The sequence below is a fragment of the Mustelus asterias genome, chromosome 9 (genome assembly GCF_964213995.1).
Source record: "Mustelus asterias chromosome 9, sMusAst1.hap1.1, whole genome shotgun sequence".
Lineage (NCBI taxonomy): Eukaryota > Metazoa > Chordata > Chondrichthyes > Carcharhiniformes > Triakidae > Mustelus > Mustelus asterias.
Window position 1 is genome coordinate 73,745,201 of NC_135809.1, and position 72,089 is coordinate 73,817,289.

At 47.8% G+C, this 72,089-nt stretch overlaps 1 protein-coding gene across 3 annotated transcripts; it reads right to left on the minus strand.

Moving 5' to 3' along the window:
• Nucleotides 1-9,732: 9,732 nt before the first annotated feature.
• Nucleotides 9,733-59,706, minus strand: LOC144498746 (CD151 antigen-like). Of its 3 annotated transcripts, none has more exons than XM_078220363.1 (8): nt 59,574-59,706; nt 40,543-40,634; nt 38,951-39,142; nt 27,231-27,305; nt 17,370-17,474; nt 15,839-15,997; nt 12,107-12,193; nt 9,733-11,466 (listed from the first exon to the last, which is right to left on the minus strand). In XM_078220363.1, exons 2-8 carry the CDS (start codon nt 40,624-40,626, stop codon nt 11,404-11,406), a joined length of 765 nt encoding a protein of 254 aa, XP_078076489.1. In that variant the 5' UTR covers nt 40,627-40,634; nt 59,574-59,706; the 3' UTR covers nt 9,733-11,403. The 3 variants fall into 3 exon arrangements, with proteins under 3 accessions (XP_078076489.1, XP_078076490.1, XP_078076491.1); XM_078220364.1 differs by lacking the exon at nt 59,574-59,706 and adding an exon at nt 44,394-44,699; XM_078220365.1 differs by lacking the exon at nt 59,574-59,706 and adding an exon at nt 44,415-44,451.
• Nucleotides 59,707-72,089: the final 12,383 nt, after the last annotated feature.

Sequence of the window (72,089 nt, forward strand, 5' to 3'; positions counted from 1 at the left end):
TCTTGACTCCCCAGAGCCTATCTACTATCTACAAGGCAAGTCAGGAGTGTGATGGAATACTGTCCACTTGCCTGGATGGGTGCAGCTCCTACAGCACTCAAGAAGCTTGACACCATCCAGGCCAAAGCAGCCCGCTTGATTGGCACCACATCTACAAACATTCAATCCCTCCACCACCAATGCTCAGTAGCAGCAGTGTGTACTATCTACAAGATGCACTACAACAATTCACCAAAGATCCTTAGACAGCAGCTTTCAAACCCACGACCACTTCCATCTAGAAAGACAAGGGCAGCAGATAAATGGGAACACCACCACCAGTAAGATCCCCTCCAAGCCACTCACCATCCTGACTTGGAAATATATCGCCGTTCCTTCACAGTCGCTGGGTCAAAATCCTGGAATTCCCTCCCTAATGGCATTGTGGGTCAACCCACAGAACATGGACTGCAGCGATTCAAGAAGGCAGCTCACCACCACCTTCTCAAGGGCAACTAGGGATGGGCAATAAATGCTGGCCAGCCAGCGACGCCCATGCCCCACAAACTCGACTTGCTGAAATCTACTGATAAAATTCCTCGTGACAGGGTACAGAATGAGGATTGAAGTGGATAGTGTCACAGTTGAACAAATAGATACCTTTGTCTGTTTAGGACAATTGATATCAGAAGATGGTAGATGTGATGGTAAAGATAGAAGAAGGATAAAGATGGCCAGGGGTAATTTTGCAAAGATGAAGATGTGTTAACAACAAGAAAACCCAAGCTTGAAACAAGGGGAAAAAATCATAAGATGTTACATTCTGTCCACTTTCCTGTCTGCCGCAGGAACCTGAACAATAAATAAATATCTGGGGAAGAAAGCTGAGGCCTTTGAAATATGGATTTGTGTTTAAAATTCCACATGGAGACCATAAGACAAATGAAGTCCTTGACATTGCAAGAAGAGCAGCAACTCTAAACGTCAGACTCAGAAAGGAAAATGTCAGCACTCTGGCCATTTGTTCAGAGGTAAAGGTTACAGACATCTCTTCGAGTGGACACAGTGGAGGGAGGGCAGAAAGATGGGCCGAGCTCGGCACTGCACTCAGGACAGGATTTTTCCGAGGAAGGTCCTCACTGGCAGGGATCACAGATGGTCCCCGCCAACAGGGACCAGACGTGATGGCCTCATTGGTAGGACCGGAGACCATCGAAGCATCGGGTGGTCAGGGACAGGGCCGGGCAGTTCTGTAAATTATCACTACTGACCTCGCTGGGCTAGAAAAAAGGACGTTTTCTCGCCCATTCAACACTTTGAAATGTTTTGATTAAGTTCCACCCTCAGTCTCTCAGCTTCAGCTTCGCCCAGTTTTCACCAAACTCCAAGCACTCTTCTTCAGCTAAGCAGAGCTCCAGTGCAAGCAAACAGCATTGAGGTTAGCTCCTTTTTATAGCAATCAAAAACAATGCTTTTGAACTGGATTACACCAGATTCTCTTGACAGAGAACTGACTAACTAACAAAAAACTGAGATGAATTAGTGATTTTCAGGCTGGCAAAATATTACTACTGGGGTGTCACAGGATCAGAGTTGGGGTCTCAGTCATTTCCAATTGATACTTTTGATTTTGATTTGATTTGATTTATTATTGTCATATGTATTGGTTAAAAGTATAGTTTCTCGTTCACTAAGCAGACAAAGCATACTGTTTATAGAGAAGGAAAAGAGAGAGTGCAGAATGTAGTGTTACAGTCATAGCTAGGGTGCAGAGAAAGATCAACTAAATGCAAGATAGGACCATTCAGAAGTCTGATGGCAGCAGGGAAGAAGCTGTTCTTGAGTCGGTTGGTACGTGACCTCAGACTTTTGTATCTTTTTCCCGACAGAAGAAGGTGGAAGAGAGAATGTCTGGGGTGCATGGGGTCCTTAATTATGCTGGCTGCTTTGCCGAGGCAGCGGGAAGTGTAAACAGAGTCAATGAATGGGAGGCTGGTTTGCGTGATGGATTGGGCTACATTCACAACCTTTTGTAGTTCCTTGTGATCTTGGGCAGAGCAGGAGCCATAGCAAACCGTGATACAGCCAGAAAGAATGCATTCTATGGTGCAACTGTAAAAGTTGGTGATATTAAAGTTGGGCGGCACGGTGGCACAGGAGTTAGCACTGCTGCCTCACAGTGCCAGTGACCTGGGTTCAATTCTCGTCTTGGGTCACAGTCTGTGTGGAGTCTGCACGTTCTCCCTGTGTCTGGTTCTCCCCGGATGCTCCGGTTTCCCCCACAGTCCAAAGATGTGCAGGTTAGGTGCATTGGCCATGCTAAATTCTGAACAGGTGCTGGAGTGTGGCGACTAAGGGATTTTCACAGTAACTTCATTGCAGTATGAATATAAGCCTACTTGTGACACTAATAAATAAACTTTATTAATGACATTGATGAAGGGCCAACTGTTGCAGGCAAATTTGCTGATAGTGCAAAGAAAAGTAAGAAAGCAGATGGAATATGATGTGGCAAAATGTGAGATTATCCATTTTGGTGGGAAGAACATGAAATAAAATATTGAAATAGAGGGAGCATTCAGAAAGCTGCAGGACAGAGGGATCTGGGTTTCTGCAAATGTGAAGCTGAATAAAATGAAGCTATTGCTACAGCCAGTAATTGAATAGCAACTGGGATGTTGCCCTTAATTGTAAGGGGATTAGAGAGGATATACTGCTCAGAAACAGGCCACGTGGCACTTAATCTCTCCTCAAGTCTCCTCCCATCAATTCTCATCGAAATCAACAACTGTAATCCTCTATCCTGTTCCCTCTCAAATGCTGGACTGCTCCCCTTCAATGCATCTATACTGCTCACCTCAGCTCCCTGTGGATTGAGTTCCCCATTCTCCCATTGGGTAAAGAAGTTTATTCTGAATTCCCGATGGATTTCTCGGTGACGGTTATCTTGATGGTCTCTGGTTCTGTTTTTCCCAGTAAGAAGTCTCACAACACCAGGTTAAAGTCCAACAGGTTTATTTGGTAGCAAATACCATAAGCTTTCGGAGCACTGCTCCTTCGTCAGAATCTCCACATCATGACTGTTTTTCCCCACAGGAGGAAACATTCTCTCGGTATTCCCTCCCTCAAAACCTTTCCGAATTTTCAAGACTTCAGTGAGGTCACCCTCTTGGCCTTTATTTCAAGAAAAGAGAGAGCCAGCCTGTCAATCCTTTCCCGCTAGGTAAACCCACACTTTTCTGTTATCATCCCTGTAAATCTCCTCTTCACTTTCTCCAGTCAATCTATATCCATTTTGTAATACAGTGAGTAGAATTACACACTGTACTATGAGTGTAGTGTAAGCAAGGTATGATCCAGGCTGAGATGAACTTCCCCACTCTTCCATTCTATCCCTCGACAAACGCATTCTAATGCTTGGTTTGCTTTTTTTACGGTTTTGCCACCCTGTGGCACAACATCTACTGATTGGTGTGTTTTACTCAGGAAACTCTTTGTTCCTCGATCCTATCTAGACTCACACGCCTTCCAAGTAATATGTGACCTCCCTAATCTTCCTGCCACAATGTACGTAGAAACATAGATTCATAGAATTCCTACAGTGCAGAAAGAGGCCATTTGGCCCATCAAGCCTGCACCGACAACAATTGCACCCAGACCCTATCCCCATAATTCCACATATTTATCCTGCCAATCTTCCGGACACTAAGGGGCAATTTAGCATGACCAATCCACCTAACCTGCATATCTTTGGACTGAAAGGAAACAGGAGCAACCGGAGGAAACCCACGCAGACACAGGGAGAACGTGCAGCCTCTGCACAGACAGTGACCTGAGGCCGGATTGAAACTGGTTCCTGGCGCTGTGAGGCAGCAGTGCTAACCACTTAAACTTCCTCACATTGATCCACGTTTGCCAATTATTTGTTCATTCTGCAAGTTTATTAATGTACTCCTGTAATTCGCTTCAATCCTCCACAGTGATGAGTTACAACCTCCCGTCCAACCTTGATCCCACTCATCACCAACAGACCATCCGGGATTCTATATCAGACTATCCGGGATTCCACACCACAGACTATCCGGGATTCTGTATCACAAACTATCCGGGATTCTGTATCAAACTTTTCCGGGATTCAGTACCACAGACTATCCGGGATTCTGTATCACAGACTATCCAGGATTCTGTATCTCAGAATATCCAGGATTCCGAATTACAGACTATCCGGGATTCTGTATCAAACTTTTCCAGGATTCTGCATCACAGACTATCCGGGATTCTGTATCAAACTTTTCCGGGATTCTGCATCACAGACTATCCGGGATTCTGCATCACAGACTATCCGGGATTCTGTATCACAGACTATCCGGGATTCTGTATCACAGACTATCTGGGATTCTGTATCAAATTTTTCCGGGATTCTGTATCACAGACTATCCGGGATTCTGTATCACAGACTATCTGGGATTCTGTATCTCAGACTATCCAGGATTCTGTATCTCAGGCTATCCGGGATTCTGTATCACAGACTATCCAGGATTCTGTATCAGACTATCCGGGATTCTGAATTTCAGACTATCCGGGATTCTGAATTTCAGACTATCCGGGATTCTGTATCTCAGACTATCCGGGATTCTGTATCACAGACTATCCGGGATTCTGTATCTCAGACTATCCGGGATTCTGTATCTCAGACTATCCGTGATTCTGTATCTCAGACTATCCGGGATGCTGTATCACAGACTATCCGGGATTCTGTATCACAGACTATCCAGGATTCTGTATCAGACTATCTGGGATTCTGTATCACAGACTATCCGGGATTCTGTATCACAGACTATCCGGGATTCTGTATCACAGACTATCCAGGATTCTGTATCTCAGACTATCCGGGATTCTGTATCTCACACTGTCGGGGTTTCTGTATCTCAGACTATCCGGAATTCTGTATCTCAGACTATCCGGGATTCTGTATCTCAGACTATCCGGGATTCTGTTTCTCAGACTATCCGGGATTCTGTGCCACAGACTATCCGGGATTCTGTATCTCAGACTATCTGAGATTCTGTATCACAGACTATCTGGGATTCTGTATCTCTAACTGTCCGGGATTCTGTATCTCTAACTGTCCAGGATTCTGTATCACAGACTATCTGGGATTCTGTACCTCAGACTGTCCGGGATTCTGTATCTCACACTGTCTGGGATTCTGTATCTCAGACTATCCAGCATTCTGTATCTCAGACTATCCGGGATTCTGTATCACAGACTATCCGGGATTTTGTATCACAGACTATCTGGGATTCTGTCCCAGACTATCCGGGATTCTGAATCACAGACTATCCGGGATTCTGTATCTCAGACTATCCGGGATTCTGTATCACAGACTATCCGGGATTCTGTATCACAGACTATCCGGGATTTTGTATCACAGACTATCTGGGATTCTGTATCAGACTATCCGGAATTCTGAATCACAGACTATCCGGGATTCTGTATCTCAGACTATCCGGGATTCTGTATCACAGACTATCTGGGATTCTGTATCACAGACTATCCAGGATTCTGTATCTCAGACTATCCGGGATTCTGTATCTCAGACTATCCGGGATTCTGTGCCACAGACTATCCGGGATTCTGTGCCACAGACTATCCGGGATTCTGTATCACAGACTATCCGGGATTCTCTATCATGGACTATCCGGGATTCTTTAACACAGACTATCCAGGATTCTGTATCACAGACTAACCGGGATTCTGTTTCTCAGACTATACAGGATTCTGTATCACAGTCTATCCGGAATTCTCTCTCTCCTGTCTTCCAATGCTGCTATTGTTGGAAAGTTCTCAGTCACCTGACGCCACTGTCAAAGTGATTGTGTTTTATCACAAACTTCACATTGTCAAATTATGGTCTCTGCAATTACTGCCGTTTTCACAATTACAACGTATTCCTCCTTTCAATGAAGCAGAGTAACACTGTGTGACCATCACAGAGTAACACTGTGTGACCATCACAGAGTAACACTGTGTGCCCATCACAGAGTAACACTGTGTGACTATCACAGAGTAACACTGTGTGACCATCACAGAGTAACACTGTGTGACCATCACAGAGTAACACTGTGTGCCCATCACAGAGTAACACTGTGTGACTATCACAGAGTAACAGTGTGACCATCACAGAGTAACACTGTGTGCCCATCGCAGAGTAACACTGTGTGACCATCACAGAGTAACACTGTGTGACCATCACAGAGTAACACTGTGTGACCATCACAGAGTAACAGTGTGTGCCCATCACAGAGTAACACTGTGTGCCCATCACAGAGTAACACTGTGTGCCCATCACAGAGTAACAGTGTGTGACCATCACAGAGTAACACTGTGTGCCCATCACAGAGTAACACTGTGTGACCATCACAGAGTAACAGTGTGACCATCACAGAGTAACACAGTGTGCCCATCACAGAGTAACACTGTGTGACCATCACAGAGTAACACTGTGTGCCCATCGCAGAGTAACACTGTGTGACCATCACAGAGTAACACTGTGTGCCATCACAGAGTAACACTGTGTGCCCATCACAGAGTAACACTGTGTGCCCATCACAGAGTAACACTGTGTGCCCATCACAGAGTAACACTGTGTGCCCATCACAGAGTAACACTGTGGGCGCATCACAGAGTAACACTGTGTGCCCATCACAGAGTAACAGTGTGTGCCCATCAGAGTAACACTGTGTGCCCATCACAGAGTAACACTGTGTGCCCATCACAGAGTAACACTGTGTGCCCATCACAGAGTAACACTGTGTGCCCATCAGAGTAACACTGTGTGCCCATCACAGAGTAACACTGTGTGCCCACAGAGTAACACTGTGTGCCCATCAGAGTAACACTGTGTGCCCATCACAGAGTAACACTGTGTGCCCATCACAGAGTAACACTGTGTGCCCATCACAGAGTAACACTGTGTGCCCATCACAGAGTAACACTGTGTGCCCATCAGAGTAACACAGTGTGCCCATCACAGAGTAACACTGTGTGCCCATCAGAGTAACACTGTGTGCCCATCACAGAGTAACACTGTGTGCCCATCACAGAGTAACACTGTGTGCCCATCACAGAGTAACACGGTGTGCCCATCACAGAGTAACACGGTGTGCCCATCACAGAGTAACACTGTGTGCCCATCACAGAGTAACACTGTGTGCCCATCACAGAGTAACACTGTGTGCCCATCACAGAGTAACACTGTGTGCCCATCACAGAGTAACACTGTGTGCCCATCACAGAGTAACACTGTGTGCCCATCACAGAGTAACACTGTGTGCCCATCACAGAGTAACACTGTGTGACCATCACAGAGTAACACTGTGTGCCCATCACAGAGTACCACTGTGTGACCATCACAGAGTAACAGTGTGCCCATCACAGAGTAACACTGTGTGCCCATCACAGAGTAACAGTGTGTGACCATCAGAGTAACAGTGTGTGCCCATCAGAGTAACACTGTGTGCCCATCACAGAGTAACACTGTGTGCCCATCACAGAGTAACACTGTGTGCCCATCACAGAGTAACACTGTGTGCCCATCACAGAGTAACACTGTGTGCCCATCACAGAGTAACACTGTGTGCCCATCACAGAGTAACACTGTGCCCATCACAGAGTTACACTGTGTGACCATCACAGAGTAACAGTGTGCCCATCACAGAGTAACACTGTGTGCCCATCACAGAGTAACACTGTGTGCCCATCACAGAGTAACAGTGTGTGCCCATCACAGAGTAACAGTGTGTGCCCATCAGAGTAACACTGTGTGCCCATCACAGAGTAACACTGTGTGCCCATCACAGAGTAACACTGTGTGCCCATCACAGAGTAACACTGTGTGCCCATCACAGAGTAACACTGTGTGACCATCACAGAGTAACAGTGTGTGCCCATCACAGAGTAACACTGTGTGACCATCACAGAGTAACACAGTGTGCCCATCACAGAGTAACACTGTGTGCCCATCACAGAGTAACACTGTGTGCCCATCACAGAGTAACAGTGTGTGCCCATCAGAGTAACAGTGTGTGCCCATCAGAGTAACACTGTGTGACCATCACAGAGTAACAGTGTGCCCATCACAGAGTAACAGTGTGTGCCCATCACAGAGTAACACTGTGTGACCATCACAGAGTAACACAGTGTGCCCATCACAGAGTAACACTGTGTGCCCATCACAGAGTAACACTGTGTGCCCATCACAGAGTAACAGTGTGTGCCCATCAGAGTAACAGTGTGTGCCCATCACAGAGTAACACTGTGTGCCCATCACAGAGTAACACTGTGTGCCCATCACAGAGTAACACTGTGTGACCATCACAGAGTAACAGTGTGCCCATCACAGAGTAACACTGTGTGCCCATCACAGAGTAACACTGTGTGACCATCACAGAGTAACACTGTGTGACCATCACAGAGTAACAGTGTGCCCATCACAGAGTAACACTGTGTGACCATCACAGAGTAACACTGTGTGACCATCACAGAGTAACACTGTGTGCCCATCAGAGAAACACTGTGTGCCCATCACAGAGTAACACTGTGTGACCATCACAGAGTAACACTGTGTGCCCATCACAGAGTAACACTGTGTGACCATCACAGAGTAAGTGTGCCCATCACAGAGTAACACTGTGTGCCCATCACAGAGTAACACTGTGTGCCCATCACAGAGTAACACTGTGTGCCCATCACAGAGTAACACTGTGTGACCATCACAGAGTAACAGTGTGCCCATCACAGAGTAACACTGTGTGCCCATCACAGAGTAACACTGTGTGCCCATCACAGAGTAACAGTGTGTGCCCATCACAGAGTAACAGTGTGCCCATCACAGAGTAACACTGTGTGCCCATCACAGAGTAACACTGTGTGTCCATCACAGAGTAACAGTGTGTGCCCATCACAGAGTAACAGTGTGCCCATCACAGAGTAACACTGTGTGCCCATCACAGAGTAACACTGTGTGACCATCACTGCCACTCCCTCTCCTGAATTTACTCTCAATGTGTTTTTTTATCGGAGGCTGTAATCCTCGGTCTTTGTGCTCATTCTGGGATCAGCAAATTCATCACTCGATTCTCTGAAGCATCAGGATACCACTGCGGTGCTTTGACTCAATCCTCCCAGAAAGGCAAAGCTTCTTAATTTAACAATTCTTTGTTTGAGGTTTCTTGCGGGGAAGAGTCTGATTTTATTCTGGAATATTCCAATCATTGGCATAATGCCACAATCATTCATGTCACTCGAGTCCATGTGTGTCCTCTTAGCCAGTGCTTCCCCCTCACTCCTGGATTGGCCAGATATCAGCAGCTATTATAGACTGATCTCCAGGGTATAATTGTTCTATTTCGCCCAGGAGAAACATCGCACAATCGCAAATTCCTTAAATGTTCTTTCAGATCTGAAGTTGTAGGGAAAGCTGGTATGACTGATTGCCAATCAGGTAACGGGCAGCATGTTTACTTTTCAATTGATTGCAGCGGTGCAAAGGTGGATTCATTTATTGCCTATATACCAGCAGGAGTGTAGCAAAGTGAGTATTCACATCAGTCATAAAACCACCCGGTTTATGACCAACAAAATATAGACCGTTCATAGTGTGAGCAGGTTCCGTTCACTGTATAAACGGTTGCCGTTATCGAAAAGGGCGGCAGTGTTTGTCACGTAATTCTTTCTCACTCTGACACAGTGTGGTGTTAGATCGGTTTTATTTTCTACAGTAAATATAAAAATACAGGGTTGGGGAAGTCCCCCACTGTAATCAGTGACAGCTACAGTAACATAACAGAAAGTTAGGGGGAGGAACAGAGAGCCACAGGGTTCCTGGTGACTTTCTCTGCTCCACAGCACCTTTATACAGAGCGACTGGGAACCAGAATTGACCCAGAGTGATGACAAGGCACAACCAGCACAGAATCAGCACAGTTTACAGCTGCCAGCTTAAAGGTTAATTATATTGTTAACTATCTCTCCCACCGCACTCCCCTCGTTCTTCCCAGCAAGCAGTGTGAGGATGGCAGTGATCCGAAATATCATTCCCAGGCCCAGTTTGTGAATCGTGTGTCTTTACCACAGACACCACAAGAAGGCCATGACTCCTGAGTAACACGTTCATTGTCCCCCCTTCTCGTGTGGGGCTGGCTGCAGGGATCCACTCTTCACCCTGTCCAGGGTATGTACCAAATAAAGAGGCAATCAGTGGAGAGACTGGTGTGTACACAGTGGAGGGGCTGGTGTGTACACAGTGGAGGGGCTGGTGTGTACGCAGTGGAGGGGCTGGTGTGTACACAGTGGAGGGGCTGGTGTGTACGCAGTGGAGGGGCTGATGTGTACACAGTGGAGGGGCTGATGTGTACACAGTGGAGGGGCTGGTGTGTACACAGTGGAGGGGCTGGTGTGTACGCAGTGGAGGGGCTGGTGTGTACACAGTGGAGGGGCTGGTGTGTACGCAGTGGAGGGGCTGGTGTGTACACAGTGGAGGGGCTGGTGTGTACACAGTGGAGGGGCTGGTGTGTACACAGTGGAGGGGCTGGTGTGTACACAGTGGAGGGGCTGGTGTGTACACAGTGGAGGGGCTGGTGTGTACACAGTGGAGGGGCTGGTGTGTACGCAGTGGAGGGGCTGGTGTGTACACAGTGGAGGGGCTGGTGTGTACACAGTGGAGGGGTTGGGTGAGGGGGACATATCAGGAGTGTTGCTGGGTGTTAGGGGCTGTGATGGGGGGGGTGGGGGGGAGGGGTTAGAGGTCTATCATTGGTCAGTGAAATCAGCCCAATTAACTTGAGGAGAGGCTGTTGATGCATCACGTGGGCACTCCACACTGGAATACCCAAGGCTGGAGATGCCAGTGAAACCCAGAACCTTATCCCCAGCTGATCCCTCTCTCTCTCTCTCGGAGGCTTCAAGGGGAGAAGTTATAATGAACAGCCAGTTTTCAGTGCACTGTTTCCCTGGGAATTCCAGGCATGGCCTTGGAACATGGTTCATTTAGTCATGTGACATCCTCAGGGCAGGCATCAAATGCCCAGAAATAGCCCAGTGGCAGTGTGGCCTCATCCTGATAGGACAGGTTATGTTACAGAAGCTGGGTGGGGGAGTGGGTGGCAGAGGAGGCCCTATGCGGAGTGGGGGAGGGGGTCCCAATGTGGGGAGTGGGGGAGGGGTGATCTGGGTGTGGGGAGTGGGGAGGGGTGATCTGGGTGTGGGGAGTGGGGGAGGGAGCGGGTCGGGGAGGTGGGCAGAGAGGGGATCCTGAGTCTGGGCTCTAGAATGAACTGCCCCGTATCTGACACTCTGATGATGGCCGGTCTTGTGGAAAGTTGCGCTGTGAATGCAGAGAGGAAATTGCCTTCCGGCTGGGCTCTAATACGGAGTATCTGCCTTCAGGTTCCTGTACAGGCAGCAGGTAAAGATCATTCCAAAAATCTGCAAAGAAAAGAACACCACGTCAGCGTTATTCAATCGTCATTACCAACACGTCAACAACAACACTAACATATCGACAATGTCAGGCCAGGACCGAGGAGAACTTTCACACTGAGTTCCACACTGAGACCGAGGAGAGCTCTCACACTGAGCTCCACACTGAGACTGAGGAGAGTTCACACATGGAGCTCCACATTGAGACTGAGGAGAGTTCACACATGGAGCTCCACACTGAGACTGAGGAGAGTTCACACATGGAGCTCCACACTGAGACACTCTATCAGCTATTTTGAAATTCCTGGCTGCCATAGCTTTTTTTTCATCGAGTTCTCAGATGAAGAACTGTCCAGTTACGTGCCACCTTCCAGACTGACAGGGATTCTCAGAGCCACAGGAGCATCAATAGAGCCTAATCTTCCTGACTATTTCAGTTCTAACCTATTTCTGGTGTGGCTGGGTGAGGAGGGAGTTTAGCAGCCGGTGAGGGGGCTGGAGGCACAGAAGTCAGACTGACCCTGAAGTGAGGGGGTGAAGCTAGGAGATAATATAATAAACAGGATTCTCCTCGGTCAGTCAGTTACTCATTCAGCTCACACCCAGGCCTGGCCCCAACCCAAGTCTTTGACAATTGTGTTCATACCTGGACACAGGCGATTCCTATTCCCACTGCTCCAATAATCCTCAGATGGGCCATGATGAAGCCCTCTAGCTTGGTGATGCAGCCCCCCTGTAAAAAAAAACAACAGCTCTGTCATCTTCTGCTTCCCACTTATCCTGCATCGCACAACAAGAGCTCCGATAGAGGGAGTGCAGAACTTTATCTGAGTGCTTCCAGGGATTTAGAGGAGCTACAGGAACCAGGGATTAAAGTCTAATGAATAGAGGAATGGCAGGACAGTTTGGGCCCGTGGAGTGTGCATCCTGTTCCAGGTTGATACCAGAGATGAGGAGTGTAGATTATGAGGAGAGACTGAGCAGATTAGGTTTGTACTCGTTGGAGTTTAGAAGGCTGAGGGGGGATCTTATAGAGACCTATAAGATAATGAAGGGGCTGGATAGGGTAGAGATGGAGAGATTCTTTCCACTTAGAAAGGAAGCTAGAACTAGAGGGCACAGCCTTAAAATAAAGGGGGGCCAGTTTAGGACAGAGTTGAGGAGGAACTTCTTCTCTCAGAGGGTGGTGAATCTCTGGAATTCTCTGCCCACTGAAGTGGTGGAGGCTACCTCGTTGAATATGTTTAAATCACAGATAGATGGATTCCTGATCGGTAAGAGAATTAGGGGTTATAGGGATCAGGCGGGTAAGTGGAACTGATCCACTTCAGATCAGCCATGATCTTATTGAATGGCGGGGCAGGCTCAAGGGGCTAGATGGCCTATACTGCTCCTATTTCTTATGTTCTTATGTTCCACGTGTGAACTCCAGGATATTTCTCTTTTCTGGAATCACATATACAGCGAGGGGCCTCAATTCCAGCACATTGAGCTCTGGATTGAGCAGTTGTTGGTAAGAGTTTACTGGATAGCATGTTTATAGATGTAATCACCGCGCAGCTTAAGGATTTAGAGGGCAGATAGGGAATGGGTACCTGTCAGGCAGTCAGGGAAGACTAGGCCAGTAGTGCAGGAGTCCCCCGAGTGTACCTCTCTCTCTAACCAATATTCCATTCTCAATGCCTCTGGCAAGGCAGCCAAAGCCAAATCCAAAGAGGAAGATTGGAAAGGCAATCCCGATAGGAAATTCAATAGTGAGAGATGTTTCTGTCCATGCAAAGACATGAATCCAGAATGATCCTTGGGTTAACAACATTACTGAGTGGCTGCAGAGCACCCTGATGGGGAGGGTGAATAGCCAGGGGTCATAGTCCACATAGGTACCAATGGCACAGTTCGAAAGAGGGATAAGGTCCTGCAGATAGAATTTAGGGAGGTAGGGGGTGATCTCCTGATTACTTCCAGGACTACGTGCTGGTGAGTTTAGGGACAGGAGGATAGAACAGGTGAATGTGTGGTTGAGAGGTGGTGCAGGAGATGTAGACTCCTGGGATATTGGCACCAGTTGCATGGGGGATGATGCTTGTACAGGAGAGATGTGTTACAGCCAAATAGAGCCACAATTGTGTTCCAGCTGGGGTGGTTTGCTCATGCTGTTGGGGTGGGTTTAAACTAACTGGGCAGGGGATGAGAACCAAGAGACAGAACCAGAGAGAAGTACCGAGAACTGGGGGACGGAGAGGTAATATTTTCCACCCTAGTATTAGGTGCAATCAGAGTAAGAGAAAAAATGGTGAGGCTTATATGAGGGTTACTGTGTCTTTATCATAAATACATGATGCTATGGCGATATCAGAGACTTGGCTAAACAACGTTAGGACTGGACCTAAATATTCCTGGATACAAGGTGTTCAGGAAAGATTGGGAAGGAAACAAAAAGGGGGATGGGGAGCATTGATTAAGGTGAATATTACAATGTTGGAGTCAGAAGGTGTCCCAGAGGGTTCAAGGGCAGAATCTGTTTGGGTAGAACTAGAACCAAGTAACACAATTACATTGCTCAGAGTAGTCGATAGACAGGCAGCTAGTCAGAAAGATCTAGAGCAGCGGCCTCCAAACTTTCAGCCGGATGTGGCCCGCGGGCCGTAGTTTGGAGACCCCTGCTCTAGAGGAAGAAATCTGCAAGGAAACTGAATATAGACAAGGATAGTAGTAGTATGAGGGGCAGAAAGGGGAAGAATTTCTAGAGTGTGTTCAAGAGAACTTTTTACAACAGTATGTATCTGGTCAACGAGACACAGCTAGACCTGGTTCTTGGGAATGAGATGGGCCAAGTAGATCATATGTCAGTAAGAGAAGATTTAGGGGACAGTGGTTTAGGTTGGCTTTGGAAAGAGACAACCAAAGGAAGAATAATTATTTGGGGGAGGACAAACATGAGTGAGTTGAGAATGGAGCTGGCCCAGAGAAACTGCTCATAAAGTGATCTTTTGGATGCGGTCAAAATACATTTCTGTGCGGAGGTAAGAAGATCAAACCACAGCTCCCTGTGAGAGAGGTAGAGAGCAAAATAAAGCAGTTGAAGGGTGAATCCGATAGGTTTCAGTGGAATGAGGCTGAAAATAGAAAGTTCAGAGAAGTGAAATGACTCGTGAGTAAAGCAAAGAGATAGGGAGAGGATGGCAAGTAGACTGGCATATGAGAGAATCCAAATGATTTCCATAAGCACATCAGTAATAAAACACTGACAAAAGGAAGAACCCGCTTGATTGCTATCCCTTCACTCCCTCCACCACCACACATAGCAGCAGCCGTGTGTACCATCTACAAAATGCACTGCAGGAACTCAACAAGGTTCCTTAGGCAGCGCCTGCCAAACCCACAACCATCTAGAAGGACAAGGGTGGCAGACACATGGGAACACCACCACCTGGAGGTTCCCCTCCAAGTCACTCAGCATCCTGACTTGGAAATATATTGCAGTTCCCTCACTATTGCTGGGTCAAAATCCTGGAATTCCCTCCCTAACAGCAATGTGGGTATATCTACACCATGGGAACTGCAGCAATTCAAAGAGGGAACTCACCAGCAGCTTCTCCAGGGTAATAAGGGATGAGCAATCAATGCTGCCTCGCCGACAACACACACATTCCAACAATAAACTTTTAAAGATAAAACAAATGATTGACTTTGAAGGGGATTTACACATGGAGACAGGGGACATGGCCAAGGTTTGAAACAAAAGCGCTACAGCTGTTTTTACCAAGGAAGAGGATGCCACGGTGAAAGAGGAGATAGTTCAGATACTAGGAGGGTTTAAAATTGATAAGGAGAAGGTATTAGACATTGATGGTCAGACCCCTCTGCCGCCTCTCCGGAGGGTCAGGGCCTCTCGGACAGTCAGGGCCTCTCGGACAGTCAGGGCCTCTCGGACAGTCAGGGCCTCTCCAGACAGTCAGGGCCTCTCCGGACAGTCAGGGCCTCTCCGGACAGTCAGGGCCTCTCCGGACAGTCAGGGCCTCTCCGGACAGTCAGGGCCTCTCCGGACAGTCAGGGCCTCTCCGGACAGTCAGGGCCTCTCCGGACAGTCAGGGCCTCTCCGGACAGTCAGGGCCTCTCCGGACAGACAGGGCCTCTCCGGACAGACAGGGCCTCTCCGGACAGACAGGGCCTCTCCGGACAGACAGGGCCTCTCCGGACAGTCAGGGCCTCTCCGGACAGTCAGGGCCTCTCCGGACAGTCAGGGCCTCTCCGGACAGTCAGGGCCTCTCCGGACCGTCAGGGACTCTCCGGACCGTCAGGGCCTCTCCGGACCGTCAGGGCCTCTCCGGACCGTCAGGGCCTCTCCGGACCGTCAGGGCCTCTCTCTCTCACTCACCTCCACTTTGTAGATGTTGGATGGATGGTCCCTCTTGCCACAGCCAGTGGTGACAGTTTTGCAGCAGCTGTCGGGCACGATTCTGTCTCCAGAATGTCCACCCTTCACCCACCGGCTCTCCTGCCAGTCCTTCGAGTTGTTACTCCCACAGCAATGGAACTGAGGATGTAAAGAGAGAGAGAGAGAGGGAGGGAAGGAGGGAGAGAGGAGTTTAGTCAGAGCTCCCGGAGTTCTTTCTCGGTAAGATTGAAACAATTAGCTGCTCTGTCCTCTGCCTCCCTCTGTCCCCCCTTCCTCCTCACAAACCTTGGTGTCACATTTGATCCTGAGATGAGCTTCTGACCCCATATTCACGTTGTTTCTAAAACTACCTTCATCCACCTCTTTAACATCACTCAACTTTGTCCCTGCCCTAGCTGATCTGCTGCTGAAATCTTCACCCATGGTTTTGTTTCCACTCGACTTGACAATTCCAGTGCACTTCTGGGTGGTCTTCCACATTCTACCATCCGTAACCTTGGCATCATCCAAAACTTTCCTGTTTATGTCTTAACTTGCAACAAGATATGATTCCCTAATAGCCCTGTGCTCGCTGACCTCTCGCTGACCTCCAGTGCCTTCCAGGCAAGCAATGTCTTGATTTTAAAATTCTTATCCTTGTTTTCCAAGTTCTCCATGAGCTTGATCCTCCCCATCTCTATAATGTACTTCAGCCCCTCAGAGATATCGGCTTTCCTCTTAATTCTGACCTCTTGTGCATTACCAATTATAATTGCTCCTCTGTTGGTGATCATGTCTCAGTTGCCCAGGCCCAAGCTCTGGAATTTCCTCCCTCGGCTTTTCCACCTTCCCACCACACTTTTCTCCTTTAAGAAGCTTCTTGAACCCAACTTTTGACCCAGCTTCTGTTCATCTGATCTAATGTCTCCATGTGACTTGGTGTCATATCTTGTTTTATAATGTTGTCATGAAGCTTTTGGTTAGCAGATCTCATATCTCCGTTTACAATTCAGTTCAGATTTCAGGTTTATAATAATCCCTGGAAATTTTATTACATCCAAGATCCCACTGTAAACACAAATTAATGTTATCGTATCTCTTCAACCAACAAAAGCAATGTCCAAGACATCACTAGCGGTCACTCCCCTGGCGGTCACACTGCCCCCCTCCCCCCCTCCGGCCACGGCGGTCACACTCTCCGCCCCCCCCCCCACCCCGGCGGTCACTCCCCTGGCGGTCACACTCCCCCCCCACACCCCCCACACAGAACCTCCCCCCCGCCCCCTCAGCTGGCAGTCACACTCCCCCCTCCCCCCACGGTGGTCAGACTCCGCCCCCCCTGCCCCCCACGGTGATCACACACCCCCCCTCCCCCCCCCGGCGATCACACTCTCCCCCCCCCCCCCCCCCAACGGCGATCACACTCCCCCCCCCCGCCGGCGGTCCCTCCCCTCATGGTCACTCCCCTGGCAGTCACACCAGCGGTCACTCCCGGCGGTCACCATGCTTTCCTGAGCTGATGGTCACTCACTTCTTGCTGAAGTTTGTCCACAGCCTTGGTGATTCTTGTGTCACCTTTCACTCGGTATTTCTCAGTCATCGTCACCCTCAGATTAGTCTTCAGGTCATCACCGAGCTGCAATAGAGAGCAGAGTGTGGAAGTAACAGAGTGAAGGACAGGGCGAGGGGCAGAGGGGGCGAGTGATGGAGGGGGCAAGGGAGAGACAGATGGAGTGACAGAGGGAAGTGATGTGGGAGAGGGGGACAGGGCAAGGGGCTGTGGGATCAGTGTGAGGCACTGACCTGCTATACCCAGATCTGATACTGGGTGTCAGTCTGGCACTGGGCAGCACAGTGGTTAGCACTGCTGCCTCACAGCAACACTCACTCACTCACCTGATGAAGGAGCAGTGCTCCGAAAGCTTGTGCTGCCAAATAAACCTGTTAGACTTTATTTGGCGTTGTGAGACTTCTTACAGTGCCTCACAGGGCCAGGGTCCCGGGTTCAATTCCAGCCTTGTGTGACTGTCTGTGGGGAGTTTGTACATTCCCACCATGTCGGCGTGGGTTTCCTCCGGGTGCTCTGGTTTCCTCCCACAAATGTGCGGGTTTGGTGAATTGGCCATGCTAAATTGCCCCTCAGTGTGAACACAGATACCTGCTGTACCCACACTGACACTGGGTGTGGAGATGCCGGCGTTGGACTGGGGTAAGTACAGTTACAAGTCTCACAACACCAGGTTAAAGTCCAACAGGTTTATTTGGGAGCACAAGCCACTAGCTTTCGGAGCGCTGCCCCTCTATCAGTTGAGTGGGAATTCTGTTCACAAACAGGGCATATAAAGACACAAACTCAATTTACAAAATAATGGTTGGAATGCAGTAATCAAGTCTTAAAGGTACAGATAATGTGAGTGGAGAGAGGGTTAAGCACAGGTTAAAGAGATGTGTATTGTCTCCAGCCAGGACAGTTAGTGTGATTTTGCAAGCCCAGGCAAGTCGTGGGGGTTACAGATAGTGTGACATGAACCCAAGATCCCGGTTTAGGCCGTCCTCATGTGTGCGGAACTTGGCTATCAGTCTCTACTCAGCGACTCTGCGCCGTCGTGTGTCATGAAGGCCGCCTTGGAGAACGCTTACCTGAAGATCAGAGGCCGAATGCCCGTGACCGCTGAAGTGCTCCCCAACAGGAAGAGAACAGTCTTGCCTGGTGATTGTCGAGCGGTGTTCATCCATCCGTTGTCGTGGCGTCTGCATAGTTTCCCCAATGTACCATGCCTCGGGACATCCTTTCCTGCAGCGTATCAGGTAGACAACGTTGGCCGAGTTGCAAGAGTAGGTACCGTGTACCTGGTGGATGGTGTTCTCACGTGAGATGATGGCATCTGTGTCGATGATCCGGCACGTCTTGCAGAGGTTGTTGTGGCAGGGTTGTGTGGTGTCATGGTCACTGTTCTCCTGAAGGCTGGGTAGTTTGCTGCGGACAATGGTCTGTTGGAGGTTGTGAGGTTGTTCGAAAGCAAGAAGTGGGGGTGTGGGGATGGCCTTGGCGAGATGTTCGTCTTCATCAATGACATGTTGCAGGCTCCGGAGGAGCTGCCTGGAGGTGTCTGTTGCAATCCTCATAAGAACAGGATATAGCGATCGACTCATCGATCGACAGGTCCGAGCCGCCACAGCGAAAAACCGCACCGACCTCCTCAGAAGACAAACACAGGACACGGTGGACAGAGTATCCTTCATCGTCCAGTACTTCCCCGGAGCGGAGAAGCTATGACATCTTCTCCGGAGCCTTCAACATGTCATTGATGAAGACGAACATCTCGCCAAGGCCATCCCCACACCCCCGCTTCTTGCCTTCAAACAACCGCACAACCTCAAACAGACCATTGTCCGCAGCAAACTACCCAGCCTTCAGGAGAACAGTGACCACGACACCACACAACCCTGCCACAGCAACCTCTGCAAGACGTGCCGGATCATCGACACAGATGCCATCATCTCACGTGAGAACACCATCTGCCAGGTACACGGTACCTACTCTTGCAACTCGGCCAACGTTGTCGACCTGATACGCTGCAGGAAAGAATGTCCCGAGGCATGGTACATTGGGGAAACTATGCAGACGCTACGACAACGGATGAATGAACACCGCTCGACAATCACCAGGCAAGACTGTTCTCTTCCTGTTGGGGAGCACTTCAGCGGTCACGGGCATTCGGCCTCTGATATTCGGGTAAGCGTTCTCCAAGGCGGCCTTCGCGACACACGACGGTGCAGAGTCGCTGAGCAGAAACTGATAGCCAAGTTCCGCACACACGAGGATGGCCTAAACCGGGATATTGGGTTCATGTCACACTATTTGTAACCCCCACAGTTGCCTGGACCTGCAGAGTTTCACTGGCTGTCTTGTCTGGAGACAATACACATCTTTTTAGCCTGTCTTGATGCTCTCTCCACTCACATTGTTTGTATCTTAAAGACTTGATTAGCTGTACGTATTCGCATTCCAACCATTATTCATGTAAATTGAGTTTGTGTCTTTATATGCTCTGTTTGTGAACAGAATTCCCACTCACCTGAAGAAGGGGCTTGGAGCTCCAAAAGCTTGCGTGGCTTTTGCTACCAAATAAACCTGTTGGACTTTAACCTGGTGTTGTTAAACTTCTTACTGTGTTTACCCCAGTCCAACGCCGGCATCTCCACATCATGTCAGTGTGGGACACAGATACCTGCTGTACCCTGGTCTCACTCTAGGTGTCAGTGTGGGACAGATACCTGCCATACCTAGGTCTAACAACACCAGGTTAAAGTCCAACAGGTTTATTTGGTAGCAAAAGCCACACAAGCTTTCGAGGCTCTGAGCCCCTTCTTCAGGTGAGTGGGAATTCTGTTCACAAACAGAATCTGAGTGGGAATTCTGTTCACAAACTCACCTGAAGAAGGGGCTCAGAGCCTCGAAAGCTTGTGTGGCTTTTGCTACCAAATAAACCTGTTGGACTTTAACCTGGTGTTGTTAAACTTCTTACTGTGTTTACCCCAGTCCAACGCCGGCATCTCCACATCATGAATACCTAGGTCTGACACTGGGTGTCAGTGTGGGACACAGATAGCTGCTGTACCCTGGTCTGACACCGGGTGTCAGTGTGGGACACATATAGCTGCTGTACCCTGGTCTGACTGATATCTGTCCCACACTGACACCCAGTGTCAGACCAGGGTACAGCAGCTATATGTGTCCCACACTGACACTGGGTGTCAGTGTGGGACAGATACCTGCTATACCTAGGACCTGCAGAGTTTCACTGGCTGTCTTGTCTGGAGACAATACACATCTTTTTAGCCTGTCTTGATGCTCTCTCCACTCACATTGTTTTGTTTCTTAAAGACTTGATTAGTTGTAAGTATTCGCATTCCAACCATTATTCATGTAAATTGAGTCTGTGTCTTTATAAGCTCTGTTTGTGAACAGAATTCCCACTCACCTGAAGAACGGGCTTAGAGCTCCGAAAGCTTGTGTGGCTTTTGCTACCAAATAAACCTGCTGGACTTTAACCTGGTGTTGTTAAACTTCTTACTGTGTTTACCCCAGTCCAACGCCGGCATCTCCACATCATACCTAGATCTGACACTGGGTGTCAGTGTGGGACACATATAGCTGCTGTACCCTGGTCTGACACTGGGTGTCAGTGTGGGACACAGATAGCTGCTGTACCCAGGTCTGACACTGGGTGTCAGTGTGGGACAGTGCACTGGCAGTAATTGGCGGGGCTCTGATACTGTGAACTTTCTCCTCCATCTTCACCCCATTTCCGTCCTTCAATTTTATTTTAATATATTTCATTGTTTCACTTTTCAATTTTTAAAAAATCTTGCTTTTTTATCTTTCTTCCCCCCATGGTCTCCCCTCCCCCCCACTCCACTCGGGCATCAGTTACATGTCTCAGGTTGTCCTTTGAAACTCTGTGTAATTTTGTTCTGCCATTTCCAAATTCTGGTCTCATAATGGACATTATCAGCACCATTCTTAGCCATGATCTCCTCTGTTACATTCCCTGTGTCTCTTTGTCTGTGACATCTTCTGGTTCTCTCTCCAGCTTCCACAGCCTACCCCCACCACCCCCCCCTCCCCGCCTTACAGTATAAATTATAAATTCCAGTATAAATCTATTGTCTTCAGCTCTGACGAAGGGTCACCCAGATTGAAACGTTGGCTCTATTCTCTCTCCACAGATGCAGTCAGACCTGCTGAGATTTCTTGCTGCATTCTGAAACTGTTCGTTCACTGCACTCGGGTTTTTTTAACCTTTTTAATGGAGCTACAGATGATCAGATTTCTATCAGAGATGAGAAAGATTTAAGTGGAAGTGAGTGATCATTATCAGAGCTCACACATTGGTTGCCTCGTTTCTGGAACTCACTCAGCAAGGGGCATATAATGGGGGGTCCACAAAGCAGCAATCGCTGGTTCAAAAGATGATCAATCTGAGACGTTAACTCTGCTTCTGCCTCTGTAGATGTTGCATGAACTGCTGAGCATTTTCAGCACTTTCTGTTGTCGTTCAGCAATGTTGCCTTTCACAGAATGGCCAATAAGTCCCCTGGACCTGATGGTTGCATCCTAAGACTGTAAAGGAAGTGGCTACAGAAATAGTGGGTGGACTGGTGGTAATCTTCCAAGAATCCTTAAATTCTGGAAAAGTTCCAGAGATTTGGAAAACTGCCAATAAAGCGCCCTTATTCAAAAAGGGAGGGAGACAAAAACAGGTAACTATAAGCCAGTTAGCTTAACTTCAGTCATTGGGAAAATGTTAAGAGTACATTAAAAAGGATGTAATAGCAGAACATTTAGAAATGCATAATATAATCAAGCAGAATCAGCCTGGCTTCATGAAGGGGAAATCATGTCTGACAAATTCATTGGAATTCTTGCAGCTGGTAATGGAACAGGACAGATAAAGGGGAAGCACTAGATGCAATATACTTGGATTTCCAAAAAGCATTTGATAAAGTACTGAACAAAAAAATTACTTAATAAGGATCCATGGCGTTGGGGATAGTATATTAACACGGATAAAGGATTGGCTAGCTCACATAATAAGAACAACACCAGGTTAAAGTCCAACAGGTTTATTTGGTAGCAAAAGCCACACAAGCTTTCGGAGCTCTTAGCCCCTTCTTCAGGTGAGTGGGAATTCTGTTCACAAACAGAGCTTATAAAGACACAGACTCAATTTACATGAATAATGGTTGGAATGCAAATACTTACAACTAATCAAGTCTTTAAGAGACGAAACAATGTGAGTGGAGAGAGCATCAAGACAGGCTAAAAAGATGTGTATTGTCTCCAGACAAGACAGCCAGTGAAACTCTGCAGGTCCACGCAACTGTGGGAGTTACAAATAGTGTGACATGAACCCAATATCCCGGTTTAGGCCATCCTCGTGTGTGCGGAACTTGGCTATCAGTTTCTGCTCAGCGACTCTGCGCCGTCGTGTGTCGTGAAGGCCGCCTTGGAGAACGCTTACCCGAATATCAGAGGCCGAAAGCCTGTGACCGCTGAAGTGCTCCCCAATATTGGGTTCATGTCACACTATTTGTAACTCCCACAGTTGCGTGGACCTGCAGAGTTTCACTGGCTGTCTTGTCTGGAGACAATACACATCTTTTTAGCCTGTCTTGATGCTCTCTCCACTCACATTGTTTCGTCTCTTAAAGACTTGATTAGTTGTAAGTATTTGCATTCCAACCATTATTCATGTAAATTGAGTCTGTGTCTTTATAAGCTCTGTTTGTGAACAGAATTCCCACTCACCTGAAGAAGGGGCTAAGAGCTCCGAAAGCTTGTGTGGCTTTTGCTACCAAATAAACCTGTTGGACTTTAACCTGGTGTTGTTAAACTTCTTACTGTGTTTACCCCAGTCCAATGCCGGCATCTCCACATCATAGCTCACATAAGACAGAGAGTTAGAACAAGAAGGGTACTTTGAAGGTGACAACCTGTAACTAGTGGAATGCCACAGGGATCAGTGCTGGGGCCACAATTATTTACAATATATGTTTAAAACTATACAAGGCAGTAGTTCTTATGAGGAGAGGTTGAGTAGATTGGGCCTGTACTCATTGGTGTTTAGAAGAATGAAAGGCAACCTTATTGAGATGTATAGGATTCTCAGGGCCATGACAGGGTAGAAACTGAGGGGATGTTTCCTCCTGTGAGGTGCCTCAGGGTAAGGGGTCACCCATTTAAGACAGAGATGAGGAGAAATATCTTCTCAAGGAGGGTACTGAATCTGGAATTCTTTACCTCAGAGAGCTGTAGAGGCTGCATCAATAAGTGTGTTTAAGGCTGAGATATAGAGATATCTAATCAGTAAGGGCATGAAGGGTTTTGGGGATGAGACGGGAAAGTGGAGTTGAGGGTTACATCAGATCAGTCATGATCTCATTGAATGACGGAAGAGACTCGATGGGCCGAATGGCCTACCTCTGCTCCTGTATCTAATGGTGTTATGAAGACAGAGGACATGATTGAACTATTAAATGAGGGTTTGGTTTTCACAAGAGGAGAGAATTCTGTCACTAGGGGGGACATTGTAACTGATAAAAAATAAATACACTTCAAAGTGTAATGGCGAGAGAAACCCACATATAAAGAAACTCACAGGATCAAACTGACCAGCATCTTCTCTTACAGGATATAGGTGTCCAGTTTGTTGCCCATCCCTAACTGCCTTTCAGAAGGTGGTGATGAGCTGCCTTCTTCAACAACTGCACTCTCTAAGGTGTAGGTACACCCTTGGTGCTGTTAGGGAGGGAATTCCAGGATTTTGACCCAGCGGCTGCGAAGGAACGGCGATATATTTCCAAGTCAGGACAGTGAGTGCTTGGAGGGAATGTACAGGTGATAATGTTCACATTTATCAGCTGCCTTTGTCCTTCTAGATGGAAGTGGTCATGGGTTTGGAAGGTGCTGTCTAAGGATCTTTGGTGAATTGCTGCAGTGCATCTTGTAGATAGTACACACTGCTGCTACTGAGCGTCGGTGGTGGAGGGAGTGAATGTTTGTAGATGTGGTGCCAATCAAGCGAGCTGCTTTATCCTGGATGGTGCTAAGCTTCTTGAGTGTTGTTGGAGCTGCACCCATCCAGGCAAGTGGGGAGTATTCCATCACACTCCTGACTTGTGCCTTATAGATGGTGGACAGGCTTTGGGGAGTCAGGAGGTGAGTTACTCGCTGCAGGATTCCTAGCCTTTGACCTGCTCTGGTAGCCACAGTATTTATATGGCTATTCCAGTTCAGTTTTTGGTCAATGGTAACCCCCAAGATGGTGAAAGTGAGGGATTCAAAGATGGTAATGCCATTAAATGTCAATGTTACCAGAGGAGTTGCGAATGATACTGAACGTTGTGCAGTCATAGAATCCTACAGTGCAGGAGGCCATTTGGCCCATCGAGTCTGCACCGACCACAATCCCACCCAGGCCCTATCCCCATAATCCCATGCATTTACCCTAGCTAGTCCTCCTGACACTAAGGGGCAATTTAGCATGGCCAATCCACCTAACCCCCACATCTTTGGACTGTGGGAGGAAACCGGAGGAATCCCACGCAGACACGGGGAGAATATCCTAACTCCACACAGAGGCCCAAGTCGGGAATCGAACCCTGGTCCCTGGTGCTGTGAGGTAGCAGTACTAAACCACTGTGCCACCGTGACACCCCACTGTGAGCTTAGTTTTCTCAACTCTATTTCCTCAAATTGACTTTCCAGTTTGAGCCGCGTTTTGTGGGTGCGATGCCAGTGAAACTGTCCGTTTGTCATCATTACAACTGCAAAAGTGACAGCAGCTTCAGAGCCCACAATTATACAACTGGATGCAGAAATCTAGAAGTTGCTATCAGTGATTCCCTGAAGTCCCTGCAGACAGCAATGCTTAAAAATAACCCATTCCCCTCCCTTCTCTGAGAAAGTTATTCTCTGTTAATGAGGTGTAAATGGGTATTTTAGCGACATGCTAAACTATTGAGTAATCCCTCTGACCAGAAAAAACTAATATATTTGTATAATAAGTGTTTCCATTATAATTCTATAATCTTTAATCTTCAGTTTGATATTTCAGTTATTGTGTGTCCCAATTTTTATCTTACTGTCTTTATCCTTAATTTTTTTATATATTGTAATCAATCATCAGCGAACATCCCCTCCCACATTCTGAAAGACGTGCTGGTTAGGTGCATTGGCCACGCTAAATTCTCCCTCAGTGTACCCGAACAGGCGCCAGAGTGTGGTGACTAGGGGATTTTCACAGTAACTTCATTGCAGTGTTAATGTAAACCTACTTGTGACAATAATAAACAACTTTTAAAAAAACTTCTGGTCGTATGATGGAGGGAAGGTCACTGATAAAGCAGCTGAAAATGGTTGCAAGGGCTCAGTGCCTTCAGCTGTTTCTTGATATGACATGAAGTGAATTGAATTGGCTGAAGACTGACATGTGCTTTGGATCTCCAGAGGAGGTCAAAATGGCTCATCCATGGATCAGCAGCGAACATCCCCACTTCTGATCCTATGACGGAGGGAAGGTCATTGATGAAGCAGCTGAAGATGGTTGGGCCTAGGACACTACCCTGAGGAACTCCTGCAGTGATGTCCTGGAGCTGAGATGATTGACCTCCAATCATCACAACCATCTTCCCTTGTGTTAGGTATGACTCCAACCAGCAGAGAGTTTTCCCCTGATTCCCATTAACTCCTGTTTTGCTAGGGCTCCTTGATGCCACACTTGGTCAAATGTTGCTAAGGGCAGTCTGTCTCACTTCTCTCTACCTGGTGTTTTCATTGTCCGAGGATTGTTAAACATGCTTTATCCCATTATATCATTCCAGGACAAGCAGAAGGAGAGCGGCTCCAAGAAGTACCTCAGCTGGTACAGGGTGGTCCCACACTGTTGCTCCTACAAAGCACCGTGCTCTCGGCAGTTCAACTCCCCCCAGTGTCCTCAGCTCTGTCCCCACCTCTGGAGTTCATGTTTGAACCATGGCTGAAATCAGTCTTGGAGTTTTAGAACACAGAAAGAGACTCTTCGGTCAGGTCAAGAGCTGGGTGACGCTGCATGAACCCAAACTGGGCGTCACTGAGCAGGTTATTGTTGAGCTGGTGCTGCTTGATAGCACTGTTGATGACCTCTTCCATCACTTTACTGATGATCAAGAGGGTGGTAATTGGCCGGGTTGGATTTGTCCTGCTTCTTGTGTACAGGACATACCTGGGCAATTTTCCACATTGTCAGGGGGATGCCAGTGTTGTAGCTGTTCTCGAACGGCTTGGCTAGGGGAGCGGCAATTTCTGGAGCACAAGTCTTCAGTATTATTGACGGAATATTGTCAAGGCCAATAGCCTTTGCAGTATCCAGTGCCTCCAGTTGTTTGAGGTGTGCTCTGTGTGACCTGAACTTGGTGTGGATTCAATATTAACATTCAAGAAAATAATTCATATTATTGAAAACAAAATACAGTGGTATTGGGAAAATCCACAGGATTGGGACAAAGCTAGCACAAGTAGGATGGGCCAAATGGCCTTCTGTATCATTGTATTAGTTGAGGTGGTTAGGTGGGCAGGCCCCTTGCAGTCAGTGATACTGGAAAGCACGTAGTGTAATACATTTTATCAAATGAGAGTGGATAAATCTCTTTGCATTATGAATGAGACATGCCAAAGGCAATGTCTAATCGCAGCCTGGAATATATCAACAATACCCTGAGACACTGAAGACACAGCTCTTCAAATTTAACAACACCAAGAAAAAACATTGTCCTTGAAGTGAGGCTGTCAGTGAGCCGCACGGCAAGGCCCAACATGTTGCTCAGAGATTCCCGAATGGAGGCTTACCTGCTGATAGTAGATATAGGCCAAGATGCCAGCGAGGACCTCCAGCACAAAGATAAAAAGCAGCAACGCAAAATACTGCAATAAAACACAGATCCCAGTTAGCCCCAAATCCAAACACTACTCCCCTACAGAGAGAGACAGGCAGAGAAAGAGAGAGAGATGGGCCAGGTGGTGGGGGGGGGCAGGTTGGGGGGGGGAGGGGAGGGGGCCGAGGCGTGGGGGGGAGAGAGGGGCAGGCGGGGGGGAGAGAGGGGCAGGCGGGGGGGAGAGAGGGGCAGGCGGGGGGGAGAGAGGGGCAGGCGGGGGGGAGAGAGGGGCAGGCGGGGGGGAGAGAGGGGCAGGCGGGGGGGAGAGAGGGGCAGGCGGGGGGGAGAGAGGGGCAGGCGGGGGGGAGAGAGGGGCAGGCGGGGGGAGAGAGGGGCAGGCGGGGGGGAGAGAGGGGCAGGCGGGGGGGAGAGAGGGGCAGGCGGGGGGGAGAGAGGGGCAGGCGGGGGGGAGAGAGGGGCAGGCGGGGGGGGGAGAGGGGCAGGCGGGGGGGGGAGAGGGGCAGGCGGGGGGGAGAGAGGGGCAGGCGGGGGGGAGAGAGGGGCAGGCGGGGGGGAGAGAGGGGCAGGCGGGGGGGAGAGAGGGGCAGGCGGGGGGGAGAGAGGGGCAGGCGGGGGGGAGAGAGGGGCAGGCGGGGGGGAGAGAGGGGCAGGCGGGGGGGAGAGAGGGGCAGGCGGGGGGGAGAGAGGGGCAGGCGGGGGGGAGAGAGGGGCAGGCGGGGGGGAGAGAGGGGCAGGCGGGGGGGAGAGAGGGGCAAGGCGGGGGGAGAGAGGGGCAGGCGGGGGGGAGAGAGGGGCAGGCGGGGGGGAGAGAGGGGCAGGCGGGGGGGAGAGAGGGGCAGGCGGGGGGGAGAGAGGGGCAGGCGGGGGGGAGAGAGGGGGCAGGCGGGGGGGAGAGAGGGGCAGGCGGGGGGAGAGAGGGGCAGGCGGGGGGGAGAGAGGGGCAGGCGGGGGGGAGAGAGGGGCAGGCGGGGGGAGAGAGGGGCAGGCGGGGGGAGAGAGGGGCAGGCGGGGGGGAGAGAGGGGCAGGCGGGGGGGAGAGAGGGGCAGGCGGGGGGGAGAGAGGGGCAGGCGGGGGGGAGAGAGGGGCAGGCGGGGGGGAGAGAGGGGCAGGCGGGGGGGAGAGAGGGGCAGGCGGGGGGGAGAGAGGGGCAGGCGGGGGGGAGAGAGGGGCAGGCGGGGGGGAGAGAGGGGCAGGCGGGGGGGAGAGAGGGGCAGGCGGGGGGGAGAGAGGGGCAGGCGGGGGGGAGAGAGGGGCAGGCGGGGGGGAGAGAGGGGCAGGCGGGGGGGAGAGAGGGGCAGGCGGGGGGGAGAGGGGCAGGCGGGGGGGAGAGAGGGGCAGGCGGGGGGGAGAGAGGGGCAGGCGGGGGGGAGAGAGGGGCAGGCGGGGGGGAGAGAGGGGCAGGCGGGGGGGAGAGAGGGGCAGGCGGGGGGGAGAGAGGGGCAGGCGGGGGGGAGAGAGGGGCAGGCGGGGGGGAGAGAGGGGCAGGCGGGGGGGAGAGAGGGGCAGGCGGGGGGGAGAGAGGGGCAGGCGGGGGGGAGAGAGGGGCAGGCAGGGGGGAGAGAGGGGCAGGCGGGGGGGAGAGATAGACAGATAGACAGGGAGAGAGAGGGAAAGGAGAGAGACAGACAGACAGGGCGGGCGAGGGGGGACGGGCGTTTGGACCACCTCATGAAGTGTATATAAGTTGGAGGAGGGAGGGGGGGGGGGGGGGGGGAGGGAGGGGGTGAGGGAGACAAAGAGAGAAGCAGTTCAAGAAAGAGAGAGAGAGAGAGAGACAGACTGACATTGACGGAGAGATAGACGGAGAGAGAGAGTGACAGGCAGACAGAGAGAGAGACACACACACAGACAGAGAGACGGACAGACAGAGAGAGAGACGGACAGACAGAGAGAGAGACGGGCAGACAGAGAGAGAGACGGGCAGACAGAGAGAGAGACGGGCAGACAGAGAGAGAGAGACAGACAGAGAGAGAGACAGACAGACAGACAGAGTGAGAGACAGACAAAGAGAGAGAGACAGACAGACAGAGACCGACAGACAGAATAAGTGAACCCACCAAAACATCAGAGCCAGACAAGGAATGGGTAAAATTATTTAAGGGTTTGGAAGTGTTCGCTGGGATCACAATTCCCAGAATGTGTGCTCAGTTGCTGTTGTGATTTCCTGGCAGTGAGTAATGGTTCCCAGACTCGAGAATTTGAATGTTCTGCTCCATGAACAAAGGATACCGGGAATGGAATCAGTAAGTCAAAGTTAGAGAAGGGTTTGATATTTAAGTGCCGCCCTTTGAGTAACATTCCCTCTCGAAGCTGCAACAGGCAATCAGGACAAAAAGCTGCAGAAAAACATGCTGCCGTTACTATAGCAACCATTATCAGCTGCCTTTTCTTCAGTTCTGGGATGAACCGTCACAAACCGAGCCTGTATCAGCTTTCCCAATCTCGGCCTGGACAGAGGGAGGGTCCCGTCAGACCCCAGCAGATCCGGATATCAGCTCCGTTCAGTCACCACGGACACAAACACTGAAACCAGAGATGGAGACACCACAACAGAGTCACTCACACAGTCTCCTGCCAAGCACTCTCCCAGCGTCTGAGTCACTCATCAGGAATCTGGCATTCTGTATCAGCCCCGGTCTCTGAATACAAACCCAGCCCCCCGGCCTCCTGTACACACCCTGAACACAAACCCAGCCGCCCGGCCTCCTGTACACACCCTGAACACAAACCCAGCCGCCCGGCCTCCTGTACACAGGTCCTGAACACAAACCCAGCGCACCCCGCCTCCTGTACAAAGGCCCTGAACACAAACCCAGCCCCCAGTCTCCTCTACACAGGCCCTGAACACAAACCAAGCCCACCACCTCCTGTACACACCCTGAACACAAACCCAGCCCCCCGGCCTCCTGTACACACCCTGAACACAAACCCAGCGCACCCCGTCTCCTGTACAAAGGCCCTGAACACAAACCCAGCCCCCAGTCTCCTCTACACAGGCCCTGAACACAAACCAAGCCCACCACCTCCTGTACACATCCCTGAACACAAACCCAATCCCCCACCTCCTGTACACAGACACAGGCCCTGAACACAAACCCAGCCCCAGCCTCCTGTACACAGACCCTGAACACAAATCCAGCCCCCAGTTGCCTGTACACAGGTCCTGAACACAAACCCAGCCCCCGCCCCCTTTACACAGACCCTGAACACAAACCCAGCCCCCCGCCTCCTGTACATAGGCCCTGAACACAAGCCCACTCCCCACCTCCTGTACACAGGCCCTGAACACAAACCCAGCCCCCGCCTCCTGTACACCGACTCTGAACACAAATGCAGCCCCCAGCCTCCTGTACACAAAACCCTGAACGCAAACCCATCCCAGCCTCCTGTACACAGTCCCTGAACACAAACCCAACCCTGGCATCCTGTACACAGTCCCTGAACACAAACCCAGCCCCCCATCTCCTGTACACAGACCCTAAACGCAAACCCAGCCCCCCACCTCCTGTACACAGACATAAGAACATAAGAGATAGGAGCAGGAGTAGGCCATCTAGCCCCTCGAGCCTGCCCCGCCATTCAGTAAGATCATGGCTGATCTGAAGTGGATCAGTTCCACTTACCCGCCTGCTCTCCATAACCCTTAATTCCCCTACCGATCAGGAATCCATCTATCCGTGACTTAAACATATTCAACGAGGTAGCCTCCACCACTTCAGTGGGCAGAGAATTCCAGAGATTCACCACCCTCTGAGAGAAGAAGTTCCTCCTCAACTCTGTCCTAAACTGACCCCCCTTTATTTTGAGGCTGTGCCCTCGAGTTCTGGTTTCCTTTCTAAGTGGAAAGAATCTCTCCACTTCTACCCTATCCAGCCCCTTCATTATCTTACATGCCTCTATAAGATCACCCCTCAGCCTTCTAAATTCCAACGAGTACAAACCTAATCTGCTCAATCTCTCCTCATAATCTACACTCCTCATCTCCGGTATCAACCTGGTGAACCTTCTCTGCACTCCCTCCAAGGCCAATATATCCTTTCGCAAGTAAGGGGACCAAAACTGCACACAGTATTCCAGCTGCGGCCTCACCAATGCCCTGTACAGATGCAGCAAGACATCTCTGCTTTTATATTCTATCCCCTTCGCGATAAATGCCAACATCCCATTTGCCTTCTTGATCACCTGTTGTACTTGCAGACTGAGTTTTGCGACTCATGCACAAGGACCCCCAGGTCCCTTTGCACAGTAGCATGTTGTAATTTTTTTCCATTTAAATAATCCAATTTGCTATTATTTCTTCCAAAGTGGATAACCTCGCATTTGCCAATGTTATACTCCATCTGCCAGATCCTCGCCCACTCACTCAGCCTGTCCAAATCTCTCTGCAGACCTTCCGCTTCCTCCACGCAATTCATGCAGACCCTGAACACAAACCCAGCCCCCACCTCCTGTACACAGGCCCTGAACACAAACCCAGCCCCGGCCTCCTGTACACAGGCCCTGAACATAAACCCAGCCCCCCGCCTCCTGTACACAGGCCCTGAACACAAACCCAGCCCCCGCCTCCTGTACACAGGCCCTGAACACAAACCCAGCCCCGGCCTCCTGTACACAGGCCCTGAACATAAACCCAGCCCCCCGCCTCCTGTACACAGGCCCTGAACACAAGCCCAGCCCCCGCCTCCTGTACACAGGCCCTGAACACAAACCCAGCCCCGGCCTCCAGTACACAGGCCCTGAACACAAGCCCAGCCCCCGCCTCCTGTACACAGGCCCTGAACACAAACCCAGCCCCGGCCTCCTGTACACAGGCCCTGAACATAAACCCAGCCCCCCGCCTCCTGTACACAGGCCCTGAACACAAACCCAGCCCCCGCCTCCTGTACACAGGCCCTGAACACAAACCCAGCCCCGGCCTCCTGTACACAGGCCCTGAACATAAACCCAGCCCCCCGCCTCCTGTACACAGGCCCTGAACACAAACCCAGCCCCCGCCTCCTGTACACAGGCCCTGAACACAAACCCAGCCCCGGCCTCCTGTACACAGACCCTGAACATAAACCCAGCCCCCGCCTCCTGTACACAGGCCCTGAACACAAGCCCAGCCCCCGCCTCCTGTACACAGGCCCTGAACACAAACCCAGCCCCGGCCTCCTGTACACAGGCCCTGAACACAAACCCAGCCCCCCACCTCCTGTACACAGGCCCTGAACACAAACCCAGCCCCCGCCTCCTGTACACAGGCCCTGAACACAAACCCAGCCCCGGCCTCCTGTACACAGACCCTGAACATAAACCCAGCCCCCGCCTCCTGTACACAGGCCCTGAACACAAGCCCAGCCCCCGCCTCCTGTACACAGGCCCTGAACACAAACCCAGCCCCGGCCTCCTGTACACAGGCCCTGAACACAAACCCAGCCCCCCACCTCCTGTACACAGGCCCTGAACACAAACCCAGCCCCCGCCTCCTGTACACAGGCCCTGAACACAAACCCAGCCCCCGCCTCCTGTACACAGGCCCTGAACACAAACCCAGCCCCGGCCTCCTGTACACAGGCCCTGAACACAAACCCAGCCCCCCACCTCCTGTACACAGGCCCTGAACACAAACCCAGCCCCGGCCTCCTGTACACAGGCCCTGAACACAAACCCAGCCCCCCACCTCCTGTACACAGGCCCTGAACACAAGCCCAGCCCCCCACCTCCTGTACACAGGCCCTGAACACAAACCCAGCCCCGGCCTCCTGTACACAGGCCCTGAACACAAACCCAGCCCCCCACCTCCTGTACACAGGCCCTGAACACAAACCCAGCCCCGGCCTCCTGTACACAGACACATTCAGTCTCCTGTCATTCGCTGATAATTTTCTTTTACTGTGTAATTCCCTCAATGTTAAATCTATCTATTTGGGGATTGGCAGGGGGCTGTACCAGGGCAATCCCACAGCCTTTCTACACAATGTCTGGCACTGATGTTGACCTCCAGCGTGGCCTCACCTACTGCCACCAGTAACCAGTGTATGGCACTGCCATCACAGTGCTGCTCTCAGTCCACTAACTCAACCATTGCAAACTGTGGAGTGTGAATGTTGAGAGATTGTTTCTACTGCTCGGGGAATCTAAAACACAGGGAACACAGTCCCCAGATAAAGGGCCAATCATTTTAGACCAAGATGAGGAAAAATATCTTCACTGAGAGGGCTGTGAATGTTTGCGATTCTGTATCCCAGAGGGATGTGGATTTTCCATTGTTTATATACTTAAGGCTGGGATAGACAGAGTTTGGTTTTATGGGAATTGGGGGATATGAGAGTGGAAGAGGGGCAAAGATCAGCCATTGAATGGTGGAGCAGGTCTGATGGGCTGAATGGCCTTCTGCTGCTGTTATTTGGGGTGTTCTTATTACTCAGGTCACCTGATTATTCTGTCAAACACTTAACATATCACAACGGTTTCAATATTTCCAAACCAAACACAAAGGGAGCTGAACAAGCAAACCTAACAAACTACAATCTGATATTAACCTTTGGCAGATTCAAATAAAACTGGGTGGATTCTGAGGGAGGAATCGGGGCCTGAAGCCACTGGGAGCGGGGGGAGGGGGGGGGGTGGGGGGTGGTGACCCAGGCCTGCAGCCTGTGGGGATTTGGACCTGCAGCCACTGGAGAAATCATCCATTAGTTTCAAGCTGTCAAGTCTGGATTGAAGAGAACACACCTTAGGACTGGCAAGTCCCAGCCTGCCTAATGTTAGGGCAGCCTGAATGCTGAGTCTGGTTTCTTCCTCAGACAAGCCTGTCTGACTCCTCACACACAAATATTCAGAGTGCTAGCGTTAGCTCACAAACCACAGTCACCTGGAATTGTGGCTAGCAACAGGTCAGCAATTTTCCACAAGTGTCTGCACTGCAGCACTCACATTGCTGTGGGTGACATAACATCTGCTGCACTAACAGGCTTGTTCATTCCCCACAGCACGACCCTGCGAGAACCAACTGACACTAATCTTTGCCCAAACTGATGCCGGTGCCCTGACTCAGCGGAGATTAGAGGTGCCTGGCTGAGGCAGTGTTCTCTGATGGACTGTTGTATCGAGTCTATAGCTCAGCAACAGGCCATGTGACAACCTCATCAACCTTCTCTTACCCTACTTCATCCAACACCAATACTTATTTTCTTTCTTGTGCGTTTACCCAGCTTCCCCTTAAATATATCCTCGCTATTCCGCTCAGCTCTTCATGGGGTCGAGAGATTCTCACCACTCCCTGGATAGAGAGGTTTCTCCTGAATTCTCTGAAGAATCTATCTACCCGTGCTCAGGTCATTACCAGGCCACTCTTTGGTCTTCTCTTTTCTCGAGTGAAGAGCTTGGGCCTTTTGTGTGATTTGCACGCCACCCACCTTCCAGGAGTTTGACTACCATCCACAGGAGGGCCCCCGACCGACAGCCTCCTGCCCTGGTGACTCGATGTCCTGAGCTTTCCCTGTCAGAGAGTCCAATGCAGGAGCCTGGGGACATGGAGTAGTGTTTAAAAATGTCATTGACCATCCTGAGGTAGGCTGGAGCCTTTCTTCAGGTTGTAGAGCAAACTAGAGTCCGAGTTGGGCAATTCAACTACATAAAATTTAAAGTTTATTTATTAGTCACAAGTAGGCTTACATTAATGCTGCAATGAAGTTACTCTGAAATTCCCCTAGGTCCTAGGACATCACACAGTGTTAGCTTGGCTCTGGTCCCCACATGACAGGCATGGGATCCAGCGAAATGGATACAAAATTGGCTTGATGGCAGAAGCCAGAGTGTGGTTGTAGAGAGTTGTTTTTCAAACTGGAGGCCTCTAACCAGTGGTGTGCCTCAGGGATCAGTGCTGGGACCACTGTTATTTGTCATTTATATTAATGATTTGGATGAGAATTTAGGAGGTATGGTTAGTAAGTTTGCAGATGACACCAAGATTGGTGGCATAGTGGACAGCGAAGAAAGTTATCTAGGATTGCAACGGGATCTTGATCAATTGGGCCAGTGGGCCGACAAATGACAGACGGAGTTTAATTTAGATAAATGCGAAGTGATACATTTTGGTAGATTGAACCAGGGCAGGACCTATTCAGCTAATGGGAGGGCATTGGGGAGAGTTACAGAGCAAAGAGATCTCGGGGTACAGGTTCATAGCTCCTTGAAAGTGGAGTCACAGGTGGACAGAGTGGTGAAGAAGGCATTCGGCATGCTTGGTTTCATTGGTCAGAACATTGAATACAGGAGTTGGGGCGTCTTGTTGAAGTTGTACAAGACATTGGTAAGGCCACACTTGGAATACTGTGTACAGTTCTGGTCACCCTATTATAGAAAGGATATTATTAAACTAGAAAGAACGCTACCGGGACTTGATGGTTTGAGTTATAAGGAGAGGTTGGATAGACTGGGACTTTTTTCTCTGCAGCGTAGAAGGCTGAGGGGTGATCTTATAGAGGTCTATAAAATAATGAGGGGCACAGATCAGCTAGATAGTCAATATCTTTTCCCAAAGGTAGGGGAGTCTAAAACTAGAGGACTTAGGTTTAAGGTGAGAGGGGAGAGATACAAAAGGGTCCAGAGGGGCAATGTTTTCACATAGAGGGTGGTGCGTGTCTGGAACAAGCTGCCAGAGGTAGTAGTAGAGGCGGGTACAATTTTGTCTTTTAAAAAGCATTTAGACAGTTACATGGGTAAGATGGGTATAGATGGATATGGGCCAAATGTGGGCAATTGGGACTAGCTTAGGGGTTTAAAAACAAAAGGCGGCATGGACAAGTCAGGCCGAAGGGCCTGTTTCCATGCTGTAAACCTCTATGACTCTATGCTATGACGTATTTCCCAGCACTGTGTGAATGGCACTCCCTGCTCTGCCAGCCTGTGCCAGAACCCCCAGGTAAGCAGTGTTGTCTCTCCATCCCTCAATCATTTGGGTCTAACACTCAGACATTATTCAGAGCTCCCTCGCCTGTCAGAACACATTTATTCTTTGAGGTTTATCCCTCGCTAACTAACTCACTGTCTCCACATGACTTTCCTGGCCCTCACTCAGATGAAAAATAAAACCTGCCTCTTAGTCGAGTTGAAATGCCACAATAGCTTCTAAATTTGAAAATAAAGAGAGACAATTGCTATCGGAAGGATATAGAGAAACCTTTAGCCTGTATAGTTGGGGGTTTACATGGACAGGTGACTAGCCAGAATCCGCTGGGAGGGACATATCAAGAGGGGCAGTAGGAAACAACAGGCCAAAGAACCTGAGCTTTAGTCAGTGTCTCAAACAGCTGAGAATGCAGACTTCTCAACTGCCAGAGTGCTTAACATGGAGAAACCAGAACAATTACAGCCCAAAGTTAATCTATTTTTATAAATACTGTTCCTATCTGAGAGTCAGTGACCTTGGCATCACCCACACACGCCAGACTCTGTCAAGCACAGAGTGAGCACATGGCCATACCCCCATCGCCCGGAACTAACAGCTCCACCTCAGTGCATTCCTCAACCTCTCGGCAATTCCAGCACTGCCACATCATTCAGACAAACTTCATTAACAGGATTGGACATGATGGGAATAGGCCATTCAGCCCATCCAACTACTGCTATCATTCTATTGGGGATCATGACTGATATATATTTATCGTGCTCAGTAACTGAGAGACTACAGTGCCCATTGTGAGAGAAACCAGGCTTATTCAGTAACTGATATTCCGGGTAATGTCCCATTCTACCCAAAGGTAGGGATTAGAGACACTCTGAGACATTAGGTAGAGGATCACTAAACTAACAGTCTGTGACTAAATCTGGGCTAATGCAGTTCTTGGCTCCACCCAATAACAGCTCACCACTAAAGACTGTCCCATTAATCATTAACTCACTCTTTCCACCTCAAGTTCTCTGTGCCGTCACTTCTCCCAATTTAACCCTTCGGTGACTCTCTATATCCCTGTCATTCTGCACACCACTCCTTCTCGGGGAAGCTTGGCTGGCTGACTTCAAATCATCATCTGAGCCTGCAACACACACAGAACATCTGCACTGACAATGACATGCACACCTCACACACCATATACACACACACACACATATAAATATACACATACAAACACACAAATATACACACACACACATATAAATACACACATACAAACACACAAATATACACACACACACACACATATAAATACACACATACAAACACACCATATACACACACACACATATAAATATACACATACAAACACACAAATATACACACACACACATATAAATACACACATACAAACACACCATATACACACACAAATATAACATACTCACACATATACCAATACACACACATAAATACACACATACAAACACACCATACACACACACACATATAAATACACACATACAAACACACCATATACACACACAAATATAACATACTCACACATATACCAATACACACACACACATATAAATACACACATACAAACACACCATACACACACAAACACACAAATATAACATACTCACACATATACCAATATACACACACACAAACATCCATACACATACACAAATGTATACACAAATACACACTCATACAAATATACACACACACAAACATAAACAAATACACACACACACCCATAAATACACACACACACACACACATGCATGCTTACACGTGCACACATATATCAGCAAACAGAGTAAACAGAGGTGCCAATCTTTCAGGATAGAGTCTGTAAAATGAAGGTATAATCTGCTGGACATTGCTACGAGCGACTCAATGCAGGAGAGAAATCAGACCTGTTTTTCTGATTTTCATTGACTAATTATGAAAATATTGGCAATGGAAAAATGGTCTGAATGGGCAGGTTTGAAGTCTTCAGGAATACACCAATCAGAACTGAGTGAGCAGCAGTGTAAGGCACATGGTAGAGTCTGAATGGATAGTGTTAGACTGGATAGCTAGGCCAAGACTGACAGAATCACCCCAAGAACTGAGCATGTCCTGGCTTATTTACACTTTCTATTTCTTAACTGTTTAAATTATTTATTTAAATGGAGTGTAAGACTGCAAGATGTAGCAGTTCAGAGGGAAATGTGTGGCCTTATACATGAATCACAAAAAGTTATCATTCAGGTATGGCAGGTGATTGGGAAGGCAAACAGAACATCTGCCTTTATCACAAGTGTACAGCACATTGGAGAGAATACTGTGGCCCCCGGACATAAGGAGGGATAGACCTGCATTAGAATCAGTTCTGAGGAGGCACACTAGGCTGATTCCTGGGATGAAGGGGTTTTTATATCATGAGGAAAGGTTGAGGAGGGTGGGCCTGTACTCCTTGGAGTTTAGAATAAGAAAGGTGATCTTATTGAGACATAAAGATTCTGAGTGTGATGAACGGGGAGCTGGTGAGAGATGTCTCTCTTCATGGGGGAATCTATACTTGGGGCACAGTTTAAAAAAAGGGGTCATTCATTTAAGATGCAAAGGAGGAGGAATTTGTTCTCAGAGAACTGTTCGTTTCTGGCATTCTCTGCCCAGAGAGAAGTGGAGGATGAATATATTCAGAGCTGAGATTGACAGATTTGTGATTGACAAGGGGGACAAAGGACAGGGACACACAGACAAACGAAGATTAAAGATCAGTAATGCTCTGTACCACTCGCAGTAAATTCCTCCTCTCTTTAAAGGTCGCACAGCAGCCAAGGATTCCAGTCAGCATGACAATGACTCCAGCAACCACCAGGATGTAGGCCGCAGCAGCGTAGGTGCTGGAGGAGAGCAGGCTGATATAGTCACTCTTCTCAACCAGGGTCCAAATGCCAACTGCCATCACCACACCACCAGCCAACTGGAACAGAGAAGAGAAAGTTGGTAACACTGTGGAATGTGGGGGCATCAATACTGCAGGAAGGCAGAGAGAGCAAAACACAGGGGTAATACTGCAGGGTTAGATACAGAGTAAAGCGCCCTCTAAACTATCCCATCAAACACTCCCAGGACAGGTACAGCACGGGGTTAGATACAGAGTAAAGCTCCCTCTACACTGTCCCATCAAACACTCCCAGGACAGGTATAGTACAGGGTGAGATACAAAGTAAAGCTCCCTCTACATTGTCCCCATCAAACACACATGGGGTTGCCTTTTCTGCTCACCAATAAATATTAAACCCTCACCACCCAGTATTGTCACTGGACGAGTAATCCAGAGATCCAGGGTATTTCTACGGAGACCCAGTTTCAAATCCCATCATGACAGTGCGTGAAATTTGAATTCAATAAAAACAATGTCTGGTCTGGAATTACGAAGTCCAATGATGACCATTGCCAATTGCAAAAACTCATCTGATTCACTAACGTCCTTTAAGAAAGGAAATCTGCATTCCTACCTGGACTGGCCTCAATATGACTCCAGACCTACACAACGTAGTTGACTCTTAAAAGCCCTTTGTATAACCTAGCAAGATACTCAGTTGAAGGGTAGTTAGGGGTGGGCAATAAATGCTGGCCCAGCCAGCGATGTCCACATCCCCTGAAAGAATACAAAAAAATTCAACCAATCATCCTGTACCAAGATACTGCATCAATGCACTGTCACTCCCCAGCTCAGGATATGTCTCCCTTACCCCCAGCTACTGCCACCCACATGTATACGAGCCCTGTTAGCCCCCTCCCCCAATACTGGATAAGAGTACCTTGCCTCCCACAACTCGCGCTTCTCACACCAGGTACAAGAGGCTTATTGACATCCCCTCTCCAACCCACTCAGAGTATTCGTCCCAATAGTAGCCTCATTGGATACCAGTGCCCCATTGGCACACCCCTCCCTGACACTGGCTGCCAGTGTCCCATTGGCACACCCCTCCCTGACACTGGATACCAGTGCCCCATTGGCAGACTCGTCCCCTGACACTGGATACCAGTGCCCCATTGGCACACCCCTCCCTGACACTGGATACCAGTGCCCATTGGCAGAACCCCTCCCCAACACTGGCTACAAGTGCCCCATTGGCACACACTTGCCCAACACTGGCTACCAGTACGTCATTGGCAGATTCGTCCCCTGACACTGGCTACAAGTGCCCCATTGGCACACCCTTCCATTGACACTGGATACCAATACCCCATTGGCAGACCCCTCCCTGACACTGGATACCAGTGCGCCATTCGCAGAGCAAATCTCCCGAAACAGGATTTGAGTGCCCTCCCCCCTCCCTCCTACACAAATCTACCGAGCAGCCACATCGTTACCCAGAAGAAGAAGTTGAAGATGAAGAGCAGGTATTTAAGGCAGATGGTGCCGCAGGTATCACGTTTCTCAATGTATTCACCCATTGTCCAAACTGAGGAAAGGAAGAAAGACATAAAATCAGCAATCAAACCTTCGATCATAGTTATCCCCCTTCTGTACAACATATACAGTACTGACAGAACCATTCACACAGTCCCCTGTCTATACAACATTATATACAGCACTGACAGAACCATTCACACAGTCCCCTGTCTATACAATATTATATACAGTACTGACAGAACCATTCACACAGTCCCGTCTATACAATATTATATACAGTACTGACAGAACCATTCACACAGTCCCGTCTATACAATATTATATACAGTACTGACAGAACCATTCACACAGTCCCGTCTATACAATATTATATACAGCACTGACAGAACCATTCACACAGTCCCGTCTATACAATATTATATACAGTACTGACAGAACCATTCACACAGTCCCGTCTATACAATATTATATACAGTACTGACAGAACCATTCACACAGTCCCGTGTCTATACAATATTATATACAGCACTGAGAACCATTCACACAGTCCCCTGTCTATACAATATTATATACAGCATTGACAGAACCATTCACACAGTCCCGTCTATACAATATTATATACAGCATTGACAGAACCATTCACACAGTCCCCTGTCTATACAATATTATATACAGTACTGACAGAACCATTCACACAGTCCCGTCTATACAATATTATATACAGCACTGACAGAACCATTCACACAGTCCCGTCTATACAATATTATATACAGTACTGACAGAACCATTCACAGAGTCCTGTCTATACACTATTATATACAGCACTGAGAACCATTCACAGAGTCTCCTGTCTATACAATATTATATACAGCACTGACAGAACCATTCACACAGTCCCCTGTCTATACAATATTATATACAGTACTGACAGAACCATTCACAGAGTCTCCTGTCTATACAATATTATATACAGCACTGACAGAACCATTCACACAGTCCCGTCTATACAATATTATATACAGCACTGACAGAACCATTCACACAGTCCCGTCTATACAATATTATATACAGCACTGACAGAACCATTCACACAGTCCTGTCTATACAATATTATATACAGCACTGACAGAACCATTCACAGAGTCTCCTGTCGATACAATATTATATACAGCACTGATAGAACCATTCACACAGTCCCCTGTCTATACAATATTATATACAGCACTGACAGAACCATTCACACAGTCCCCTGTCTATACAATATTATATACAGCACTGATAGAACCATTCACACAGTCCCCTGTCTATACAATATTATATACAGCACTGACAGAACCATTCACACAGTCCCCTGTCTATACAATATTATATACAGCACTGAGAACCATTCACAGAGTCTCCTGTCTATACAATATTATATACAGTACTGACAGAACCATTCACACAGTCCCCTGTCTATACAATATTATATACAGCACTGATAGAATCATTCACACAGTCCCCTGTCTATACAATATTATATATAGCACTGAGAACCATTCACAGAGTCCCGTCTATACAATATTATATACAGCACTGACAGAACCATTCACACAGTCCCGTGTATATACAATATTATATACAGCACTGACAGAACCATTCACAGTCCCGTCTATACAATATTATATACAGCACTGACAGAACCATTCACACAGTCCCGTCTATACAATATTATATACAGCACTGACAGAACCATTCACACAGTCCCCTGTCTATACAATATTATATACAGCACTGACAGAACCATTCACACAGTCCCGTGTATATACAATATTATATACAGCACTGACCGAACCATTCACACAGTCCCGTCTATACAATATTATATACAGCACTGACAGAACCATTCACACAGTCCCGTCTATACAATATTATATACAGCACTGACCGAACCATTCACACAGTCCCGTCTATACAATATTATATACAGCACTGACAGAACCATTCACACAGTCCCGTCTATACAATATTATATACAGCACTGACAGAACCATTCACACAGTCCCGTCTATACAATATTATATACAGCACTGACCGAACCATTCACACAGTCCCGTCTATACAATATTATATACAGTACTGACAGAACCATTCACACAGTCCTGTCTATACAATATTATATACAGCAGTGACAGAACCATTCACACAGTCCCGTCTATACAATATTATATACAGCACTGACAGAACCATTCACACAGTCCCGTCTATACAATATTATATACAGCACTGACAGAACCATTCACACAGTCTCCTGTCTATACAATATTATATACAGCACTGACAGAACCATTCACACAGTCCCGTCTATACAATATTATATACAGCACTGACAGAACCATTCACACAGTCTCCTGTCTATACAATATTATATACAGCACTGACAGAACCATTCACACAGTCCCGTCTATACAATATTATATACAGCACTGACAGAACCATTCACACAGTCCCCTGTCTATACAATATTATATACAGCACTGATAGAACCATTCACACAGTCCTGTCTATACAATATTATATACAGCACTGACAGAACCATTCACACAGTCCCGTCTATACAATATTATATACAGCAGTGACAGAACCATTCACACAGTCCCGTCTATACAATATTATACACAGCACTGACAGAACCATTCAGTCCCATGTCCATACAATATTATATACAGCACTGACAGAATCATTCACACAGTCCCCTGTCTATACAATATTATATACAGCACTGACAGAACCATTCACACAGTCTCCTGTCTATACAATATTATATACAGCACTGACAGAACCATTCACACAGTCCCTTGTCTATACAATATTATATACAGCACTGACAGAACCATTCACACAGTCTCCTGTCTATACAATATTATATACAGCACTGACAGAACCATTCACACAGTCCCTTGTCTATACAATATTATATACAGCACTGACAGAACCATTCACACAGTCTCCTGTCTATACAATATTATATACAGCACTGACAGAACCATTCACACAGTCCCTTGTCTATACAATATTATATACAGCACTGACAGAACCATTCACACAGTCCCTTGTCTATACAATATTATATACAGCACTGACAGAACCATTCACACAGTCCCTTGTCTATACAATATTATATACAGCACTGACAGAACCATTCACACAGTCCCGTCTATACAATATTATATACAGCACTGACAGAACCATTCACACAGTCCCGTCTATACAATATTATATACAGCACTGACAGAACCATTCACACAGTCTCCTGTCTATACAATATTATATACAGCACTGACAGAACCATTCACACAGTCCCGTCTATACAATATTATATACAGCACTGACAGAACCATTCACACAGTCCCTTGTCTATACAATATTATATACAGCACTGACAGAACCATTCACACAGTCCCCTGTCTATACAATATTATATACAGCACTGACAGAACCATTCACACAGTCCCGTCTATACAATATTATATACAGCACTGACAGAACCATTCACACAGTCCCCTGTCTATACAATATTATATACAGCACTGACAGAACCATTCACACAGTCCCCTGTCTATACAATATTATATACAGCACTGACAGAACCATTCACACAGTCCCCTGTCTATACAATATTATATACAGCACTGACAGAACCATTCAGTCCCATGTCGATACAATATTATATACATCATTGACAGAACCATTCACACAGTCTCCTGTCTATACAATATTATATACAGCATTGACAGAATCATTGACATCTAAACCACACATTACCAACCTCTAATTACACAGACCGTACCCCGTACAGGAAGAGGAGGATCCTACAATCCACTCCGTACAGGACCGAGCTAAGCAATTCCAGAATCAACAGATCAGCTCTGCAGTCCAGCATATCCAGTCGTGAACGGTGGTGGACAATTAAACAACTCACTGGAGGAGGAGGCTCCACAATATCCCCATCCTCAATAATTGGGCAGCCGGGCACATCGGTGCAAAAGATAAGGCTGAAATTTTTGCAACAATCTTCAGCCAGAAGTACCGAGTGGATGATCCATCTCGGCCTGCTCCTGAGGTTCCCAGCATCACAGATGTAGTCTTCAATCAGTTCAATTTGCTCCACGTGATAACAAGAAACAGCTGAAGGCACTAGATACAGCAAAGCATATTGACCCTAATATTCCAGCAATGGTAATGAAAGCTTGTATTCCAGAACTTGCTGCGCTCCTAGCCAAGCTGTTCCAGTGCAGTTACAGCACTGGCATCTACCCGATAACGTGGAAAATTGCCCAAGTATGTCCTGTACAAAAGATGTGGAGATGCCGGCGTTGGACTGGGGTAAACACAGTAAGAAGTTTAACAACACCAGGTTAAAGTCCAACAGGTTTATTTGGTAGCAAAAGCCACACAAGCTTTCGGAGCTGCAAGCCCCTTCTTCAGGTGAGTGGGAATTCTGTTCACAAACAGAGCATATAAAGACACAAACTCAATTTACATGAATAAATCCAACCATTATTCATGTAAATTGAGTTTGTGTCTTTATATGCCCTGTTTGTGAACAGAATTCCCACTCACCTGAAGAAGGGGCTTGCAGCTCCGAAAGCTTGTGTGGCTTTTGCTACCAAGTAAACCTGTTGGACTTTAACCTGGTGTTGTTAAACTTCTTACTCTGTACAAAAGAAACAGGACAAATCCAACCTGGCCAATTACTGCCCTATCAGTCTATTCTCGATCTTCGGCAAATTGATGGAAGGGGTCATCGACAGGGCTATCAAGCAGCACCTGCTCAGCAATAACCTGCTCAGTGACGCCCAGTTTTGCCGGGTCACTCAGCTTCTGACCCCATTACAGCCTTGGTTCAAACGTGAACAAAAGAGCTGAATTCCAGAGGTGAGAGTGACAGTGACAGTCCGCATTTGACTGAGTACCGCATCAATGAGCCCTAGCAAAACTGGAATCAATGGGCATCAAAATAAACTCTCTGCTGCTTGGAGTCATAGCTGGCACAAAGGAAGATGGTTGTGATGATTGGAGGTCAATCATCTCAGCTCCAGGGCATCTCTGGAGGAGTTCCTCAGGGTAGTGTCCTCAGCCCAACCATCTTCAGCTGCTTCATCAATGACCTTCCTTCCATCATAAGGTCAGAAGTGGGGACGTTCAGTATCATTTGCAGTCCTTGTCCACTCACAACCAGACCTAAACTAGCCAGGCTTGGTCTGACAAGTGGCAAATAACATTCACGCAGACAACAACCATCTCCAACAGGAGAGGATCTAACTATCTCCCCCTGACATTAAACGGCATTACCATCGCTGAATTCCCCACTATCAACAACATCCTGGGGGTTACCATTGATCAGAAACTGAACTGGACTAGCCATATAAATACTGTGGCTACCAAGGCAGGTCAAACCAAAGTAATCCTGCAGCAACTAACTCACTTCCTGGCTCCCCAAAGCCTATCCACCATCTACAAGGCACAAGTCAGAGATGTGATAGAACACTCTCCACTTGCCTGGATGGGTACAGCTCCAACAACACTCAAAAAGCTTGACACTATCCAGGACAAAGCGGCTGCCTGATTAGCACGCCATCTCCAAACATCCACTCCCCCCACTACTGACAAACATCTACAAGATGCACTGCAGAAACTCCCAAGGAGTTTAGGCAGCACCTTCCAAACCCATGATTGCTGCCATCTAGAAGGACAAGAGCAGCAGATACCTGGGAACATCACCACCTGGATGTTTCCCTCCAAGTCACTCACCATCCTGACTTTGAAATATATCGCTGTTCCTTCACTGTCAGGTGTTTAAGAGCTGGAATTTATCAAACTGCTCTAGGAAATAGACGGTACCTTCCACTTTGAGGTTTATCGCTAGCCTTTTCCACAAAGTGTTAATCCATTAGCAGCGCGGTGAAGGATTCACTCTCAGCCCCACCCACATTCCAAACATTACACCTATTACTCACTTGCCTTAACGGGATTGTATTTCCTGTGAAGTTAAAAAGGATGTTCAGCTTCTCAAATTAAACAGACCCTCCCCCTCCCTCCATACCAGCAGCAGCTGCTGTCTAACTGAATCGGGAATTACATCTGCTGCTTAATATGCAGCTTTCAGTCTGAATGCCAAGCTCTGAATCAGCCCTCACTGCCTTTCAGTGAACAGAGTTTAGGCTGATAGGTGATACTTGTCAGTTGCTATTTCTCCTTGAACAACTCTGTTCCTGGTGGAGGCAGTGAATGTTTGTAGATGGGGTGCCAATCAAGTGGCTGCTTTATCCTGGATGGTGTTGAGTTTCTTGAGTGTTGTTGGAGTTGCACCCATCCGGGCAAGTGGAGAGTGTTCCATCACACTCCTGACTTGTACAGTTGGATGTGAAAGCTGTTCTGGGGCGGTTTACACTGAGGTCTGGCTGATCAGTCAGATTCCTCTCCATTCCCCACAATGTAAAGGCTGACCTGGTGTCAAGTTGACAATCCAGATGCAGCTCCTGAGTAATCCTCAGTGTTGTCGTGTTTGTGACCTTAATCTCGCATAGTGTGTACATTGGAACTTTAACCTTTGGTAAAGCAGTAAGGCAATAAAGGAGAGTGAGTGCTTTACTGCACTGGCTACTGAACAGTAGTGAATGCTCAGTAACATCATACATCTGAAATATAACCACAGCAGTTGGCTTTATATAGGGGAAATGCATGGATTTATTGTAGAGCAGCAAGTCCATTCTGGTAGATTCCAAAATGGACCCCCTCTATTCCTTGCAGCAATCCTAGGGTTGGTTACAGTGGAGGGCTGGGGTCCAATTGCTCAGTCAGTTAAAGGTTTACTGGGGTAAGTGCAGGACGATAGCCCCCAACCCCCTCTCTGGCCACTGAATGGACAGTGCAACTTGTTACAATGTGAGCAGACAAGCCCAGTCCAACCCTGATGTGCCCACAACTCAGAACCATCCACAGGAGCTGCTAAACAATCAGAAACACTGACCCTAGAGTAGGACCTGAACACCACCAATCGACATGAGGCCCAACATCCTCCTGGTCTGTAGGTACACACCAGTGTTTATGTCAATACTGCAGATATTCCTGCAGTGGAGTACACAGGCTACAGCACTGATGGGACTGCAACCTATCTAGTGCTTGAGGCTATTTATTCAGTGAAGACCAAGGTATTTAACTGGACCTACCCACTCAATACCATCTCTGTTATAAAGCTGCAAAGTTGGCTGGTTCCAATACTGACGGTATCTGTCATACATTTACAGTATTCTATGAGCTTCAGTCTTTCACTAACTACAAATAATTCCATCACCTGACAGTGATGACTCCCTTTTATGATTCATGACATTGGTTAACAACAACTGGATTTCAATGTATGCAAATGTGAGGTTATACACTTTGGACAAAAAATTATAAAGACTATTTTCTAAATGATGAAAAGCTAGTAGCAATGGAGAATGGCACAGGCAGGAAACAGATTCAAACTATTCCAGAGCCTTAACCTGGAGTATCAGAGTCATGAGTAGGTGTAAATACTTGAAAAAGGCTTCCTTAGATTATTAGTAGTTTAAGTTTTTTCATTGTTACATGACTCCTGAGGTCTACCATTAGTGGATGATGGATGAACAACTCTGGAGGATACATGGGGCATGAAGGGGGAAGGCGGCAAGAGTCAGCATGTAGGGGGCATGGGGTGGGGTGGAGTGGGGTGGATGAGAGCTGGAGGCCCTAACAACTTTAAAAATAATTGGGACGAAGTTCCAGGGAATAGACAGTCAGGGAATTACACAAGCAAGGATTGTATTCTCTGGAATTTAGTAAGTTACACGCTGATTTGATCCAGGCTTGCAAGATATTAAGGGAAACAGTTTAGAGAGAAACTATTTCTGATGACTGGGCAGCTTCAGACTGGAGGACATAGGTCACTAAATTTGAATTATATCTTTTGTGAGTAAAATTTGGAACGATTAATACACAAAACGGTTGAAAAAGTTTAGAACTCTCTTCTGTAAATGGCAATTGCTGCTAGATCAATTGATAATAATAGATCTGATTTCTGATAGAGTGGGACAGAGGTTGAGCTGATGGAGTTAAATCACAGATCAACCATGATCTCATCAAATGAGGGGCTGAATGATCTCCTCCTGTTCCCATGATCCTCTGATCAACTGGGTTAGGAAAAGGGCTAAGACCTCTATGGAGTCACACCATTGGCTGAAGGAGGAAGCAGGCTTGGTTTACTAATCTCTCCTTTACTTCTGCATGTTCTTATCAAGTTCATTCAGAGATATACACACTTTCCCCCCTAGTTATTTATTGGATGGGTCAGGACACAAGAAGGCTGTTGTGTCGTGATATTGTCACTGGATGAGTAATCCAGAGACCCAGGGTAATGCTCTGGGAACCCAGGTTCAAATCCCATCAGGACAGATGGTGAAATTTGAATTCAATAAAAATCTGGAATTAAAATTCTAATGTTGACCATGAATCCATCGTCGTAAAAACCCATCTGGTTCCTTAATGTCCTTTCGGGAAGGAAATCTGCCATCCTTACCTGGTCTGGCCTACAGGTGACTCCAGGTCCACAGCAATGTGACTGACTCTTAAATGCCCTCAGGGATGGGCAATAAATGCTGGTCCACATCCCTTGAACGAATTAAAAGAACACACAGGGCAGGACTGTAGTATCTCCACCTCCTTGAACACTATATCACATCTAAGTCCCAAACACAGTTAAAGCATTAAAGATTCTCAAATGCTCTATCTCACCCCCTCAAATACCAGCAGCAACCCTTCACCAGTTGTCCATTTACTCTACCCACACTTTCAAGACAAAGGAGCTGCTATCAGGGTGCAGACACATTTAAAGGTCACATGACAGTGTGCTGCCCCCAGTGATGATAGGACTGTGCCCACTACAAGAAGGGAGGGGCACAGGACAACATCAGGCTCATTACTGATGCCTGGTCTACTTGGTAGCCTCCAACTCAGCCTTGAGCTCAGCAGTGGGCACACGGCCAAGGTACAGCTGGTACACATGGCCCGTGAACCCTGGCACCAGTCACCAGCAAACAACACAAGAAATCATTTCATAACAAAGGAAAACAATCAGCGGCTTGAACACAGAGGCTGTGGTACTGAGCGGAGCGGACTCCAAGAAACAATTAGAGAAGTTATAGCACAGAAAGACACCATTCAGCCCATCATTGCCTGCCCCACTACCACCCGCAGCCAGCCCGGCTCTGTCTTGTTGCACTGCGCCCTTTAATACTATTCTTCAAGGTTTTCTCTGATACCTTCTTAAATGAGTTCACTTTTAATGAGTGATATTTATTCTTGACAATTTCATTGTGCTAAGATATTTCCCTAATCTTAAACATCCAATAAGATTAGAACCCGGGGAAAATATCTCTTGCTCTTTTACCTACCTGAACTTTTCCTAGTTTTAGACATGTTTATCAGATGTCCCTTAATCTTTCTGTTCCAGTCAATATAGTGAAACCAATAACTCTAGAAATACATTTCTCTCGAAAACAAAAACTATAAAAGTGATCCCTATATATATCATTCCTATACAGAGAACAAAAGAGTTTGCTTTTATTATTTTAGCGTCAGAATGTAGGTGTCACTGGCAAGGCCAGCATTTATTGCCCATCCTTTGTTACACTTCAGGTGGTGAGCTCTTCTTAAACTGCTGCAGTCCCTGAGATCTAGGTACACCCACAGTTAGGGAGGGAGCTTGAGGATTTTGACCTAGCAACAGTGAAGGAATGGCAATATATTTCCAAGTCAGAATGGTGAGTAATTTGGAGGGGAACCTCCAGGTGGTGGTGTTGCCAGGTATTTGCTGCTCTTGTCCTTCTAGATGGTAGCGGTTGTGGGTTTGCTGCCCAAGGAACCTTGATGAGTTTCTGCTGTGCATCTTGTAGATGGTGCACACGGCTGCCATTGTTCATCAGCGGTGGAGGGAGTGAATGTTTGTGGAAGGGGTTCCAATTAAGTGGCTGCTTTGTCCTGGATGGTGTCAAGCTTCTCCAGTGTTGTTGGAGCTGCACCCATCCAGGCAATTGGGGAGTATTCCATCACACTCTTGATGTGTGCCTTGTTGAAGGAGAGATCCTAACACAAACCCCTAGGATGTGCTACTAACTATATTTTGATCATCTGAGTAAAATTGTTTAGCTTCACACCACCAGCTTTTCAACAAAGTGCTTTGGTGGCACTTTATTCGCAGTGCAGCCCTCACTGTTTATCATGAAGGTGTTGATGCTGACCTAATGGATGGTAGACACAAAACATTAATTAAGATACTGGTAGCAGTTGCAATGAGAGTCTTATCACTGAGGTAATCAGAATGTAATGATCTGTGAACCATAGACTGAAACCACACAAAGGGCCGACGCGCAGACTGTGAGCATCATGCTTTAAATAGCTGAGAACACGGCAAGTCCTTACTGAGCTGAACAGAACACCTGAGTTTCCTCTGGGTGCTCCGATTTCCTCCCATAGTCCGAAAGATGCACTGGCCATGCTAAATTCTCCCTCAGTGTACGCAAACGGTAGCACGGTAGCACAGTGGTTAGCACTGCTGCTTCACAGCTCCGGGGTCCCGGGTTCGATTCCCGGCTCGGGTCACTGTCTGTGTGGAGTTTGCACATTCTCCTCGTGTCTGCGTGGGTTTCCTCCGGGTGCTCCGGTTTCCTCCCACAGTCCAAAGATGTGCGGGTTAGGTTGATTGGCCAGGTTAAAAATTGCCCCTTAGAGTCCTGGGATGTGTAGGTTAGAGGGATTAGCGGGTAAATATGTGGGGGTAGGGCCTGGGTGGGATTGTGGTCGGTGCAGACTCGATGGGCCGAATGGCCTCCTTCTGCACTGTAGGGTTTCTATGATTCTATGATTTCTATGAAACAGGCTCAGGACTGTGGCGACTAGGGGATTTTCACAGTGACTTCATTGCAGTGCAAATGTAAGCCTACTTGTGAACTAATAAATAAACTATAAAGTGTGAATGTGGTGTGGGGCTGGTGACCCTATCCGTCGCATCAGACACTTGAACATTGCCTCAGGGCCCAGGAACATCGTCAAGATTGGCAGACCTTTGTTGATAATCCTTTCAAACACAGAGCTTTCTAAGCACTAGCAGATCTGCTCTACTGGTGTGAGGCCTACTACAGTTAACCAGCTCACCGCTTTCCTCTTCTTCTGAACACGGGTATGAATTTTGGATAGAGTGAAGGAGTAGATCATTAGGATCAGAGCACTAGCGGAGCTTGTACGGGCTGAGTAGCCTCCTGACAAACTGTTAGGCGTACGATTGTCTAGCAATCCTGTTTCCAGAGAACTGCCCTGGTTGGTGCCTCTGCTAATCCATCACTGGTTTATCTCAAGTGTTTTACACCAGGCTTTGTGTCAGCAGCTTTAAGCATTAACCCCTTTAACCCAGAATCCTTTATCACAGTTCCCTATCTTTCATTCTCCCTTCCTGCAAACTTCCCTGAAGAATATGGAGATATATTGTGTGCGAGTACTGCTGTCCCCTCTTCACTCCCCACCCTGACACTCCTACCCCCACATTCTTTCTTTCATTAGTCTCTTGTTCATCAATGTGCTGCTCAGTTCCTTTGCCAGTACCTTTCCTATTCACCACAATTCGACCTCTCAGCCTCTTTGTTTCTTATCCATGGACTCCATTCCAGAAGTTTCCATTATTACATTCTTGTCTTTATTACATTCTAACGTCTCCCACTATGCTGGGAGTTAGGATTCATCTTGCTGCTGTCTCAGCTGACAAAGTTCCAACCTGGGACAGTCACTCTCCACTTCAAGAGCCCCCCACAGCCACACCATCAGCTTGACAGGTTCGGAGAGAGATCGGCAGAATACTGTCTGCTCGGAGGACTAGACTCCTTGAGATAGGCCCGAGGGCCCTTGACCACAACAAAATCCCCTCCCTCCCTCCTCCACTCCCCATCAGACTGGGAATGAGAATGTGTCCGTACTAAAGGACACTGGAGCAGCAGCTGCATTGTGGATGCTCTCCTTGACCTTGGTGGTTGCCATTAGTAACACAAACAAAACAGTTAAACAGTGTGTGACCCCAGACACATACCCACACACACACACACTTTTCATTTCTCATCAGTATTTACTGTTGAGAAAGGCATGGATGTTAGGGAACTTGGGGAAATAAATAGTACTGTCGTGGGGAGTGTACATATAACAGAAAAGAAGGTGCTGGAAGTCTTAAAGTGCATCAAGGTAAATAAATTCCCGGCACCTGATGAAGTGTATCCCAGGACGTTGGGGGAGGCTAGGGATGAAACTGCGGGTCCCCTAGCAGAGATATTTGAATCATCGACAGCCACAGGTGAGGTGCCTGAACATTGGAGGGTAGCAAATGTTGTGCCTATGTTTAAGAAGGGCTGCAAGGAAAAGCCTGGGAACTACAGGCCGGTGAGCCTAACGTCTGTAGCGCGCAAATTGTTAGAAGAAATTCTGAGAGACAGGATCTACAGGCATTTGGAGGGGCAAGGACTGATATGGGACAGTCAGCATGGCTTTGTGAGTGGAAAATCATGTCGGACAAAGTTGATTAAGTTTTTCGAAGGGGTAACCAAGAAGGCAGTGCAGTTGATGTTGTCTACATGGACTTTAGCAAGGCCTTTGACAAGGTATCGCATGGTAGGTTGTTGCATAAGGTTAAATTTCACGGGACCCTGGCTAAGGTAGCCAACTGGATACAAAAATGGCTTGACAACAGAAGACACCAACAGAAGGTGGTTGCAGAGCGTTCTTTTTCAAACAGGAGGTCTGTGACCAGTGGTGTGCCTCAGGGATCGGTGCTGAATCCACATTAGAATGAGCGGGAAATTAATGATTTGGATGGGAATATAGGGGGCATGGTTAGTACGTTTGCAGATGACACCAAGATTGGTGGCATAGTGGACAGTGAAGAAAGTTATCTCCAATTGCAGCGAGATCTTCATCAATTGGGTCAGTGGGCTGACGAATGGCAGATGGAGTTTAATTTAGATAAATGCGAGGTGATGCATTTTGGTAGATTGAACCAGGGCAGGACCTATTCGGTTAATGGTAGGACGTTGGGGAGAGTTTTAGAACAAAGATATCTAGGAGTATAGATTCATAGCTCCTTGAAAGTGACAGGTGGACAGAGTGGTGAAGAAGGCATTCGGCATGCTTGGTTTCATTGGTCGGAACATTGAATACAGGAGTTGGGATGTCTTGTTGAAGTTGTACAAGACATTGGTAAGGCCACACTTGGAATACTGTGTGCAATTCTGGTTACCCTATTATAGAAAGGATATTGTTAAACTCGAAAGACTGCAGAAAAGATTTACTAGGATGCTACCGGGACTTGATGGTTTGAGTTATAAGGAGTGGCTGAAGAGACTGGGATTTTTTTCCCTGGAGTGTAGGAGGCTTAGGATCTTATAGAGGTCTATAAAATAGGGGCATTGATCAGCTAGATAGTCAATACCTTTTCACAAAGGCAGGGGAATCTAAAACCTGGAGGGCATAGGTTTAAGGTGAGGGGGAAAGATACAAAAGGGTCCAAAGGGGCAATTTTTCATTCAGAGGACGGTGAGTGTCTGGAATGAGCTGTCAGAGGTAATAGTAGAGGTGGGTACAATTTTGTCTTTTAAAAAGCATTTAGATAGTTACATGGATAAGATAGGTATCGAGGGACATGGGCCAAATGCAGGCAATTGGGGCTAGCTTAGTGGTAAAAACTGGGCGGCATGGACCAGTTGAGCCGAAGGGCCTGTTTCCATGCTGTAAACCTCTATGACACAGACAGACACACACACAGACACATTTGGTTGAGTGGACATGAAGCTGGTCTAACAGCTCCACTGCTGACACTGGGCACTTGGATAGGCCAGGAAATTCAGCCTTTGCCCAACACACCATGATAAACGTTTGGGGAAGTTTATCTCAGCGATACAGGGATGACTGGGCTAAAAATGTATTCCAGAAACCACATGTCATTGTTTCAACAGAGCCCAGCTGAGGAGCAAATCAAACAGTCCTCAGGCCGTGTCTCGACATTACATCACTTCAGTTATCACAGGCAATGCACACACTGCAAAACTATACTGTGTGACTACAGTGTGGGCAGAGCAGGGATCGGCCAGCTCCAGGCAAGGAGACTGCTCACGAACTCTCTGAATGTAGCAGTGAAAATAGATTGGGAATAGGATCCCGGTCTCCCTGTCCAGCTGCAGCTAGGGAGTGGGCATGGGATGGGGAATGAGCGGGAATGGTATGGGGAATGAGCGGGAATGGTATGGGGAATGAGCTGGAATGGTATGGAGAATGAGCGGGGATGGTATGGAGAATGAACGGGAATGGTATGGGGAATGAGCGGGAAATGTAATCTGTTGGTCATGTGAAATGCTTTGTCACAGTTTCCAGCCCTACTCTGCATACTTGCCAATGGCAATGATCTAGACTGACTGCTCTATGCAGACAACGTCACTTTAGATGTCTTTGCTGAGAAGCAGGGGGAAAATCAAAAGCCATTCCGAGCATTCCTCTCCTCCATGGGGAAGAGTAGGAGGGACAGATAGAGGAGAGTGATTGTTTGTCTCAGTGTGGGTGTGCCTCATTCCTCTGTCCATAACATTAAACACAAAGTCCCTCATAGTCTGTGTCGCATGGACTGGTCAACCATGTAGAGCCCGCTGCCCCCTCAAACCCCAACCTCGACAGGAGCTGATTCTGCACTTTATAATGTGCTGTGGGAGTGACTCTGAATGGTACAAACCAGCCAAACACATCTTCTCCAGTCAGAACAGTTCAAATACAATGATCTGCTGAATGAGACAGTGCAGTGGGACAGAGTGCCTGCGGAGATTTATAATAATGATGTGGAGATGCCGGCGTTGGACTGGGGTGAACACAGTAAGAGTTTTAACAACACCAGGTTAAAGTCCAACAGGTTTATTTGGTAGCAAATACCATTCGCTTTCGGAGCGCTGCTCCTTCGTCAGATGGAGTGGAAATGTGCTCTCAAACAGGGCACAGAGACACAAAATCAAGTTACAGAATACTGATTAGAATGCGAATCCCTACAACCAACCAGATCTTAAAGATACAGACAATGTGAGTGGAGTGTCTGTATCTTTAAGACCTGGCTGGCTGTAGAGATTCGCATTCTAATCAGTATTCTGTAACTTGATTTTGTATCTCTGTGCCCTGTTTGAGAGCACATTTCCACTCCATCTGACGAAGGAGCAGCGCTCCGAAAGCTAATGGTATTTGTTACCAAATAAACCTTTGGATTTTAACCTGGTGTTGTTAAAACTCTTACGAGATTTATAATATACAACATTTACTGCACCCTCTCTTCACTAATTTAGTCATTTCACAGAGTCACTCAGCAGAACCTGGCTGTAGAATTGTAACTTGAATGATTCAAGCTGAATTATAACACTCTGATTGTTTCTCTGCATGTCTAATGGCTGTGACATTCCCATCCCCTCCCCACACACATGATTATGTAGTTTTGTATTAGCCGACTGCAGAAACGCTGGGTCCAATTTTAGCCCATTAGGTCTTTCTATTTTGGTTCTCCCCAGTCAGAAAAGATGGTGATGTCAATGTCTAACATCAATCGCAAGAGGCACACTGACCTGTGACCTTACGACCTGGATGTGATCCCAGCTCAGCAATTTATTTATATCACATTTTCATTTAGATTTGTGTTTCATAATACTCTGATTGGTCAGTGGTAGTCACATGGCCAGGAACAAATCAAATTCAACAAAAATTCCACAATAAAAGTCTTAACTTTCACACCAAAAATAAACTTTTAAAAAGGAAAAATAACTTTCCCTTCAGTTGATGTGCTTTTAACGCTATTTGCCCACAGGCCTCAGATACATTGGAACTTAACTCATGTCTAGGGCCTCATCCACTGAGGTCAACACCATTTTATTGGACATTGCTCATGAGCAACACCAAAGGAGAGCAACAAGTATTTCAAGAACTTCAAGGGACAGAGTCTAATTCTGATAACCCCATTGTATATTCGACAAATCGAATAACGTGTCAGCTAGCTTCACATCACCAATTAACAGTATCTAAAGATGGGCTTCCAAGTAAAAGTGGAGCATAATAAAACAACTTAAAACACTCAATCCAACTACATTGGGTGCAAAGTTCCTTCTACACTGTTTCATCAAACTCTCCCAGGACAGATATAGGCGTTAGATACAGAGTAAAGCCCCCTCTACACATGTACACCGTGCCACTCCATGTGGTACAGTGGTTAGCACTGCTGCCTCACAGATCCAGGGACCTGGATTTAATTCCCGGCTTGGGTCACTGTCTGTGTGGAGTTTGCATGTTCTCCCCCTGTCTGCGTGGGTTTCCTCCGGATGCTCTGGTTTCCTCCCACAGTCCAAAGATGTGCAGGTTAGGTGCATTGGCCATGCTAAATTGCCTCTTCATGTCCTGAGATGCATAAGTTAGAGTATTAGCAGGGTAAATATGTGGGGTTACAGGGATAGGGCTTAGGTGGGATTGTTGTCAGCGCAGACTCAATGGGCCAAATGGCCTCCTGCACTGTAGGGATTCTATGACAGGTACAGCACAGGGTTAAATACAGAATAAAGCTCCCTTTACACTGTCTCATCAAACACTCCCAGGACAGGTACAGCACGGCGTTAGATACAGAATAAATTTGGGCTGAGAAAACTCTCTTTGATCTTATTCTTGAAGGCAGCTTCAAGGCTGGACCATCAGTACACTCACCAGCTGGGGTTCATTGCTTTACCAGATAACAGTTTATCATTTTTAATATAAAATGACATGAGCAGGTAAGTTAATTCTGTTTGAGGCACAGTGTGTAAAATAGGCCCATGTAGAGTCCCATTGTTTCCAGCTTTCCACTTGTTCCTGTATCACACACTAAACAAACACATTGAGCTGAGGCACAGTGCTTGCTGCAAGCACACAGAAAACCCGGCACACAGGCACAAACATCTCTTCGAAAGTAAGGTACTCCATCAGTTTGTTTACATGTAACTCTGACCCAAAGACCCAGAATAACTGCAGTGACAGCTGCTCTCTTAAAATAATCAACAATGAGAAATGGACAAGAGACACTGGCAGGATCCCACACCCCCAGACACTGGCAGGATCCCACACCCAGACACTGGCAGGATCCCACACCCCCAGACACTGGCAGGATCACACACCCCCAGACACTGGCAGGATCCCACACCCCCAGACACTGGCAGGATCCCACACCCCCAGACACTGGCAGGATCCCACACCCCCAGACACTGGCAGGATCCCACACCCCCAGACACTGGCAGGATCCCACACCCCCAGACACTAGCAGGATCACACACCCCCAGACACTGGCAGGATCCCACACCTCCAGACACTGGCAGGATCACACACCCCCAGACACTGGCAGGATCCCACACCCCCAGACACTGGCAGGATCACACACCCCCAGACACTGGCAGGATCCCACACCCCCAGACACTGGCAGGATCCCACGCCCCCAGACACTGGCAGGATCCCACGCCCCCAGACACTGGCAGGATCCCACGCCCCCAGACACTGGAAGGATCCCACATCCCCAGACACTGGCAGGATCCCACACCCCCAGACAGTGGCAGGATCCCACACCCCCAGACAGTGGCAGGATCCCACACACCCAGACACTGGCACGATCCCACATCCCCAGACACTGGCAGGATCCCACATCCCCAGACACTGGCAGGAACCCACACCCCCAGACACTGGCAGGATCCCACAACCCCAGACACTGGCAGGATCCCACACCCCCAGACACTGGCAGGATCCCACACCCCCAGACACTGGCAGGATCCCACACAACTAGACACTGGCAGGATCCTACACCGAGACACTGGCAGGATCCCACACCCCCAGACACTGGCAGGATCCCACACCCCCAGACACTGGCAGGATCCCACACCCCCAGACACTGGCAGGATCCCACACCCCCAGACACTGGCAGGATCCCACACCCCCAGACACTGACAGGATCCCACACCCCCAGACACTGACAGGATCCCACACCCCCAGACACTGGCAAGATCCCACACCCCCAGACACTGACAGGATCCCACACCCCCAGACACTGGCAGGATCCCACACCCCCACACACTGGCAGGATCCCACACCCCCACACACTGGCAGGATCCCACACCCCCAGACACTGGCAGGATCCCACACCCCCAGACACTGGCAGGATCCCACACACCCAGACACTGGCAGGATCCCACACCCCCAGACACTGGCAGGATCCCACACCCCCAGACACTGGCAGGATCCCACGCCCCCAGACACTGGCAGGATCCCACGCCCCCAGACACTGGAAGGATCCCACATCCCCAGACACTGGCAGGATCTCACACCCCCAGACAGTGGCAGGATCCCACACCCCCAGACAGTGGCAGGATCCCACACACCCAGACACTGGCACGATCCCACATCCCCAGACACTGGCAGGATCCCACACACCCAGACACTGGCAGGATCCCAGACACCGGCAGGATCCCAGACACTGGCAGGATCCCACACACCCAGACACTGGCAGGATCCCACACACCCAGACACTGGCAGGATCCCAGATACTGGCAGGATCCCACACACCCAGACACTGGCAGGATCCCACACACCCAGACACTGGCAGGATCCCACACATCCAGACACTGGCAGGATCCCACACACCCAGACACTGGCAGGATCCCAGACACTGGCAGGATCCCACACCCAGTTCCAAGTGGACAGACGGAGTTTCGCAGGATCCCAACACAAATGGCTGCGCTTTCTCTGAGCTGTGGGTGTGACCGTGAAAGCTTGGTTCCCAGAGCCGCTGCCACTCGCCCTCCCCAACCTCTTGCCCCGGGACCACAGTCAATAGTCCCGGCTGCAGAGCTGCCAGTCCTGCCCCTCTTACCCGGGTCTCTGCTCTCTGCTCTGGCCGCTCTCACTCGCTCCGGGACTGCTCTGAAACTGAGTCGGGGGAAACTGGGTGAAATGACAAAGAAAGAGCAAACCCGCCCTCAGTGAATCAAACTCCTCCCCAGAGTAAGGAACAAGCAGTGTTCGTGGTCGAGCCGACCCCCGAGACACCTAGTGGACACACAGAGGAGCTGGTACCATAAATGAGCAAACTCCAGGCTGGAACTGCAATTAAATCCCATTCTTTAATAAATCCGCAATTACAAAAATACTCTCAGTGAGCATGAAACTACCAGTTATCAGAAAAACCCTTCACTAATGCCCCTTAAGAGCAAACGTGCCGTCCTTACCTGCTCTGGTCTACATGTAACTCCAGGCCCACAGCAATGTGGCTCAGTCTGAAATGGTCTCACAAGCCACTCAGCTGTATGGAGCTTTACGGAAAAGTCAGTAAGGAATGAAACTAGACAGAGCACCCAGCATCCACCTAGGCACCAGAAACAACAACAGTTAATCCAGCCATGTCCACCCTGCACAGTCCTCCCTGTTAACATCTTCCAAAATTGGGAAAGCTGTCTCAGAGACTAGCCAAACAACAGGCTAATATAGTCCTACTCACAGAATCATACCTTACAGATAATGTCCCACACACCATCATTCCTGGGTATGTCATAAGAACTAGGAGCAGGAGTAGGCCATCTGGCCCTTCGAGCTTGTTTCGCCATTCAATAAGATCATGGCTGATCTTTTTGTGGACTCAGCTCCACTTACCCACCCGCTCACCATAGCCCTTAATTCCTTTACTGTTCAAAAATTTATCTATCCTTGCCTTAAAAACATTCAATGAGGTCGCCTCAACTGCTTCACTGGGCAGGGAATTCCACAGATTCACAACCCTTTGTGTGAAGAAGTTCCTCCTCAATTCAGTCCTAAATTTGCTTCCCCTTATTTTGAGGCTATGCCCCCTTGTTCTAGTTTCACCTGTCAGTGGAAACAACTTCCCTGCTTCTATCTTATCTATTCCCTTCAAAATCTTATATGTTTCTATAAGGTCTCTCCTCATTCTTCTGAATTCCAATGAGTATAGCCCCAGTCTACACAGTCTCTCCTCATAAGCCAATCCTCTCAACTCCGGAATCAACCTAGTGAATCTCCTCTGCACTCCCTCCAGTGCCAGTATATCCTTTCTCAAGTAAGGAGACCAAAACTGTACACAGTACTCCAGATGTGGCCTCACCAGCACCTTATACAGCTGCAACATAACCTCGATGTTTTTAAACTCCATCCCTCTAGCAATGAAGGACAAAATTCCATTTGCCTTCTTAATTATCTGCTGCACCTGCAAACCAACTCCTTGACATTCCTACACAAGGACACCAGATCCCTCTGCACAGCAGCATGCTGCAATTTTTTACCATTTAAATAATAGTCCATTTGCTGTTATTTCTACCAAAATGGATGACCTCACATTTACCAACATTGTGCTCCATCTGCCAGACCCTCGCCCACTCACTTAGATTATCTATATCCCTTTGCAGACTTTCAGCTTCCTCTGCACACTTTGCTCTGCCAGCCATCTTAGTGTCATCTGCGAATTTTGACACACTACACTTGGTCACCAAATCCAAATCATCTATATAAATCATATTTCTATGTTGGTCCAAAGATGTGCGGGTTAGGTTGATTGGCCAGGTTAAAAATTGCCCCTTAGAGTCCTGAGATGTGTAGATTAGAGGGATTAGCAGGTAAATATGTGGGGGTAGGGCCTGGGTGGGATTGTGGTCGGTGCAGACTCGATGGGCCAAATGGCCTCCTTCTGCACTGTAGGGTTTCTATGATTCTATGATTCTATAAACAATTGCGGTCCCAACACTGATCCCTGAGGAAAACCACTTGTCACTGACCGCCAACCAGAAAAACACCCATTTACCCCTACTCTTTGCCTTCTGTTAGTTAACCAATCCTCTATCCCGTAACACCTTGCACCTTTATCTTATGTAGCAGTCTTTGGTCCTGTCCCATTAGAAATGATGGCACAGTGATGTACAGTCGGGAGACAGGAAGTCTTGCATTTATATAGCACTATTCACAGGTCTCAGACATCTCAAAGCATTTTACAGCTGCTTTTGGAAGTGTAGTCACTGTTACATGAAATACAGCAGCTAATTTGAACGTAGCAAGCTCCCACAAGCAGCAACCTGGTTATGTTTTTTGGTGATGTTGATTGAGAGATATAGGGCAGGACACAGGAAGGTACTGCCCTGCTCTTCTTCAAGGGCACAGAATGTCCATCACCAAGAGTGGTTCAGTAGTACTGCTACTAACTCAGTCGGCTGGGTTCTGAAGGCCATATCTGCCAGATTGGGCCTTTGGCAGGTGGTGGTATATAATAATAGCCTAAACCTTGGTGTACAGGGAACAATTTCAAAGATGATACAAACCTTGGTGGCATTATGAACTGTGAAGAGGACACTGTGCCATTATTTCTAATGGGACAGGACATATCCAGGAATGATTGTGTCTGGGACATTATCTGTAAGGTATGATTCTGTGAGTATGACTATGTCAGCCTGTTACTTCAAAAGGACATAGACAAGTGGAGTGGACAGATAGGTAGCAGATGAAGTTCAACGCGGAGAAGTGTGAAGTGATTCATTTTGGTAGGAAGAGTTTGAAAAGACATTATAAAATAAAGAGTACAACACTAAAGCGGATGCACAACCTGGGTTCGATTCCCGGCTTGGGTCACTGTCTGTGTGGAGTTTGCACATTCTCCTCGTGTCTGTGTGGGTTTCCTCCGGGCGCTCCGGTTTCCTCCCACAGATGTGCGGGTTAGGTTGATAGGTCATGCTAAAAATTGCCCTTAGTGTCCTGAGATGTGTAGGTTAGAGAGATTAGTGGGTAAATATATAGGGATATGGGGGTAGGGCCTGGGTGGGATTGTGGTCGGTGCAGACATGATGGGCCGAATGGCCTCTTTCTGTACTGTAGGGTTTCTATGATTCTATGATGATGACAAGCAGAGAGACCTTGAGATACATATGTATAAATCATGCAAGGTGCAGGTGGAGACACAGTTCATAAAGCAGAGCTTTATTAATAGGGGCAGAGAGTACAAGAGTAAGAAGGTTGTGCTGAATTTATATAAGTCATTAGTTTGGCCTCTGCTGGTGTATTGTATACAGCTCTGGGCATCGGAACAATGTGAAGGAATTGGAGAGAATGTAGAATAGATTCACGCGAGTGGTTCCAGGGATGAGGAACTTCAGTTATGAGAATAAATTGGAGAGATTGGGACAGTTTTTGTTGGAGAGAAGAAGGCTGAGAGGAGACTTGATAGAAATGTTCAAAATCATGAGCGGTCTGGACAGAGTAGATTTGGAGAAACTGCTCCCACTCATGAAAGGATGAGAGGGCACAGATTTAAAGCAATGAGTAAAAGTGATATGAGGAGAATCTTTTTCATGCAGCGAGTGGTTAGTGTCTGGAATTCATTGCTTGAGAGTGTGGTGGAGGCAGGTTTAATTGAAGCATTCAAGAGGGAATGAGGCAGGTGTTTGCAAAGGAATAAGGTGCGGGGATACCAGGAGAAGGCAGGGAAATAGAAGTAAGTGAGAGTTGTTTATTCAGAAAGCCAGTGCAGACATAGAAGATAGGAGTAGGTGGAGGCCATTCAACCCTTCAAGCCTGCTCTGCCATTCATCACGATCATGGCTGATCATCCAACTCAATAGCCTAATCCTGCTTTCTCCCCATAACCTTTGAGACAAGATGGACTGAATGGCCTCCTTCTGCAGCCTAACAAATCTATGATTGTGAGAACACTAACAACTTACAGATGCATTTGTATCAATCTATATTCAAATAATGAAACCTTTGTATTATCAGTGAATGGAAACAGCTTTTCTTTGTCTTCCTTATCTAAGTGGCACCTCAAACAATACAGCAATCCTTCAGTAGTGCTCCAGAATATCAGCCTTGATTTTTGTACTCAAGCTCTGGAGTGGGACTTGAACCCTGAACCTTGCAACTCAGAGTACCAACAGCTAACACAAGTTTTAAAAAATGACAGAGCAAGAGAGAAAAATGAGAAACAGGGAGAGAAAAATTGAAGAAATAATGAGGAAGAAAGTGAGGGACAAAGAGAAAAATGAGTCAGAAAACAAACATGAGAGAATGTTGAGAAAACGACAGACAAAGAGTGAGAATAAGTGAGAGAATCAAGAGAAGGATAACTAAAAGAATGAAATGGGGAGGCAGAAAGAGGAAGAGGAGAGACAGCAAATAGACTGAGAAAGAGAGGCAGGGAAAAAGGAAGATGTCACTCAGGGTGCTGGAGTGGAGGTGCATCTCAGAGTAGGAACTGGCCTCTTTGCCAAACATGAGTCCTGAGGTGAACCAATCAGTGAAGAGGAAGCCTTGGGCCTAATGTCTCCAGTGAAGTGAATTTCCAAGGATGCCGTTTGCCTTGTGGAATTCCCAGGAATAGGATTGGTCAGTGGCTCCTACATGTTACTAGACAATGTTACAAAGCTATCGGGCTAATGTGGTTTCCATAAAAGGGAAGGATTGACCCGGGTGGAACCCAAACTGAGCATCCATGAACAGGTTATGGCTGAGTTAACACCGCTTGATAGCACTGTTGATGACCCCTTCCATCACTTTGCTGATGATCGAGAGTAGACTGATAGGGCGGGAATTGGTTGTGTTGGATTTGTCCTGTTTCTTGTGTACAGGACATACCTGGGCAATTTTCCACATTGCCGGGTAGATGCCACTGTTGTGGCTGTTTGAAATAATATGTAACTGGGAGAAATTGTTGTTCTCAAGAGTTGCTTCTGGGAGAACAAAACCAGAAAAAAAACTTTCTTTGTTCAGAGAGTGAGCTGGACAACAGAAGAATATTTTGATGAGAAATGTGGGGTTGGAGAATGCGTGTTCTATGATTTAGCCAGGCTGGAATGCAAAGGGTATGGGAGGGGCATGAACACAGAATTATTAAAACCTCAGCAAAAATGTAAACACAATTAATGAGAGGAACACTATGTCCAGGATAGTTTATCATTCCTTCATTCTGACATTCCATTGGTCCCCTCAGAGAAATGTACTGAGTTAGGGAAATAATTTAATACAATACTAATATATTATCCAGTGAAATGAGGTGGAAGAAAGCAACAGAGAGAGAGAGAGGGATTCTGGAAGTGAGGGACAGGAGATGGAAGGAAGAGATCAGGGGAGAAAAGGAGATGAGAAGAGGGGGAGAAGATAGGATAGCAAAAACCTGGGAAATAAGGGAAGAAGAGGGAGGCAGGGAGAGGGGGAAAAGTAGGGAAGGGGGAAGAAGTGAAGATGGAAGGAAAAGGGAAGCTGTGCGTTCGGGAGTGAGGAGAGGAGGGAGAGAAGCCCTGAGAGTATGGATGGGATTTTACGGCCTCATTTAGGCGAGACTGGAAATTCCCACTCGAGGTCAACAGAGATTTCCATTATCAGGCCTTTGCCCAAGTCGATTCCATGGCAGGCGAGGTGGTAGATTTCCAGCCCAGGTGTCAGAGTGGCACAGAAGGAGGTTGTCGGGGTCAAGTGGGGAGAGGCTGTGGAGGGATTCATCAGTAAGGATCGGGACTGGAAATGATAGCAAGCAGTAGACATTTTGCTGGGTGAGTGGAGTTTGTGAGAGACAAGATCCATCTGCTGGTTAATTAATGGCTGTTCTGAACAAGTCAGATCTCAGCAGAAGCTATTTCCAGATGTGTAACCATGAGCAATGTTGGACTTGTGGGTGGCACGGTGGCACAGTGGTTATCACTGCTGCCTCAAAGAGCCAGGGACCGGGTCCGATTCCTGGCTTGGCTCATTGTCTATGTGGAGTTTGCACGTTCTCCCCATATCTGCATGGGTTTCCTCCGGGTGCTCCGGTTTCCTCCCACAGTCTGAAAGATGTGCTGGTTAGATGCATTGGCCATGCTAAATTCTCCCTCAGTGTACCCAAACAGTGCCGGAGTGTGGCAACTAGGGGATTTTCACAGTAACTTCATTGCAGTGTTAATGTAAGCATACTTGTAACACTAATAAATAAACTTTAAATTTAGCATGGTTTCAGCAGCCAACCACACAGATGAGCAACACCCTGGCCTGGGGGCGGAGGCTGGTGGAATCCGGTCGACACATTCAGAAATGGGAGACTATCATATCAGCAACCTGAGTACCTAGGGCCACACTTCACCAATGGGGTCAATGGACCCATTGGACTTTGCCAATGGAACCCAATGGATCGCCAATAAGAGGACTGGCAGCTCAATAATCTCAGCAGTGCCACTGAGAGTGGTGTCTGCTGCTGGGCTGGAGGAAGAGCACCTTCACAACCCAGTAAGTGGGGTGTGCCAGGCCTCGGCCAGCGGGCGGTTAGTGAGGCCAGAAGGGTGGCGTTCCTGCTAGATCTCCAAATTTGGAGACTATGAGGGCTCAACCAAAGAGAGAGGGTGGAGTGCTGTAATTCTGTTTAATATATTCGAATAGACTCTGATAAGAGGCAGGCTACTGGGGGAGAGAAAACTGATTGTGCACAGAGCGGGAGACAAATCCACACTTGTCTCCCACAGAACTTTCAAAGTCTGAGATTTACATTTACATTTGGTCAGGTATCAGAGAATATGGAAATAAAGCAGATAAATGGAGTTATAATGTGGATCAATAATGCAACTGAATGGGGGTTCAGGTTTGAGGGGCTGAATGGTCTCCTCCTGTCCCTATGTTCTGCAGTTCTTGTGACAAAGATACGGCAGCTGGTCAGGAAACACCCCCTTCCCCCACCCAGTGAAAATTGTTGGTGACACAATCTGAATGTTGTTTGTTCACTTAGCAAGTCGATGAAGAAGCTCGGACGGGCTCAGAGTAAGAACCAGAACTATAAAGAAAGCATTGTGTGGTTACTAAATTAGCTGATGAGGCGGTCCCCTCCCCCAACACTTCAGCACCACCTTGTTCTGCTCCTCCTCTGTTTCCCCACTCCAAACAAACTCTCTCCTTACACGAGACATCCCTGCTACTCACCAGCAGCACCAAACAATGACTCTGTGTCAGTGTGTGCAATACAAGGTTCCCTCTTCAGAAAGTCACAATGATGGGTCTTATTGGGCCTGCATTTATGGAAGTTGTATTGTTAAGGGGCAGTGGGATTAAACGACAGAGATTAGAGGTGGAGGGATAGAGCAAATACAACCAAAGAGATTGAGAGAGAGGGAGGGGGGAAAGAACAGAGATAGAAAAGGTGACTGAGATAGAGCTGCAACAAATTGCTTTTATAACACTTCTAACATTGTAAAACTTCCTGAGGTGTGTCACACAAGCATCAGTAAACAAAAGGCAGATAGGAGGCAGAGAGGAGAAAGTCCCAGAACTTAGGACCCTTGTAGCAGAGTCACCAATGGTGAAGAAATGAAAATCAGATTGCAAAAGGTAACAAATGGTGGAAGGCAGAGAAATCTTGGCGGGTTGTGAAGTTAGTGGGGTCAGAGGGCAGTGGGAAGTGGCAGCAGAGTGTTGGATGATGGATGCCAAGCTTACAACAGATGTAAAGTGGAAAGTTGATGCAGACAATTAATAGAGAAACAGAGGGAAAGAGGGACAAAAAGAGTGAGGGACAAAGAGAGAGAGACACACACACACACATACACACACACAGAGTCATAGACAAACAGACACACAAAGAGAAACAGAGAGAGTCCAAGATAGACACACATAGAAACATTGAGAGTCCTAGACAAACATACACACATAGAAACAGAAAGTCAGAGACAGACAGAGACACACAAAGAAACAGAGCGAGTTAGAGACAAATAGACAGAGACACACAGAGAAACAGAGAGAGTCAGAGATAGACAGACACACATAGAAACAGAGAGAGTCAGAGACAGACAGAGACGCACAAAGAAACAGAGCGAGTTAGAAACAAATGGACAGAGACACACAGAGAAACAGAGAGAGTCAGAGACAGATAGAGACACGCATAAAAACAGAGATTCAGAGACAGACAGAGACACACATAGAAACAGAGTGAATCAGAGACAGGCAACACACACACATAGAAACAGAGAGTCCGAGATAGACAGGGAGACACACACATAGTTTAGTGAGCTGGTCACACCGCAAGCAATGGCTGCACAGACAGAAAAGCATTGGGTGACCAGCAGGAAGCGAGTAGTACATAGAGCAGGTAGTGCAGGTGTGCTCATCCCCCTCTCAAACAGATACATTGTTTTGGATACTGTTAGGTAGTAGATTAAAGAGCAGGACTTCTAAGGTTGTAATTTCTGGTGCCAGACGCAACTGAGTATAGGAATAGGAAGACAGGTCAGATGAATGCGTAGCTAAAGGGATAGTGTAGGAGGGGAGGTTTAGATTTTTGGATCAATGGGAAAGTTTCTGGTTTAGGTGGGATCTGTACAAGCAGGACAGGTTGTACATGAACCGGAACAGGTCCAAAGATAGGTTTCTTCATGCAGTTGGGAAGGTTTTAAACCAATTTGGCAGGGGATGGGACACAGAGTGGATGTACAATTGGGAACGAGGTTCAGTCAGATGTAGAAGGAAAACTAGATTCATCCAGTAGGCAGAGGAGACATAGGCATGATAAGGCACATGGGAGAATTGGAAGGCTAAATGGCATCTATTTTAATGCGAGGATCTATCTGGTAAGGCAGATGAACTTAAATCAGCACGTGGAAATACGATATTGCTGCAATCACTGAGACACGGTGGAAAGAAGGACAGTTACTGGCAAATCAACATTCCAGGGTAAAGAAGTTTCAGCCATGATGGGGGCGGGGAAGGGAGGGGAAGGGGGGTTGGTGGGGGGAATGTAAGAAAAGAAGGAGCTTTGCATTATTGATAAAAGAAATCATCTCTGCAATAATGGCATCTTAGAAGGCTCTTCAAATGAGGTCATTTGGGTGGAGTTTAGAAAATAAAATGGGTGATCACTTTGCTGGGATTATACTACAGGCCTCCCAACAGTCAGAGGGAGATTGAGGAGAGGTGTGAAAGGAATAGGTTATGGAAGGAGGAGATTTCAACTTCACCAAAATTAACTGGAATCGCCTTAATGTGAAAGTATTAGAAGGAGGGGAATTTTTAAAATGCATCCAGAGAGTTTTTTGTGCCAGTACGTAGATAGTCCCACCAGGGATGGGCAGTGCTGGACCTAATCCTAGGAAATGAAGCCGGGCAAGTTGTTGAAGTGTCAGTGGGCATAGTGACCATAACTCTATAAGATTCAAAGTCATTATGGAACGGGATACGGATAGTTCAGAAATCGGTCTGAATTAAGGGAAGGCTGATTTCGATATTATTCAACAGAATCTGGCAAACGTAGACTAGGAGCAGCTACTTGCTGGTCAATCTACATTTGGAAAGTGGGAGTTTTTTAAAAGTGAAACAGTGAGAGTTCAGGGCCAACGTATTCCTCTAAGAGTGAAGGGCAAGGACAGCAAGTCCAGGGAATGCTGGCTGCCAAGGGATATCAAGGGTTTGATAAAGAAAAAAAGGAAGCATATGGTAGGTTTCGAGCACTAAAAACAGGGGAGGGCCTTAAGGAGTATAGAGAGTGTAGAGGAGGGCTTAAAAATAAATTAGGAGGGAAAAGAGTGGCCACGGAATATCATAGGAGATAAGATTAAGGGAAAACCCCAGGCCTTTTATAAGCATATTAAGGAGGATGACTAGGGAAAGAGTGGGGCCCACTAGAGACCAAAGGAGCAATCTGTGGCATGGAGCCAGAAGATGTGGCGAGGTCTTAAATGAATATTTTTCATCTGTATTCACTAAGGAGAAAGACATTGCAGCTGGAGATTTCAGTTGGAATGATGATGTTTTAGAGCACATTAATATTAATATGGAGGAAGTATTAGCTATTTTCGCAGGCATAAATCCCCAGGGCCCGATGAGATGTATCCCAGGCTTCTATTGGAGATAAGGGAGGAGATTGCAGAGGCCCTGACCGATATATTTAAATCTTCACTGACCACAAGTAAAGTGATGTGGAGATGCCGGCGCAACATTGTCATCAAACCAGCAGACAAAGGAGGGGCCATCGTCATACTGAACAGAACGGATTACTGCAAAGAAGTGTACCGACAACTCAACAACGAGGAACACTACAGACAGTTACCTGCAGATCCGACCAAAGAACACACCCGTCAACTCAACACTCTGATCAAGACCTTTGATCCGGACCTTCAGAACACCCTCCGTGCTCTCATCCCACGTACTCCCCGCGTTGGAGATCTCTACTGCCTCCCGAAGATACACAAGGCAAACACACCCGGCCATCCCATCGTATCGGGCAATGGGACCCTGTGCGAGAACCTCTCCGGCTATGTCGAGGGCATCCTGAAACCCATTGTACAAAGAACCCCCAGCTTTTGTCGTGACACGACGGACTTCCTACAGAAACTTGGCACACATGGAGCAGTTGAACCAGGAGCGCTCCTCGTCACAATGGATGTCTCAGCACTCTACACCAGCATCCCCCATGACGATGGCATTGCTGCAACGGCCTCAGTGCTCAGCGCCAACAACTGCCAGTTTCCAGATGCAATTTTACATCTCATCCGCTTCATCCTGGACCACAATATCTTCACCTTCAACAACCAGTTCTTCATCCAGACACACGGAACAGCCATGGGGACCAAATTTGCACCTCAATATGCCAACATCTTCATACACAGGTTCGAACAAGACTTCTTCACCGCACGGGACCTTCAACCGATGCTATACACTAGATACATCGATGACATTTTCTTCCTTTGGACTCATGGTGAACAATCACTGAAACAACTCTATGATGACATCAACAAGTTCCATCCCACCATCAGGCTCACCATGGACTACTCTCCGGAATCGGTTGCATTCTTGGACACGCGCATCTCCATTAAGGACGGTCACCTCAGCACCTCACTGTACCGCAAGCCCACGGATAACCTCATGATGCTCCACTTCTCCAGCTTCCACCCTAAACACGTTAAAGAAGCCACCCCCTACGGACAAGCCCTCCGTATACACAGGATCTGCTCGGATGAGGAGGATCGCAACAGACACCTTCAGACGCTGAAAGATGCCCTCATAAGAACAGGATATGGCGCTAGACTCATTGATCAACAGTTCCAACACGCCACAGCGAAAAACTGCACCGACCTCCTCAGAAGACAAACACGGGACACAGTGGACAGAGTACCCTTCGTTGTCCAGTACTTCCCCGGAGTGGAGAAGCTACGGCATCTCCTCCTTCAACATGTCATTGATGAAGACGAACATCTCGCCAAGGCCATCCCCACACCCCCACTTCTTGCCTTCAAACAACCGCACAACCTCAAACAGACCATTGTCCGCAGCAAACTACCCAGCCTTCAGGAGAACAGTGACCAAGACACCACACAACCCTGCCACAGCAACCTCTGCAAGACGTGCCGGATCATCGACACAGATGCCATCATCTCACGTGAGAACACCATCCACCAGGTACACGGTACATACTCTTGCAACTCGGCCAACATTGTCTACCTGATACGCTGCAAGAAAGGATGTCCCGAGGCATGGTACATTGGGGAAACTATGCAGACGCTGCGACAACGGATGAATGAACACCGCTCGACAATCACCAGGCAAGACTGTTCTCTTCCTGTTGGGGAGCACTTCAGCGGTCACGGGCATTCGGCCTCTGATATTCGGGTAAGCGTTCTCCAAGGCGGCCTTCGCGACACACGACAGCGCAGAGTCGCTGAGCAGAAACTGATAGCCAAGTTCCGCACACACAAGGACGGCCTCAACCGGGATATTGGGTTCATGTCACACTATTTGTAACTCCCACAGTTGCGTGGACCTGCAGAGTTTCACTGGCTGTCTTGTCTGGAGACAATACACATCTTTTTAGCCTGTCTTGATGCTCTCTCCACTCCCATTGTTTTGTTTCTTAAAGACTGGATTAGTTGTAAGTATTCGCATTCCAACCATTATTCATGTAAATTGAGTCTGTGTCTTTATAAGTTCTGTTTGTGAACAGAATTCCCACTCACCTGAAGAAGGGGCTTAGAGCCTCGAAAGCTTGTGTGGCTTTTGCTACCAAATAAACCTGTTGGACTTTAACCTGGTGTTGTTAAACTTCTTACACAAGTAAAGTGCCAGACAACTGGCGGATAGCCAATGTGGCACCTTTATTCAAGAAGGGCAGCAGGGTTAAGCCAAGTAATTACAGGCCAGTTAGTCTAACATCAAATTATTGGAAAAATTCTGAGGGACAGGGTTAATCAACACCTGGAAAATGAAGGGATTGATCAGGGATAGTCAGCACAGATTTGTTGGTGGGAGAGCCTGGCCAGAATTCTCCCAAGAAAATTCTAAGTGTCGAATTTGCAGGAAAACTGGAGTAATTCACGCTGGTTTCTTCAGTGGGAGTTCAGAGAAGAATCTTCCACACTCTGTGCATTGCAGAAGTCACCAGCGTGAATATCATTACATT

Bases quoted from the DNA above. Each gene is read 5' to 3' on its own strand.
- LOC144498746 (XM_078220363.1), bottom strand. From the start codon at position 40,626: ATGGGTGAATACATTGAGAAACGTGATACCTGCGGCACCATCTGCCTT. The intron at 39,143-40,542 runs GTAACGATGTGG...TCTCTGTTCCAG, and splicing joins TCTTCAACTTCTTCTTCTGG to TTGGCTGGTGGTGTGGTGAT. The intron at 27,306-38,950 runs GTACAGAGCATT...GTTTTATTGCAG, and splicing joins GGAGGAATTTACTGCGAGTG to TATTTTGCGTTGCTGCTTTT.